Source organism: Solanum tuberosum, unplaced genomic scaffold (assembly GCF_000226075.1).
Source record: "Solanum tuberosum cultivar DM 1-3 516 R44 unplaced genomic scaffold, SolTub_3.0 scf00334, whole genome shotgun sequence".
Lineage (NCBI taxonomy): Eukaryota > Viridiplantae > Streptophyta > Magnoliopsida > Solanales > Solanaceae > Solanum > Solanum tuberosum.
In genome coordinates, this window is record NW_006239254.1 from 560,878 (window position 1) to 632,681 (window position 71,804).

The 71,804-nt window shown below is 33.9% G+C and overlaps 6 protein-coding genes and 1 long non-coding RNA gene across 11 annotated transcripts in view; 2 read left to right on the forward strand and 5 right to left on the reverse strand.

Annotated features, from left to right (window-relative positions):
• Positions 1–4,792, reverse strand: part of LOC102579696 (uncharacterized) — an 8,541-nt gene extending 3,749 nt beyond the window's left edge. The window contains exon 1 of the mRNA XM_006360733.2: positions 3,799–4,792. Within this exon, the coding sequence (XP_006360795.1) occupies positions 3,799–4,676 (878 nt within the window). The 5' untranslated portion in view covers positions 4,677–4,792. The remainder of the gene's footprint in view (positions 1–3,798) is intronic.
• Positions 4,793–6,803: 2,011 nt separating this feature from the next.
• On the forward strand, positions 6,804–10,136 carry LOC102580023 (photosystem II D1 precursor processing protein PSB27-H2, chloroplastic). Its single transcript, XM_006360734.2, has 4 exons — positions 6,804–6,954; positions 7,238–7,354; positions 8,481–8,887; positions 9,769–10,136. The coding sequence occupies exons 2-4, from the start codon at positions 7,276–7,278 to the stop codon at positions 9,904–9,906; spliced, it is 624 nt and encodes a 207-aa protein (XP_006360796.1). The 5' UTR covers positions 6,804–6,954; positions 7,238–7,275; the 3' UTR covers positions 9,907–10,136.
• Positions 10,137–10,703: 567 nt separating this feature from the next.
• Positions 10,704–17,068, reverse strand: LOC102580346 (imidazoleglycerol-phosphate dehydratase). 2 transcript variants are annotated; one of them, XM_006360736.2, is made up of 9 exons: positions 16,787–17,068; positions 16,357–16,478; positions 15,093–15,197; positions 14,751–14,843; positions 13,783–13,857; positions 12,053–12,115; positions 11,791–11,900; positions 11,297–11,365; positions 10,704–11,184 (listed from the first exon to the last, which is right to left on the reverse strand). In XM_006360736.2, exons 1-8 carry the CDS (start codon positions 17,055–17,057, stop codon positions 11,338–11,340), a joined length of 867 nt encoding a protein of 288 aa, XP_006360798.2. In that variant the 5' UTR covers positions 17,058–17,068; the 3' UTR covers positions 10,704–11,184; positions 11,297–11,337. The 2 variants fall into 2 exon arrangements, with proteins under 2 accessions (XP_006360798.2, XP_006360797.2); XM_006360735.2 differs by having other exon boundaries at positions 10,704–11,187.
• Positions 17,069–18,516: 1,448 nt separating this feature from the next.
• LOC102580909 (uncharacterized) lies at positions 18,517–31,934 on the reverse strand. Of its 2 annotated transcripts, none has more exons than XM_015314979.1 (9): positions 31,806–31,934; positions 29,396–31,649; positions 27,671–27,800; positions 27,501–27,589; positions 24,291–24,529; positions 22,216–22,302; positions 21,643–21,742; positions 20,629–20,821; positions 18,517–20,510 (listed from the first exon to the last, which is right to left on the reverse strand). In XM_015314979.1, exons 2-9 carry the CDS (start codon positions 31,538–31,540, stop codon positions 19,399–19,401), a joined length of 4,095 nt encoding a protein of 1,364 aa, XP_015170465.1. In that variant the 5' UTR covers positions 31,541–31,649; positions 31,806–31,934; the 3' UTR covers positions 18,517–19,398. The 2 variants fall into 2 exon arrangements, with proteins under 2 accessions (XP_015170465.1, XP_006360799.1); XM_006360737.2 differs by having other exon boundaries at positions 31,765–31,934.
• A 4,991-nt stretch (positions 31,935–36,925) lies between these two features.
• LOC102581254 (probable serine/threonine-protein kinase WNK9) lies at positions 36,926–40,848 on the reverse strand. Its single transcript, XM_006360738.2, has 7 exons — positions 40,487–40,848; positions 40,322–40,359; positions 39,945–40,172; positions 39,304–39,524; positions 38,908–39,065; positions 38,382–38,817; positions 36,926–38,295 (listed from the first exon to the last, which is right to left on the reverse strand). The coding sequence occupies exons 1-7, from the start codon at positions 40,559–40,561 to the stop codon at positions 37,256–37,258; spliced, it is 2,196 nt and encodes a 731-aa protein (XP_006360800.1). The 5' UTR covers positions 40,562–40,848; the 3' UTR covers positions 36,926–37,255.
• A 9,474-nt stretch (positions 40,849–50,322) lies between these two features.
• Positions 50,323–56,769, forward strand: LOC102581587 (5'-nucleotidase SurE). Of its 3 annotated transcripts, none has more exons than XM_006360740.2 (11): positions 50,323–50,521; positions 51,287–51,381; positions 52,015–52,079; positions 52,455–52,498; positions 53,551–53,628; positions 53,731–53,884; positions 54,563–54,742; positions 55,542–55,601; positions 55,684–55,798; positions 55,982–56,030; positions 56,349–56,769. In XM_006360740.2, exons 1-9 carry the CDS (start codon positions 50,379–50,381, stop codon positions 55,792–55,794), a joined length of 930 nt encoding a protein of 309 aa, XP_006360802.1. In that variant the 5' UTR covers positions 50,323–50,378; the 3' UTR covers positions 55,795–55,798; positions 55,982–56,030; positions 56,349–56,769. The 3 variants fall into 3 exon arrangements, with proteins under 3 accessions (XP_006360802.1, XP_006360801.1, XP_006360803.1); XM_006360739.2 differs by having other exon boundaries at positions 56,359–56,769; XM_006360741.2 differs by lacking the exons at positions 55,684–55,798; positions 55,982–56,030; positions 56,349–56,769 and having other exon boundaries at positions 54,563–54,763.
• Positions 56,770–57,112: 343 nt separating this feature from the next.
• Positions 57,113–58,889, reverse strand: LOC102582580 (uncharacterized). The gene is made up of 2 exons (XR_368366.2): positions 58,060–58,889; positions 57,113–57,447 (listed from the first exon to the last, which is right to left on the reverse strand). It is a non-coding gene; the product is annotated as an uncharacterized lncRNA (long non-coding RNA).
• Positions 58,890–71,804: the final 12,915 nt, after the last annotated feature.

The window sequence follows — 71,804 nt, forward strand, 5'->3', positions numbered from 1 at the left end:
AGTATTATTTCAAGGTGTGGAACTCCACAAGGTGCAATGATACTACTTTTGAGTTTTTGACAGTTTGCACATGCAGCACATTACAGCTAAAATTCACCCAAAGATGAGATGTAAATTGCCATCAGCCAACAAATTGTCTTTACACCTACTCTGAAGGGAAAGAAATCTCTTTAGAGGTTGCAAAGGATAGTCAAACAAGTCAGTCTCAATTGAATGTAAACATTGAGATTTTCTCCACAGTGCGGTAGGATAAAAGAACATGTCGTACAAACTACCATCATAAACATACCACCTATTGCAAACTTACTATGAACTACGTTACAATCAAATGAGTAACAAGTAGAAAGTAAAGCATAAAACAGCATACAGACCATGCACATAACTACTTTTTCTGTCCCATAACAAGATGGGGAGAAAGCCACAGCTGAAGAAATTAAACAGGACATATTTAATGTTCCTCCTTCGCTAGTTTCCTACAAGCAGCCTTTGTCATGCTATATTTTTTTAAAAGTAAAAGGGTAAATGTATTGATTACCAGCACACACTGGAGAATGTGCAATTAGAATCAGTACAAGTTGTGTAAAGTGCTCAGAGATTCAATCATGGCTTCAACATCACCAAATAAGGCCAAACTGCACTAAAATGGAAGTGTAGAAATACATTTCTATTTGACTATCTAACGGGATTCTTTCTTTGCTCTCAAATATCTAGTTGTTACTTCCCTTTTAGGTGTTCCACCATATGGAAAAAGCGTGGCCATTGTGTGCTGCAACAACCACAACCAAGATAATGGAAATGTTCAGCAATCACACAACAAGAATTCATAAACAAGAGGTCCATGATTTAGCACACATTGACCTGTTGAAACTCAGAGGCGAGGCCACACTAAAAAGTGGTTAATGTACTAAAAACTGCTCTGATTATCCACAATCACATACCATTTTCATCTCCCATGGAATGAAACAACCTGGTTCAACCAGCTTTATACAAAAAAAAAAAAAAACAATGCGGTTCGACCAGTTCAGCCACATAGTGATAATACAGCATTGTGAAAGTAGAAGCTACTCATCCACCAACAGGAACCCTTTTTAGTTCAAATTGAGATAAAATTTGAATTCTTGACAAAGTTCAGAACAAGGTACAGATAAAAGCTTTTCTATGGCCTAGTGATCTATAAAAGAGAACTATTCAAAGGACAGAAACTCCGAAAGAGTTATGCCTAGATAATATGAACACATTGGTGGGATTCTACCAAGGTTGACTGCCTTCAAATCATTTAGTCGATAATTGCATCACATATGACTAAATCCCCATATGTTAAATAGTCAAATCATGTTCATCAATTTACATACATCTAAAACATGAGAAAGAAAAACTCAAGTCAAATACAGTTGTATTGCTGTGTATAGAGGACCACTAGTCGAGCATTTAAGCAGGTAGCTGCTCGAATCTTTGCATCATGTTCTACCTTCGGGAACTGAAAAGGCAACTCAACTCATCACAAACTAATGTGATCAAGCATCTAATTCATGGATGGAATATAGCTCATCCGAAAAATTCTTTAAAAGTTTCATGGTGATCATCACACAGGACGAGCTGGGAAGAGCTATAGCTCAAGTAACCAATCAATGAAGGAGTAGCTTCCAATGTTTAAAATGCCTCACCACGAAGAATAAAGAATCAACACAATAAGCTCTGTATAGCTAAAAGCTAATCTCGAGAAACTAATGAATTACATTACACAGACAGCAACTAAGCTATAACTGTCTATCAAATTTGCAAGTAAAGAAAAGCATGTAAAAAAGGCTCTCCCTTCCCTTCTCTCTCTCTCCCCAAACGCATATATGGATCATGGCTCCCTTGCTTCGTATATCTGTGACTATAGTCTATAACACTAGTATTATACTTTTTAAAAGCAATCATAGGATTAAGTAAAATACGTAAACAGGGACAATGATAGAAGATGAAAACAATACATAAATGAGGCCTCAACAGATACTCATAACTAATGGGGTGGGTCTCCTTACAATGCTTCATTTTACTTACATTTTCAGAACATAAGTTTGAGTGTTGAGAAAACATTGTTGTTGTTACTGATATTATTGTTCATCTCTGTCAAGTCAGAAATAAAATAAGATATACAACCAACATTTCGTGTACACTCAACATCCTTTCACTTCTTCTGAGCTATGTCACCTGCACCACCAACTACCCCCACCTCTACTTGTTATATTAGTCTTCTTTTGGGTTCTTTTTCACTTAATAACTATTGTTCTTGTCCATTAGAACAGATTCCCACCTCGACCCATGCACCTGGATCCTATGAACTAAACATGAGATATAGAGACATGTGTAGTATAACACCCCTAAACCCTATATTGGGATTGCTCCCTGATACAATGCTATATTGATATCACTTACAATCTTAATTGGGAATTGAAGCAGTCATTAACAGCAAAATAAATGTAGCAGCAGAATATTCTCCACTAAAACCTACAGAATTCTTTACTAAAAAAAAAACCCTACAAAATTCCAAGTCAACTTAGTCCTACATTTGATCTGATTAATTCCAACACTTAATTTACATACCAAGCATAGATCATTTTGAAGAAATACAGCATTAGAAGTGCAAATAGAACAAGGAAATTTTTTACATGAAATATAAAGTATATAGTCTACTCACAGCACACCAATAAAATTAGATCAAGGAAATAAATATGGGAGTTAGTAACATAGGTTGCCATGGGGAAAACTTACCATGGGACTAGATACACTATCGTTAGCTTGAGAATTAGATATGATTGTGGTAATAAAGGTAGCTTATCTAGCAAATGATATGGCTTTAAGAATGCCATCTCAAAAACAAGAGACAATGACTCAAAATGATACCAACACATGTGAATCATGGACCAACAACATCTCAATCAAAATTTAATTGAAAAACAACATTTAGTATATACTAGAGGTAAAACAAATGACCTTTTAAAAATAGCATACGACCACACATCTATTTTTTGTGATATTGCAATTACGCCTTCAAGGAGATGAAGACTGAAGAGAGAAAGTGTGCGCGAGTGAGAAGAGAGAGAGAGTTCAGCACATTTTCCAACATTCAAGGGCAAAGACAACTAAATTTGAACAGCTTATCAAAAAAAATCTAAAATAAGAGCAGACCAGAAAACAAGCCATCCAACCTCTGCCTGAGGGAAATTTCTTGCAGACCTCAAAGTGCGGTGGGTAACGAGTTACATAACAAAGATAAATTTACAATGCAAAGCTCGTTCATTTTCTAAATTGAAGCTACCTAGCTATTTGCTGACAAGTCAAGACACAAGCTCAACCATTATTTGCCACAAGTTTCAAATAAAACATGATCATGGCAGCACCTTAAGTCAGCATCTCTAACAACTAAAGTTAATTATATCAGTTCTCTAAGAATCAAACACATTCTCCAATTAACTTGGAGCTAGCTAGTTCCTTATCTAGCTGCCAAAGGCCCTTAATCCCTACCTACAATATCTTCTGCTACAATAGTCCAAGTTTAACAGAAATGGTCTGAAAACCCAATCCTGAAATACACATGAAGCGCCCCAAAAGCATAGAATTTAACTTTTCTAGTAGATACTTTTAGTATGTGCATGAAAGTAGCATCTACTGAAGAAAAGCTGAACTAAAGGTCATTTTACTACTTATCCAAAGACAGTCTAACTAAAAACTGAACCAAAACAAGCATTCAATCAGCACATCAACAATCTAAAAACATTAGAAACGCAATATAATCCTAGTATATTCCCACACCTGTTACAAGCAAGACACTGCAAACGCCCCTGCTTTCCATCAGCCAAATAACTCCTTTTGACATTAGCAGTGTCAAAAATTAGCTTCACCATAAGCAAAAAAGACTTCTTTAATGCACTTTGATCCACCTCATTGTGCTTAGTCCTACTCGCACTCCCTTCAAAACCTCCACTTCTCATATATTTTGCAGGCCTATTCATTTCTTCTCCTCTACCCATATACAAACTACTTGACCCGGGCGGAACCGGACCAGCATTTCCATGTTCCAACACTTGTTGCCTTAACCTATCAAGCCCATCCTTTCCCTCGTCACCAAACTTCCTCTTCATTGCACCATCACCAACACGTCCCCCCTCTACCCCTATTGGATTCCAATGATCCGGATTCCTATTCCTCATAAACCCATCATCTGGAAACTGCCTCTCAAATCCTAACCCCGGCGGCCCACGAAAATCCGGCCGGGTAAAAGCTGGAAAATCCTGATAATCATGGGGTAATGCGAAGTAAGACCGTACAGAACCATCAGCTAGAACTATGGTTCTACGTTCAAGCATGTGAAATCCATATAAAGGGGGTGGAGGTGGGTCACGGAAAGGGAAAGGGGGTAAGCCAAAGTGAGCATTCGGGTCGGGTTTTGGTGATGGATTCTTAATGGGTTTCGGATTTGGAGTCGTAGGGTGATTGGGGTTTGTGGTTTTTGGAGAGGGCTTTGATTTGGGGTCGCCGGATCCGGATGCGGCGCCGGCGACTGAGGTTTTGGGATCGGAAGAAGGTTTCTTTCCGGTGGTGGATTCCCATCGGGATTTCCGGTGTGAAGCAGAAGCAGAAGAAGGAGCTGGCTTGCTGGAGGAGGGTTTTGGAGGGTTACCTCCTGCCATCCTCTTTTGAGTTTTTTGATGCGGCGACTGGAAGCTAGTTTTAGGAAGAGTTGAGAGAGATCATCAGTTATATGTAGAAGGAGAAAAGAAGATTCCAGAACAGGGGAAGAAGGTAAAATATGAAAATTTATCAAAAGAATAATAATCAATTGCTATTAAATAATTATTTGTCCTTAAAATGATATTGTCAAATTTATATTTGTGAATTAAATTGATTAGATAATGATATTATAATGAGATAACTTGTGAAGATCCGATAAAGAAATACGATGAGTGATTTAAACTAAGATACAAAAAAGATTTATCTTGAGCTTCAATCAGTTTGACCGTCATTGTCGACTTTAGAACTTTCAATTATTTGAACTTAGCAACTTTATGTATATAGAATTAAATGAAATTCATATGTTCTCCTTTATTTATAGCTAAATATAACTTATAGACAAGATTCATAAATATATTTTTATAAAGTCTATTAATTAGTATTTGTTATTACTGTTGAATAACAGTCGATGATTATCTTAGAATCTTGTGTAACGTTGATTGTTCGAACAACTCTAGTTTGATTTGTGCCTTGCACATGGCACTGGCGTCCTGGGAGCTAGATGGGCTCTAGTCACAACACTCAGTTATTGATGATAACACATTGAACTTTTCCTAAATGAAAATCGCTTTTTACTGATCTCTCCATTGTTGATTCCGCTGATTCATATCCGATCTGTGGCTTTTGCCAGGTGTCAACTTTCGACTCATTCACTGTCAAGCTCAGATTTCACTCCATACAACAAACTTAGCAAACAAGCAAATTATAGTTCATAAATAAGGTATTGAAATATTTTAAGACTTCACATTAATAAAATCACTTATTTCATGTTCTTTTATAAATAATATTTGCAGTTACATGTTATTATAAACTTTGAAATACAAATGATTTTACAAAGAACTCATTGATGCAAAAAAATAAAAAAATTAGCAATTAGTCATTTTTTAATAAAGCTTTCGCATTATACAAACAATCTATTCACATGAGTAAATGTCTTTTTTTTTGTAAATTTTTAAATGATGGATCTATTTTTACAATATATAAACTTATGAGTCAAATTTAACATTTTAAAAAAATTAAAATTAAAACTTTTAATTTGAATTCCGAAAATTCTATGATCAAACACCTACATAATTTCTTAGGTCATTAGTACGAATATTTCTATTTTGGGTTGGTGGTTAATTTTTGCTCCTTAAATTCATTGTTTTCAATTTTTGCACATTTAACACTTTTAGGACCTAGCTACAACTCTTTATATGTTGTCTGTTCCTCTCGCTCAAACAAGGTTTCTTGGAGTCGAGTTCAAGAAGCATCTTTATATGTATCGGTAACAAGAAAATGGTGAAAAATACCATCAAACCGAAAAATAATAAAGATTGCAAGGTATACATATATATTTTTTGTATCACAATATAACATAAGTTATGTTTTATCATAACTAATTATGCTTCCCAAGCTTATGTCATTAAATACCACAAGTAACAAGAAAATGGTGAAAAGTACCATCAAAACGAAAAACAATAAAAATTGCAAGGTATACATATATATCTTTGTATCATAATATAACATAAGTTAAGCCTAACCATAACTAGTAATGCTTCCTACCGAGCTTATGTTGTTATAGGCAGAAGTTCAATTCAAAACTCACAAGTTATGTCTTATTTTCTACAAAAATTAATGCCGAAAGAAACCTAAGTTCAATTTCAGAACCCACAAACTTATTTCTACATAACTTGTGTCGGATAAGACAACAATCCATATAACTTAAATTCTTATGAAATTATACATCTACATGGAAAGAACGAAAGAAAATATGCAACACCAATCCATGTAAGATGATTGAGATTCTTTCACCCTTAATTAGTGTTTTTAGATACGAATTCTAGGTGTGAAAAAATATTCTATTGGGAGCATTACCTCAAAAAGGAATCTTGTAGTGTACAAATTAAAACTAATCGAGTTGTAATTCAGATACCGAACACCAAGGAGCAAAAAAGAAAAAAAGGAAATGTGTAACAGAAACTATTGAAGGTACCAAAGTGCAACTGAAAAGTAATAGGAAGGTGCTTATAGTAAGTTGTGAAGTGTGAACCAAACAGAAAGCTATCTCATACATTTAGCTAAGAGCTACTGCCACTGCTACTCTTCTTCTCTGTCAATTTTCATCTCCAGAATTAATTTTCTCCACCAAAGTTGAAGTCTTTCAGCTTCTTGAGTGTTCTGTATATCTATTCTTTGGTGGGTATTCTATATTTTTGCTTTCTTGGAACTAATTTACCCAAAGAAAGCTCCTTTATGACTTTTGGGTCTACCCCAATTCCTCTTTTCTATGTTTAAGAAGAATTATAATTTGAAAGTGTCATTTATACATTCTTGATTTTGGTGGTCTAATTTATATATGTGGATTAAGTTTGAGCTCATGAACTGAAAGGGACAGTGTGGTTAAAATCAGTTTGGATTAATTAGCTATGTTTTTCTTGTTGATGAGATAATTTAGCTAATGATTCTTATTTTGGTGAAGGTTTCTTCTGATGTGTATGGGGTAGCTTTTGAGTTAGGATGGCTTTCTTCATTCCAATGAATGTATGTCCATTTGCCATTTCTTGCTCTAGTCAGAAGATTCAAGGCACTGATGAATGTAAGATTTTTTCATGTTTGATGTTAAGTTCCAGTTCTCTCTTTTAGTCTGTTTCGAAAAGAATGTCTTTTTCCTTTTGACAACTCTTTAATTCCAACTTTCACACATAGACGTGTTTAAAACCACAAGATTAAATGACATTTTGATACATTCTACGTATCTTTAGTTTAAGACTACAAGATTTAGAAGTCGTTCTTTACTTTCTGAAACTCCATGCCAAGTTAAAACCAGACAAACAAATTAAAACGTAATTTAGCACCAAAATGCACAACATTTTCTTCTTCTTGTGCTAAAGAGACTTGAGTTTTTGTAATATGAACGTAGATGGGCTTACGTCAAGCTACACGGATAGTGAAGATTTCTGTAGCCGTAGTCCGTAGACATAGTTATTTTTGTTCTAACACACAATTTCTTGGACTGCAACAGTTCAATTGTTAACCTACAATTGGCTGGAGATAGGTACTTTGCCTAGAGGGACAAAGTACTACGATTGTTTTGCGAATGAGGCACTGGAGAAACAAGTTAACTTTGAGAGATATAGGATAAGAAAAATGAAGGAAGAGAACTTTGATACAATTACTAGGATTTCTGTTATGTGAACATGCTGAGAAGCTTTATATAGATCATCTTGATACAAATGTTGTGAGAAAATGCTTTATGAAGTGACCGGACTGTTCAAAAATATTAACAATGTTATTCCCTACACCTTGAAAGTCAAATGGCAGAGCTAATTTCCTGCCTAGGAGGCAGCGCGCTTTGGGATGCGGAGGGGATATTATCGTCCAGCTCCCTAACCTAAAGCGGCACCGAGTTTGGAGCGCAGGGAACCGTAGCATGGGCCAGGGGATCTGTCCTCTTCCTTATTCTTATGTATCCAACAGAAAAGACCTAATTGCGTCTCAACTTCATTTTTGGGTTTACTTGTCCCTCCCGATTTCAATCATAACAAGGCTGTTTCAGTGTCCAGTCTGATATTTTTTTCCCTTCTTTTTCTTATGTTTTATTATGTCCTTGACATCTATAGACCTCTCATGAGTACTACATTATCCACACAGTATAGTGATTGAATTGTCACTATTTCCGGAGAGTTCTCTTTTCCTGATTGCTATTCTTTTTAATATAACAGATAAACTACAATCACGGAGTTCTGGTATATTATCATCTAAAGAAGAAGCAACTCGTCGCCAGCTTCTTGCAGTAGGTTTTGCCAGTCCTTTGGTTTCACTTTTAACATACAGCTGCAGCTTAACGGTGCCACCAGCTTGGGCAGAGGATCAAGAGATTCAAGACAAGGATGAAAGTGTGGTTGGGGCTATTAAGTCCTTGTTTGATCCAAATGAGACAACAAAGTCAGGAAAAGTTTTACCAAAGGCTTACTTGAACTCTGTAAGAGAGGTGGTGAAGACATTGCGCGAATCATTAAAGGAAGACCCAAACGACATGTCTAAGTTTAGACGAACAGCTGATGCAGCTAAGGAATCCATCAGGGAATATTTGGGTGGATGGAGAGGACAAAAATCAGTAGTCAATGAGGTAATCCAACTTTAACAAACAAAAAGTGGATGTTATTGCATTGTAGCTCATTGAAAAGTTCAGTACTTGCACAATGCAGTGGATTCATTGTTTCCAAATATGTATAGCAAATTAGAAACATAATTGGCTAAGAAGGACGCTAACATGACATACTGACTTTAAATTTCAATTTTATTGAACCTCGACTTCTCAGGTGTTTATTATAATTAGATGACATTTCAAAGATCATTTCTGGTTTCTCAGCGCCTTTTAGGTACCCAGGCCCTATATGCACTTACCTTGCCTAGTTGCCTACTGTCAGTATAAATGAGGCTATTTCTTCTAGAATAGCTGGTCCATTTCCTCACTTTAGAGTCATATGTTTGAGGCGCCATAAAACATTCAAGTTGCACCATAAGTAGACTCTGCCAGTCCAATTATGCATTTGAGTTTTGTGCTGTTAGAGTACAGATTGCAGAAAAGAAGACAGAAGAAGCTTGCTGATGCATTTTTGCAGCAATTACTGTCTTCTTTCATTACTAACTCATTGCTTATAGTGGCTTTTGAGTTTGGGCAAACTACTATCTTGAAGAAGTTTTAGAAATCTTGTGATATAACTTGATCAATTAGTAAAAATCCCTTCCTTTGCTGGACCTAAGCCAGTCATTTTGAAGAACACTTACCCCCTTCTACTAAGGCTGTTAGCACGGAGTTAGACGGGGCTTCTTTCTCGAGTCCTGTCATTATTGCGTGTCTACACCCGTCTTCTATGTAATTATTGACATGCATTTATGCATCAATCTACACTATCATGAAAACAAGAGCTGTATTTAGGGCTTTTTTCCTGTAGTGGAAACAATGTTTCATCTGGTCATTATTTTGACTTAGTGCTATATTTGCAGGAGTCATATGTTATGCTAGAGAAAACTATTAGATCTCTGGCCAGTTTTTATTCTAAGGCAGGCCCATCTGCTGCACTTCCAGAAGAGGTAAAGTCAGAGATCTTAGATGATCTGAATAAAGCAGAAGAAGCATTGTAACATGGGGTGGAAGGTCAGTGGTACATGGTGGAATAGTCCAGGTGCACGCAAGTTGGCTCGGACACAACAATAGTAAAAAAGAGCCAAAAAGAATTGTATAATGGTTCTTGATACACATAACAAAAGAGGCCAGTGCAGTATATTATCTTCTGTTGCAGTATGCTCAATTAGATATAGTCTACTTCAAAAACGTACATTTTATCAAACTATCTTTTGTTGCATTGTTTTGTTCATTAGCCCGTCACAAGATCTATTTGTTTGAAGCCTACCTATGGAAAGAAAGAAAGATGCATGAAAGGAAAATGAAGAAAGAAATTCAAATTTGCTCTGGGAGTGTGAGATAGGCAGACAGAGCTTTTCACAGTCAAAAGTTAAAGGTTTGTTGGTGGCAAGATCAGCATGCCTTCTAGTTGTGCAACTGAACGACCGCTAAAGTTCCAGCCAGTGATAGCTGAAGTAATCAGATCGGTCACCCCAACGTAGAGCTGTCATTTAAGTGCGTTATTATATGCCAGTCTTATCTTGCGCTACTTAGACCTTGACTTCTTGATTGCATGGTTGACAACCCTTACTGTTATGCCTAGCCGTGTAGGTACTCCTCCATGAAGTGACCCCTGGGATTTCACTATGTATGTTATTGTACTCCTCCTTGAAGTCCCTGTTCTACTAAGTCAAAATCACACTGAAGCATCCAAGAGTCAAGACAACACAATCCACACCCCATTAACAGCATCCACTAAGAAAAGCTCACTATGAAAGCCAAAAATGGAAATTATGAAAATACAGAACATATGAAGTTCAAAGTTTCATGTAACCACAAGATACATAAAAAATCGATTGGACTTAGCATAGCTTCAAGTTACATCTCATTTTTTGCTGGAACAGATTGCCAGAGGCATTACAAAGGCTTCATTTAGGGAGAGAGAGAAACTTCATTTTATTCATATATCCTCCTTAAATACCATCCTTGTAATAGGCAACTTAAACGAACATAGGTCACAAAACATGGAAATGACCATTGTTTTTTTAAAAAAAGTTGACAACCAAATCAAAAACCAAATGCCCTTCATCACCAGTAAAACCTCCAATATCTCAAATATAAAAGCTGAAATACTGAAAGTAGCTGCCCGCAATTCCATTCATCTTGTAGCATTCGTGGATATCAAAATAATTTCTTGAAAGAGCCAGAGAAGCGTCTGATGTATTTCAATCCACCTTCTTCTACTGCAGGAGCTTCCAATAATTATGATATACCTTGTAGATTAGCAGTGTGGTAAACTACTGCAAGGGACAAATAGAAATAAGCAGAGATCATTCCCCACTGATATTTTCAGAAGGATTAGCCATAAAAGTAACTCATTTGTTTATCACAAAATACTAAAGTACTGACCTTTTCTCAAAGAATCTGAATCTTTGCGGTAATAGATAATTTCACGATCGAGACAAAACCCCTTTTGAGCTGCACCAGTAAAAAGGAGGAAAATTGAGTTTCAGGAACTCCCTTTCATAAATAAAAATATTTGAGTTTCAGGAAAAAAGAATATTTCATTCTTGCTCATGTTAGTTCCTATCAAGTTGTGCATCTGTTCTGACATCTATGCCTACTGGGTTCATATTTGGATATAAAACCATGTTAGGGTGATGCAGAAATTTCTGGTGTGTTCGTTTAACGAAAGGAATTCCTTATGAATCAAAGCGGTAAAGAATGGTAACATGAAGAAGAGAAGAAGACATTTACACAATTCAAGCCCAGATTTTGTTAAACAAGTAGTTCTACAAACTTACAGGGAAGACCAAACTTAGACACCCTAAACAATTACCTCCATGATTCAAACACATTATAAGTTGTGTTAAAAATATGAAGGGGAGGAAAAATAATCAAACCTGGGGACACTTCCACCACGACGCAAGTCATATTCAGTTGCTTGCCGAAGAGCTCTAGCAAACGCCTTGAAAGTTGCCTCAATGATGTGATGAGAATTTTTTCCGGCGAGCTGTGACCAGACAAACTCAAACATCTTATTATGTAAGCACATAAAACCAGAGTAAAAAAGGGAAGAAAAATAGGTAAGTGACCGAAAAAATGAACCCCCCGTCCCTTTCCACCGTCCCAATAACCCCCTAAAAAAGTCATACAAGCATTTACCTGCCGAATATGGAGTGTCATTCCAGACGTGTTGACCAAGGACTGAAAGAAGTGTTCCACCAGCTAAACATAAGAATGCGATTCAAATCAGCGGGATCCAAAGAGTAGCTATAGAAATGAGCGAAAACTTAGACAAAGCTTAAACAATTAATATTTTGTCGCCAGGAGAACATAAAATTGCTTTCTTTTCTTAACTATAATAACAATTAGGTGTAAAAATTTTCGGCATGTACACCTGATGTTGGCACATGTTCTAAAGAGACCAAAGGCCTTAACCTGGTGCAACCGGACAGACTGCAACAGAGTAGAGAGCAAGGAGGAATGGGGATTAGAAACTTGAAACTACAGATGAACAGTTCACAAATGAGATGGTTATAGAGATACAATATGGAGATCAAGTTCTTTGGAAGAATGTGATCCAACAGAAGTATGGGAAGAATGTACAATGGTGTACTAATGAGGTCACAAACACCTTTGGAGTAGGGGTCTGGATAACTAGCAGGTCCTTTTGGACATCCCTGAGGTGGAATATAAGTTACTATATGGGCAATGGTAGAAAGATACTCTTCTGGAAGGAAAATTGGATCCGAAAGGAACTTTGCAAGAAACCTTCCCTGATCTGTTCTTTATATGCACCAATTCAGATACTAGTATACTACAATAGGAGAAATTTGGTCACCACAGGGATGGAATATAGTTTTCAGGAGATTACTGTATGATTGGGAAGTGGAAAGGGTGGCTGCACTGTTAGAAAGGGTGGGAAGTTTTACTGGGATGACTACTGATCCTGATATCATCAGATGGAGGCACAATTCAGATGGGCAATTTTCAGCTAACAGAGTGTACAAGACTATATGAACTGGCAGGAAGTTTAAAGGGTCCTTGGAAAGCTATTTGGAAAAGCATGGCACCATCATAGGTGAAATGCTTTTCATGGCTGGTGGTGAAGAAAGCATGTCTCACTCTTGAAGCAGTTAAGAGGAGGAAAATTCAGATAGCATCTAGATGCCCTCTTTGTATGGAGGCAGAAGAAACTAATAGCCATTTGTTCCTACATTGTAAGGTAACATCACAAGTCAGGGATCTTTTCATCTGTTTGGCGAGGGAGGAATGGACATGCCAAAACACACTGCAGATATACTGAGCTGCTGGACCAGACGGGGTGGAAACAAGAGTCAAAAAAAGTGGTGGAGAATAGTACCAGCTTGTGTTTGGTGAAACATATGGAAGTAGAGAAATGATAGGCTCTTTGAAGGCAGATCCTGTTCCACACAAAAGAACAATTGTAACTGTATTACTTCTTTGTGTTTTTGGTGTAAAGAACAATGTATAGAAGAGGAAGTACAGATGGTGAACTTCTTAGGAGTTCTGTAATTAGTTTCTCCTTCTAAAATCATTTTTTGGAGGTGGCCAACATACCCTTAATGCTGAGGAATACAAGTTACCAGTTTCAAGAAAAAAATTTAAAAAATTACAGGGATTGATTACCTATCAAATTATACATAGTTAAATTAGACAACACAAAACTTCTTCTATCTTAACAACTTAAATTGGATTAACCAAATTCAAACAGATGATAGTCATGAAGACAACCTTTCTAATACTGGGGATATAGAAAATCACCCATCTACCTTACAAGAGACAACTGCTAATTCCCAAAAGGAGTCAAGTGACGAAGGAACTTGGAGATACTGAGTGTGTTCGTAGTAGAATGAGAATGTTAGACAAACCTGAGTGTCATATGTTCCAACTCTCTGAGTAGGTATTTGTACATCAAAATTCAAATGTGGCCTTCCTGATAAATCCTACAATAATTAGATATCAAATAATTATTTTAAGTGCAGATTATGATCATAGATAGGTCAATATGATTTTATTTGATAAATCGTGACATTTTATTAATATCTCACTAGGTTGGTGTGACTGTAACAAAATGAAACAATATAGTTATGCCTTTGTATCCCCAAAATTGTATCCAACAATTTACACAAACAAGAATTTCCTCTTTACACCATAAGACAGCTAAAACACCATAGAGTATTCAATTTTTGTCTAAATTCAATGTCCTGTAATTTCTTTCCCTCCACAAGAACCATAACACCATGGGACTGTTTCAAACTTCTTTTTTTAGCATCCAGTCTGCATAAAAAAATGAATACCTGAAACCAAAGAAATATTTGTTCCCATACCAGAGAAAATATTCATCTTGTCTAATCATTTCATTTTTGATGACAAGGGAAACCCGCAGCCTCTACCCTTTGGGTGCGCACAGGGTAAAACCCCCGCTCCTATGCAATAACTCGCAAACCACAACCTGCACTAGGCAAGCTAGGTGTGATGAGATCGACCCAGAAGGCAAACCCATTGCTTTCGCTGGCAAGGGGTTTTGAACTTGAGACCTCCAAAATGGAAGTCCCAGGCCTAGGCCTAAACTACCGGGCCACCCCTTGCTTGTCTAATCATTGAATGCAGAAGATTATGTGAGGCTACGTTCCAAGTGAAAGAAAGAAGAATTTATAGATCTTGCTTTATGGAGGTATGTAAAATTTCTACCATAGTGGTTACTTGAGATGTAATCTTATTTATAGTTGTAATTTTGCAGGAGGCTGAAAGGGCAATATCCTTCAGACACAGAATATCTGACAAAATAAGTGACTGAGCTGAAACAATTTCAAGTTCCCAAAAGGTTATCCCTTACCAGTGAAACATGAACCAGAGCTTCATCTAATGGAGCTGAGAAGTCACCAAAGCGATTGATTCCCTTTCTATCGTCAAGTGCTTGCAACAATGCCTGGATAGCCCAAAAAATAAAAGCAGAAGTCACCAAAAGATAGAAGTCAAGGCTCTCAAGAGAAAGAAATAAGGAATGCAGCACACAATGCAGAGTGACTCAAGTAAATAAAAGAGCATCTCCATCAAAATGGATGTTGCACCCACTTGTGTACATATAAAATGAGTAAAGAGACCAACACATGGAAAGGACACAAGAAATTCTGAATATACTTCTAAATTACTGGTTTTAAGCTCCCTGAGAACTCACAGTTCCAATGGCAAGTGCGACATCTTCATTTGTGTGGTGATCATCAATGTGAATGTCCCCAGTAGCTTTTACATGCACGTCGAACAACCCATGTGAAGCGAGTTGCTAAGAAAACACAAACAAGTTTCAGTACTAGAACAATACCAGAAGTAATCAGATGTAGTCAGCAACTGAGTTGAGAAGTAGAAATCAAATAGCTCCTTCTCCACATCCAGCAATGTAAATTAGGTTGTAAACTTCACAAAACTTATATCATAAGAAAGTAGAAAATTAACATGTAATTGAAGGAGAGAACAAGGAATCTTCAACTATTGAATTGTGTCAGCTCTTGTCTTCCAGAAAGAAACAAGATAAGATCACAGCATACAAATGCAATCCTTCTCCTATTGTTCCGCAGTTTTTTTTTTGAATGGTCTTCCTGAATAAGAACTGTTGAAACAAAAGGGATAAATGAACCTTTTTTTTCCTTTTGAGGTAAATCTCTATAATTACTACTCTCTCTGTCCCAATTTATATGACCCATTAAGTTTGATTGAGAATTTGATCATGGAATCTTCAAATTTTTAAAAATAAAATTTATATATTTGTAAACTATGTAAAAAGTAGTATAAGTCACAACCATTGATAATTCAAAATACTTAAAAGATATATGAAGAATTTACGGTCAAAGATAAACTTGTTTGAATCTCGAAATCCGAAATGTGTCCTATAAATTGGGATAGAGAGAGTATTTCTATGGCCTAACAGGGGAACAGGATTTCAACAAAGTACATATTTTTGCCCAAAAGAAAAGGAGCAGTCCAAACAATTCTTTATTGCTCAGGATGTTTAACCTTTTTCTGAGTTATGTTCGAGTACAACACACCAGGATACAGGATCCAAAAAATTTAGCACGTTTTACCCTCTAAAAGCTTAGACTGTTAGGTATGGGACATTATTTACTAAATCTGCAACACACTCTCAAGTGTGGACCTGATTTTTTTCCCCAAGTCAAGTTCGTGTATTTTTTTCTATTGGAGGATGGAGAGACTTGAGCCAGATACCATGTTAAATGATGTGTCCCCCCATGGAACACTTCTGTTATTTATTTATCAACAACGGCAAAAACATACCAGTGTAATCCCACAACTGAGGTCTGGGGGAGGATGGTGTGTACACAGATCTTACCCCCTACCTTGTGGAGGTAGAGAGGCTATTTCCGAGTTATTTATCAATTAACTAACAGGAAAAAAATTCTCTTTTCATCAGAAGAAATATCACTTACATCCAACATGTGATCAAGAAATGGGATCCCAGAATTATTCTCCGCAACACCAGTTCCATCCAAGTTTAACTTCACATGCACATTCGTCTCTTTCGTAGTCCTCTTCACTTCCCCAATTCGACCTATCCAAAACCCAACAAATACATCAACCAACTTTTTATCAATCCCTAACTAGTTAAAGTCAGCTACACAAACTCCGTTCAGCACATTTCCTTACAATTCTATCAAAACCCATTACAGATTTAAAAAATAACATAAACCCAATTCCCAAAATCACAAACCCAATAAAATACATCAATCGCTGCACCTCAATCCCAACTATTCAGTATTGTATGTATGAATTCACTATAAAGAAACCCATTTGATTAAAAAGGTGTAAAAATCCACCCAATTTCAAAAATCCATTATTGAGTTGAGAAAATGGAGTTACCTGTTTCCGAGGAAGTTATGGAAGACCCATTATCGAAAGCATGAGGAATCGTTGTTTGAGGTTCCATTGAAGTAGCTAGTTTGTGGTGTAAACCAGTGAAAAATTGTAACTTTTGGTGATGATTGTTTAAGGAGAAGAGATGGGTTTGTGAAAGCTTAATTCTTGAATTGAATAGCGAAGGTAGTGATGAAGAAGAGTTGAAGAGACGATGAGAAAGTGATAGCTCCATATGTGAGAGACGATTGTGAGCTCCGTTTCGACCAAAGGACATCGTTAGCTCATAATTATATCACTTATTATTAAAATTAATTACTATATTTAAAAAAAAAAAAAGTATTTACAATAATTTTGATAAACTACTATAATAATCTTTTATCTGATTTTTACTTGATTTACTACTTTTTTAAAAAAAATCAGTTACGCCTTCCACTCATTCACCAAAATTTTAGACAAATAAAAAGAATTCATCTAATTTTGTTTTTGATCAAATTCATACATTAGCTCTCAAGATCATTACAAGAGCAAAAAATTGATAATATATATATATATATATATATATAATGACAGTTGACCTTCTTTCGTAAATTTTTCGAAGACTATAGTTATAGCAATCCTCCTATTTAACTATTTTGACCATTTTTAAATATCTCATTTCTTTTTTTTTGATGTTTAAAGATTCGATCATTTTTGTATGATTTCTCTAGCACGCGGCCACATTTCTTTCCACCACTAGGTCACTCTTGTTGGGGGATCACAATTTTGTTCTATTTTAAGTATAAATAATTTTATGTTCCTTTTCTTTTCCTACACAAACTTTGATGCTTTTCACTATAAAATTACACTCTTCCTTGATAATCAAATTGAGTTTTGATTTGAAGTCTTTCGAGATGTTGGTTAAATCAATTTCAAAGATGAAACAAATATTAATACTAATAATTTTGTGTTATTCAAGTGTTTATACGACCCACGAAGAATATACAAGAGAGATTTCCTTGAATTATAAAGAAACTAGCAACAAACAACTTTTGTTACTCAGTTGATCAGTTGTGGAGACACATTTTAAAGATTCAAAGAAAAAGAAATACTATACAAATTCTGATAGAAACATATCATAGGTTGTATTTATTGTTTTCAAGAACTACTACCATTTCCACAATCCACAACCTGGCATAACACTTCGTTGTTTCCTGTTCTTTGAAAGAATCAACTTATTATGTCTCCGTTCTTCCTCGGAAGTAGAGAGGGTTTTCCCTCTCTTGAGCCTTTGAAATCCTTGGAGATACGTCCTTCTCTTAACAACACCATGGAGATAAGGTATTAAACCTGTGTATGCATCCATCCCAGATCTCTTGTATGCCATGATTTGAATTTGCAGTTTTGACTACTCTAATAAGATAGATATGGTCATTTATAGGGGTGGGGGGTGGGGCAACAGAACAAAGTAGACAAGCCTGCACGTCCTGTGTGTTTGTTGCCAATTTCTGAGTAAAGAATATAGCAAACAAGTCAAAAGTACATGTATCCGTGTGCATAAAAGATGTCAAACTTCATCCACATCCATCCTTACCAGACAAGAATTTGGGACAGATTCCATCTTACAATTATTTGGTCAGTTGTTGTGACAACATATATATAAGCATAAATTTCCATTTTCCACATTCAAAGATTCTAGATATCTACCTTAAGTCTAATATATCGATAATAGATATAGATAAACAAACGGAACGATATACAAAAACTGGGAAAATCTGCTGAATTAAACACTACAAATAGTGGAAGTATCAACAGGAACTTAAAAACCATAAAATATGTACCTTACAAGAATCTGTGTCGCTAGCAAGATCAGGCAGAGTCCTAATAAGAAGCAATTACGAGGGATCTCTCATCATGAAGAAGTTAACCAGAAACTTGGATATTTGGTGATATTATCATTTCAATTGATGAATTACAAGGATCTCTGAGGACCTTGGTAACAGAATATTAGATCTACACAAAACTACATATGTACATTCAAAATCTTTGTGGGTGTCTCTCACCAATGGAGTCCACAAGGTTCACAAAATTTGCTGCCGTATCCATGAGGTACAATTCACATACCCTTTTGAAAATGATACTACTAATAGGCTGGTGATTGTACCGTCAAACTACTACCAGACAGACACTCCATTATGCTGATAGATCGATAAAGACAATTTCCATTACACCAGCTCCTGAAGGGCTCTGAGTGTCTCAATTTCCACAGATGGTTTAGGACATTGGTTTCAGAGCATCCAATCAAAAGCTGCTATACATTTCTGAAACCCTCCACCTAGATGACAGCAGAGAAATTGCACAACTTCTAGACCAATTCTTTTATAATTGCCTTCCTGAATAACTATTTATTTCTTTCCCTTTACGACATAACCCACTGAAGAATCAAAATTGGTTTGATTGACAAAACACAAACAGCTTCAGGAACGTGAGATGACCTTGATTACCCAAAAGTAGTTCAGGTGAGGAAACAACTTCATAGGAGACCTTGTACAAAATCCTACATCAAGCTTACGTTGATTACCGTGATGTTTAAGTAAGCATAGTCAGTGTGATTAGCATCAATAGGCCTGGACCAGAGTCTAAATCTTTTCTTCAGCAGCAAGTTCTGCAGAAACATCAGCAGAAGAATCAACAGTTCCACTGCAACTGCCCGCTACAGTTACTTCATGAGTTTCTGCCCGACCAGGATCAGAGTGAACTATCTTCTCATCAAGAGAAACTTTTGCTTCAGAACAGCCATCAGAAGGGTTCAAGCCACATGCTTGAGATCCAGGACAGAGAGAAAGTTGACAGTCCATGTTATTTTCTGGGGCAGCATTCAAAGAAGTTTCAACCAAGGAATCAATTGCAGGTTTAGAAGAAGAAACTTCAGCACCATTATTGTCATTAACTCCATCACCAATTGGAGAGGCATCCAAATTACCCTCCTCTAGGGAAACATCTCCGTCATCAAGACGTTTAATATCAGAAGTTTGCTTTAAAGCCACATTTTGCCCATTCTGCACGCCAGGTGTACTTGGTTGAGTAGAGTCTGAGAGGACATCTATGGAAGGCTTTGTATTCTCACAAGTTGCAGAGACACATACTGAAACTTTTGTCTTGTCAGTTTCTTCTTCTGCACTTGGTGCAGCAGGTTCTTTAAAACAACTAGCTTTGGTATCTGCCGATAAACCTTTCCCATTGGCATCAATGGAAATATTATCTGAAACCTCCTCATTCTGTTTCTCTACCTCAATGTTGCTGGCAGAAGCTTCATCCAATGAAATGCACAATTTTTGATGGACCGGCTCAGATGACTGGTCATCAACTTCTGTGGAAGGACCCAATGAAACATCTCCCGAATCAGCGTTTCCTATACTTGCACCGGAAGGAGAGGAGGGCCTTGATTTTGTGGTCGATTCAGGCAGCTTCTTCTCCATATTGCATTGGACAGATGTAGCCTCCTTAGTGGAGATTTGAATATCTGATCCACAATCAGCACTTTCTGTTCTAACCAAAGCACTATCACTTATATCGACAGGTGTAGATGGAGAATCAGAAGCACCAACACCGTCATCAACTTTTTCTATGCAGGCATGATCATGCAAGTTCCCGTCGCACTTAGTAGGGGAGTCGGAGTCCTTATCAGCTTTTTCAACCAAAGCAGGCAACCGAGGAACACTATGTTTCGAATCACCAGCATTTATACCAGCTACAGAAAAATCCAGAAGTTCAAATCACAAACATGGACAGTAAAGATTAAAAGATAAAAAAAAAATTCCTAAAAAGGCCAGCAAAAAGTAAAAGCAGAAATTTAATAATTATATTACCCTCTAGGGTCTCTCCATTTAGTAACCTCTTTTGTAGCATATCTGTCCCAGGAAACACCAACATATTGATGGACTTCATCTCTAGCCTCTGTGATTCCTCAAGTGGATTAAATCCAAAAACTATGGTCCAAGTATGCATATGCTCAGATATAGCAGGAATAATCAACTTCTGAACTTTCAGTGTGGAGAGGACCTGAAAAGATGAGACCACAAATTAAACTGTTGGTCTGCAGTCCAATATTGACGACCAAAATACAAAGAACATAATCAACATGCAATCATATAATGCCTGACTAACCGAAAGCAGATGCATGTGACAGCTGGAAAAGGTATGACATGCATTTATTAACCATCCCGAAAAATCACTTGTACTGTTAGCAAGCATAAAGAAATTCAAGTCTTAAGATGTCCTACATATATATCCCCGTTAATGGGAGATGAAAGCAGCAACAGGAATGAACAGAATTTCAAAATGGATGAAGCCAGGTTCCTGTCCCTTCTTTCACAATGTCACCATTTTCTTTCGGCAAGAATACAGCTGTCCAATGCTACTTAGCTTCTTTGGAGACTAACTCTTGGGAACTTACGGACGTTCTTATATATTCAATTATTAATTCAAGAAATAGATAGTATTACTTTTCTTCTAGAGCATCAGGTATTACAACATTTCCTTACGCATCATACATTTCCACACAACTATTTGCTTTTTCATGTTTCTTACATACACATCAAGTGATTGTAGTTGTAGCTGTCACTTTGATAAAGTGCTGAATTAAATTATCTGTTTGCTACTTCTGAAGACCAGCACTGCAACGGAAAAGAAATTAGGATGTCCTTTGCTCCAATAAATCCTTTGGCGTAAACAAAATGATGACTCTCAATAGCTCATTTTATAATTGCATAGCAATGAATGCACATAAAAGTACATGACATATCTCAATGATCTCTTATGTACACAACCATCTTCAAAACAATTAGATGAACAATGTTAGGAAGCAATAATTATTCGTATACCGTCTCAATAGCAGACAGCAACCGGCGGCACATCCCTTGGCGCCTATATATATTCCTGGTCCCAATGTACGGCATTTCTGCAAGTTGAGTTCCATGGATCCTAAATTACAGCCAAAACATGTTTATTGATTGGTAAGGCACGACGGAACAAACATGAGCAAAAATAAGAAAAAAGTTAAACAAGAAATTATCTAACAGGACAATTTAATTTGAGAGAGTGATGAGTAGAGAGGTTCCTTTACATGGATTCTCCAAAAAAAAAATCTTTACATGAAAGTCAAAAAAAAAAAAAAATTGCTTTTGAGAGTAATTTGGAGCAGTAGCTGACATTGAGATACATTCAGTTAAGTGCTGGCAAAAAGGATGGTCCACTATTGCAATAAATTCTAAGACTAACTGATAAGCATAATTTACATTTCATTAAAGATCATAAATCCCAATGCAAGGAACACAATCGCAAGTTCTGAGACAGTTCAACTGTACAACATATCCACACCCATGCACCAACTCTATCATTATATGAAAAATAAACTTGAATATTCAAATGCAAACAACTTGAGCAATCCAGTATACCTTATGGATGCAGCAGATATTATTTCATCGCCTCTTTCCAAGATTGCCGTATAGAAGCCATGAAAATTCAGCCGGGTAAAGTTTGAGCTTCATAGGAAAGAAAAACAGCATCAGATAACTGCTGAATAATACAGCCAAATTCAGAGGAAAGGAAAAAGGGAAAGAACTCTGAACACAACAACCAGGTAAAAGACGAATCTAAAAACACGCAAGCACATCCTGCAAAACCATAAAGAAAAAATAGGAAAATATTGTTCTCAGACATCAAAATAGAAATCGCATGGCTAAATTGACAATTCGGCTTTTGATTTCCAAACAAGAGATAAGGGTTGACCCAATAAAATCAATATATTTCCCTCAATGGTGATTCAAAAACCCAATCCACAAAAATAAAAGAAATCATTTGTTCTAACAGCAACAGGCAACAATATTATGAAGAATCACAAAGAAGGAATCGACACATTCCCATGAATATGGCTTTTAACATCACAGTGCCATTTGGGGTTTCTTTGGTGACAGAGAAAAGGCGTGGGCATAATCTATTTGTAATTAGATTTCTAAGAAGATAATCTCTGTATTTCAAGGCAGAGTCTACGAGGAAGATAAAGAGTCGTGCATTTGCTAAAGAGTGCTGCAAGTTAAGGAGATAAGAAAAGGCAACAGAAAAAAGCATATTCAGTAATTTTCTACTATGTTGACAGTTTATGAGCATCAGCCAAGGACAAAAGATGTAAAATAAGAAACATTATACTCCCTCCCCTCTCAAATTGAATTTCCTGCTTCACTTTTGGAAATCAATCAGATCAGTGTAATAGCCTTCCGTCTTCTGGGATATTAAAAGTGTTTTTTTTTTCTTTCTTAAATGCTTAACTGGGAGATTTATGATGTTTGCTTAAGCTTCTGGAAAAAAAGTGCTTTTGAGTAGTAGCAGAAATGTTTTTTGACGTGACGACAAAAGATGTAAAATAATAAACATTGTACTCTCTTCCCTCTCAAACTGAATGTCCAGCTTCACCTTTTGGAAATAAATCAGACCAGTTTAAGTAATAATAGCCTGTCTTCTGGTATATTAGAAGTGTTTTTTTTCAAATGCTTATCTGGAAGATTTATGATGTTTGGTCAAGCTTCTGAAAAAAAAAAGTGCTTTTGAGTAGTAGCAGAAATTTCATTTGTCGTGAGGATGAAGTTTGATGAAGGTAGCTTCTCCTCAGAAGCAGAAGTAGAAGTTGTTTTTAACTTTTACGGGACAGATATGTAGTTACAAAACATTCATATTTACCAAACTATCCTCAATGGGCAACAATGCACTTTCCACAGCACATTTATGACCAAAGTCTCATAGACTTTCTCCCTATGTATATTGTGATTTTAATTGTTGAATTATAATTCAATGAAATTTTAAAAAAATGATAAAACACTCGCATAATAAATAATTCAAATCCTCTATTTCATTCTCAAATTCGATCTTCATTCTAATACTAAGTATTCGGTCTTTTAAAACAAGTAATTTTCTAAAACTTTACATTCTAACATCACAAACTTACTGTTATATGGACATACAAGTCTTTAATAAGAATAAAAGTCCTCCTCACAAACACCGGACGTAACTTGAGTAAGTGTATCAAGAACTAAACCTTACTTTCAATTAGCTGGTATTTCCTATATAGATCCCGTGCTTCCAGTGTGTTCTTTGTTTGCTAAATCTGTACTGATCCTGAATTTTTTTTCTTTGATAGTGAATCCATTCCCTTTTGCCACATTCCATTACCTTAATTTTTCACACCTATGAACCTCTGCATCTAGAGGATATGTCTATTTTATCTCAAGTGACCTCCTCGTGCTTTATCTTCTATGCATTACTTGCATCCTATATGTGAAGTGATCATTTTTTATCGTATATGACCGTACATCCATCTTCAAATTAGTATATCTATGACATTTTACATTATTAGTAAATGCTGATATTAAATCATTCAGCCAGCTTAATGAAGTTAATCAAAATAACGGGTCTTCAGTATTTATCATAACATTTACAAAAGTACAACAGGGCATATAGAAGGTAAAGAGATTATTACCCGCAGTTATAAAGAACATTATGAATAATATTGATGCCACTTTTCCTATCCACAATCGGCAAAAAACACTCATCCATAACAGCCAGTGCAACAGCTAGTTTAGAATTGCACTCCACCCGTTGAGAAAAGGCATGATGAGAATGATCAGAGTCTAAATCCGTTCGTTGAATTAGGGACCATGAGAATCCAGCTTCAATCTCATGTTTGACACCAAGAATCTTCTGCAGATGATCATACAGCTGCAAAAATAGAGAAGAGAAATGAGTCAAACTATTCTAACTTATCCTGTGAGAGATGGCGACACAGACTATCTCAGCTCAATAAATAGTTTCACTACTTTCAAGCTTGAAAACAGTATCGGACTCTCAGAGAAAAAATTATAATTTCAGGACACACAATATTCACCATTTACTGCATGTTTCTCAATAAAATAAAGAAGTCCAACTGAATTTGCTACCAAACTGGTAGTTTTGAAGATCATGCATTTGCATAATGGTAACTTTCTGAGAGAAAAATAAACTCCAGTTAAGGCTCTTGAGCAACCAGTAAGTAATCAAGGATAGGAGACAAGGAGAAGGGGGTCTAAATTCATCCATCTCATTCATGCCTCCCCACAGTATTAAACTGTTTGGTTTTGTCAATTCAAGCCTCAACAATCCAATTGCATTTTCCTCTCTACTCCGTTTCTAAGTTCCATATGGCAATTTCAGGTTCCTGTTCGGCTTTGATTGTACAGATCGCTACCATTACTTTCAGAAATTTATCTTCCAGGTCCAAGTTCAAGACTACAAGCTACAAAGAGAGGATTTAGCCCCATGTTCATGGTGGTTAGTTCAACAGATGCTAACCGTGCAATACTTGGTATGAGGCATTACATTTGTTTTTTGCAGCAGTTCTCATTAGCAGATCTGGAGCTTGTTCTTGAACCTTCTATAGGTGCAGCGGGCTACACGAAATACAATGGAAGGTGTATTGGAAAGCTGGCAAGGGCAAATGTTAAAGAAGTCCTTGAAATACTTTATAGAGCAGTTCCTGCATGCACTCTATGGAACATTTGGATGGAATGCAACCATAGATCTTTTAAATTCTAGACATTCAACTCTTGGCGTAAAATGGTCAATGTAACTGATGTTGATCTTCTCATGAACTTTCATTAACTCCTTACTTTTTTAAAAAAGAGCAATTGTCCTCTGATTTTTGCGCATCTCTGCACTTTCTTGGTGCTACAAATTAATTAACATTTTCACGTCCAAAAAATGGTAACTGTATTAAAAGAGCAGGCACCAAGAAGGTGCTCAAATATATGCAGGTGAACAAAAAGCAAAAGAAGAATCCATCCCCAATCTTTTACTTTCAAAAAAAAGAGAGGGGTGAGTGAACTTTCCAATTGAGTCATTTCTTGAGATTGTTCCTATTGGTACCAAGTCGTTAAAGCACCTTATAGAGGAGATGATTGGTTAGCTACAATTTGTCAGTTTGACAAGGCCAATAATAGATGGGCTAGGTTCTGTTACCTGGCGTATATAGTAGAGAGGGTCCTTTGCAGTCATGTTTAGGAGCTTATCAGGGAGAGAATTGGATAATGATACCATGTTGGTATGACAATGCCAAAAGTGGAACCTAGTTTTGGTTTCTTCAAATAAAATGGAGAAGAGAGAGTAAACCCCAATTCATGTGTAGAATCCACTATCCAGAGTGTATCCCCCTATGGTATACTATAATCAAAAGAGTGTTCCTCTTTATTCACTGTATATAACTGCTACATTCTCACTAAGTAATAAATTTACAAGCCTAGTGAAGTTAGGCTCTTCACATGTAGAATTGGTACCACGAGGTATCCTTGGCTCAAGCAAATTAGAAACTCAAGGTTTACATTCCGCAGCAATTAAAAGGACTTGGATGACTAAACAAAAGAAGGTTACAGATACAGACTCCTTTAAGAGAGATCTCGGATTTACAATCCATGATATCAGACTTCAGAACACAAATATGCACATTACAGTGCTGCGGCCAATTGAAAGGATAGGTGGTTCGTTGAAAACAGTGTTTCAAGAAGAAATAAAGAAACAATTCAGACAAAACAAGCTGACTCTGGGATTCTTATATTATTTCAGGGTTGAAGTCCAAATTTTTGCCTTTTTTAGCTCTGTTTGCATCATATTTGGCTAGCAGATCTTTTAAAGACCACAGCCTTTCAGTTGGATCAGTTTTATAGTCCCTAAAGTTTTTTCAGTCCATTTCTTCCTTTACTCTTGTTTATTGTCTATGCAATTAGTTGCAGAGTTTTGATTCTCAGCTTCTTCGCTCTTCCAACAGCATGTCAAATCATTGTGCCGATTATATTAACATTCATAGATCACAAGAAAGAACTTCCAGTCTGTGCTTCTTAATTTTAAAATCCTCACTTGATTTTTTTTCCCCTCTTGATTTCCTTTATATGCTCTCAATTTTTCACTTGAAAGGTATTCTAATATCCAGAGAACTGAAAGATGTCACAGACATGGCTTATGTCTATACCCATCCAGCAGGCACTTAGGGGTCGTTTGGTAGGGTGTATAAAAGAATTGCTAAATAGAGTGTATTAGTAATGCTTGTATTAGTTATGCTTGCATTAATTATACATAGATTATTTCTTATGCATTGTTTGGTTTGGTGTATTAAAAATAGCATGCATTGCATAAAAATGTATATTTACAAAGATATCCTCCACAATTATGGTGGAAAAGATGTGAAAAGGGTTTTGAGGGGTAATTGGGTCTTTAACCATGCTAATCCATGCATTAAATCCCCTTGCATTACTAATACCTAGAAATTCATGGTATTAGTAGTACACACCTTAATACACAATAGAGTGTATAACTAATCGCATAAAAAAGTGTACCAAATAAAGTATTGCTAATACACAGAGCTAATGCATGCATTATTTTTGCTAACCAAACGACCCCTTAATGCGGAAGAGCACATTTTTGCTTTTCAACTCATCTTCTTTGGCAAGAGACTGAAAGTGAGACATGTAATGACAATGACCAATTTCAATTCTGAAGGTTCTAAAGCTTGGGTGATCATGATTGCATTTTTCAACACATGGATGGACTTTATGCCAAATGTTATTTGTTTGATATGAAGGTAAATGACAGTTAACTCCATTAGAATTTGTGACAGGACAACAATTGAAAAATAGTGAACACTGAAGGTTGATAAAAGAAATACCTCTTGGCATTTCTTCCCGCAAAACGATACAGATGGATTATTAGAACTAGAGGGTATAGCATTCATATCCAGACTGCATGATTTATGATCTGCAAAATGGAAGTTCAATAATTCAGCTCAGTTATAGAAGATGTAAAGCAACTAAACCTCCAAAAGCAAAACATCTTTACATTTTTTCTCACAGAGGCTGCACCAGCGAAGCTCATCTACAGCTCCCTCACCTTCCTCTGTGATAGTACTGCCGGTGTTACAAAATTTGCATGTGCAATTTGGACAGAGCCAATCGCCTGGAGGAAGCATCTGCAGAAAAAAGAAACATGTGAGCCTGACGCTTAGAGAGACTAGATCTCATCTTCTAGGCTGAATTCAAATAAGCACATAAATAATATTATAAAGTAACAGAAAATTTCAAAATCCCAGTCTGCATATGTTGCATCTTTTGGAGATGCCTAGGTAGAGTTTGATGTTCTAAGAAATACATATCCTAATCAATGTTCATTTCCATATTACACAATCAGTTCTGGTGATATTTATGCACTTATCTTTCTTTCCATTCTTTTAACGATACAAACAACAAACTAAAACAGTCTTGCAGATGGAAGGGAAGAGGACGGAGTTATTTTTGGAATGATTTACTGATCGGTTTCACTGAACAGTTATGCTATAACGATGTCTGTTGACAGATGTTGAAGCAAGATCAAGAAACAAAATGGGCTAGATTGCATACTGTTGTTGATTGACTTCTGTCACATAGCTCCTTAATGGTTGCATTTATGCATGAGATTTAGGGGCATGTGCACTAAATAATTTCAGATAATCAAACAGCACATGGAGCTCAAGTCTGTTGACCAAGATGGTGGTAAAGAAATCATAAAAGGGAATAACTATTCCTAGAAACAAGAAGGGAACAGATGCAGATAAAGTACTAAAGTACACTGATCTGTTCACAAAGAGCTACAAGACAGCCAAAAACATTATTGTTAATAAGTAGAGGAATTTTTTCAATTACAGGAGTGTCCTGGCCAACTTGCACGCAGCTTGTCTGATCCACCAAGTACCTGTTGCCTCCCACCAGCATAGGTACCGATAGTAACTCTGACTGTCGAGACTTAGTCAGAAGGTAAGAAATAACCTAGTGCTTTTTGCCTCTATGGGATTTGAACCTGAGACCTCATGGTTCTCCTCCTGCTTCATTGACCACTAGGCTATACACTTGGGTGCTTAAGTATAAGACTTTCATCATAACTTAAGTTCTTACAAGTGTCTTTTTCTTTTTGAACTTGGAGCAGAGCCATCGTCTTGTCTTTTCTTTTTCAACTCAACAGGATTGTACTTTTTCCTTTCCATTTTAACCAGTTCGTTCTGTTCAGTTATTGTATAAATCACATGGATGTGATAAAAGTGAAACCATTTATTGGAAACTACATATCTTGTAGATCAGTTGTATATCGTTGCAAGATGATCTCAAAAGACATTGCTTCCTCCATTTCTGACTTTCTGTAACCTGGTTCTTTCTATAGTTCTATTTTATCATAGGACTATGGTGGTTTCTCAAATGGAAATGTTAGTATCAGTCTCTATCATTTTGACCTTCCCCACAACCAAGCTCTGTTCTTTATTGTTTGTCTTCCATCTCCTCAGTAGTTTTAAAAGTTGAATTTCCTAGGATAAAGGACACTTTAACATTCTTGCACAAAGGAAAACAAGAAATCCATACATTTAAAATGTGAGGAAACTACCCTTATTACCAAGAATAGACAAAAAGAAAAGATGACAATATATTTCATATTTACCACCACAAAAAAATAATTTAAAAAATAATAATGCAGGAAGGCACAGTACTAATTAAGAGGGGAAACATGCTAACAGTGAGCAAAAAAGCATATTCTACATACTTGTACACCCAGACAGCTTTGATGAAAAGTCGAAGGGCAACCATCACAACAGATAAGGTCCCCACCATCACCACATCTACCACAAGTATCATCATCAGGGTCATCACTGTCGGCGTTTACAGTGTGGAAATCTTCGCGATCAGATTCTCCTTGCTGATTCCATGCATCAACCAAGCTCTCCAGCAAAGAAACACCAGACTCCAAGATTATGTTTTGATATGGTTGACGCAATGTACTTCCTGCATGCAGCTCAAATTTTGAAACTGGAAGAATTTTACTACAGCAACCACAGTGGATGCCATCTCGTGTTATCCAACCTTCTAGCTTTACTCTGGTCCTCCTACGATTCATATATTGAACCTTCTGACTTAACTTCGCTGTCCCAGAGTCGATCATCCAGGCCAATAAGGTTCTCTTTCCAGTATAAGGAACATAGCCATCGCTTTCAGAATCTTGCTCCTTATCAGATCTGCGAACCAACAATGTACATCGCCCAATTATCCTACTTTTTCTTCCCTGTATTTCACTGGAAGCAGCTCCAATAGATGATTTTCCGGACATATCTTGCCTAGATCTTCCTCCCTTTGAAGAATCGTCACTTGTATCACCATCAGTCTCCTGATCTGTTGCATGCGACTTGCATTTCAGAAACTTACCTTTCTTCTTTACATAGCTACTTAGTCTTTCCTCATGCTGATCATCATCTGTGTCCTCTGCAGACTCTTGCATAGTAGACTTCATGTAATCTCGGTTCTTGGCATCATCTTTTCTTTTCTTTTTCATTTCTTTCTCAATCTTCTTCCGTGTTTGCCTGGTTAGCTTATTGATTAAATCATCAGCTAATGGAGCAAACGAAGTAGAGCCACCATCAAGTTTACTTTTTCCTGGATCTTCCTCTGACTGTTTTTGCAGTGCATCATAAGCCTTAATTATTGACCAGTATGCCGTTCCACTAGGATTAATATACACTGCATCCAAGTAATCTCTGTTCCTTCTTGGTCTATAGTCAATGGTCCATCCAGCTTCAATAAGCATTCCTCTGATCCTCTCACGCAGTTGCTGCTTCTCAGTACTCCCACCTCGTTTCAATTTTCCTTCTTTGCTTTTGGCAGGGGTAACATTTTCAGCTGCTATGGGCCTGTTTTCTTCCTTAATCACCCTAGCATTTGAGCTAGCAGGCTGAAGCTGCTGCTTATCCATACTCCCACGACGTTTCAATTTTCCTTCTTTGTTCTTAGCAGGGGTAACATCTTCAGCTGCTACAGACCTGCTTTCTTCCTTAATCCTCCTTGTCTTTGAACTAGGTGGTGCCAACTTAAGTGATGTATCAGTTCCATCATTTTCAGAGTCTATAGACTTAATGCCTTTCGCCAAGAAAGATTTTTGTGATTTCAGCTCAGCCTGCTCCGTTTTAATGGACAGTGGTCGTTTTTCAGGGCGTTTAGAATCCGAGTGCAAAGAAGCTCGGCGTAGCACATCCTTCTTGACACCATCGTCAGAACTGGAACCTTTCCTACTTTCAACATCATAATCCTTGTGTGATAAGTCTATCTTCTTCTTCTTATTCACCATTACCTTCAAGACTCCATTTTTCCCTTGAAATCTAATTGGTTCTTGAGACGATTCCCTACTCTTCAACCTAAGCAATGAAATTGGCATATGTGCTTCATCATCATCATCAGAATCACTCCTTTCCTTAGAACTATCAATATTAGAGTGCTTCCTCTTCTCAATCATCATATTCCTACTAGAACTCCCAGTTCTTGCAGAATTCCACTTCATCTCCTCATTGAATTCATCGTATTCGTCGAAATCAAACAAATCTAACTTACTTCTCTTACTCTCACTTTCAATATTCCCATTCCTACCAAATTCTCTACTTTCCACACCACTTTTTACACTGCCAACTGACCCATTGTGAAATTTCTCTCCACCCTTTCTCCTAATTGGCTCCAATGACTCTTCACTCGACTCCGAATCACTCTCAACCATTCTAGGCCTCTTTTTCACCTTCTGTGAACCCCTTGAAGAACCCACACCCCCTCCTCCACCCATGCCTATTCTATCATCTTTCTTCTTAATTATCAAACACCCAGATGAACTTTTCTTCTTCACTACACCCCCTGATCTTACACTACCCTCCATACTCAAACCTTAATTCATAAAGAAAAAAAATTGCAAATTCACCCCAAAAGTTCTCGAACAAACTTTCAGAAATCCAAATTCTTCGTTCAGTTATCTAACATTCACAGATCTGAAACAGAAAAAAAAACACAACTTTTTCAATTACAAACAAAAATTAGGGGAATTTCGTTGGTGTTCAGTGAGTAAATTTGATTTGCATGAAAAGAATCGACGGCGATCTTTACCTTGCCGGAAAGTTTGGGAACTGAATCGACGGCAGAATTACCTTGTTGATCCGATCAGTGACGTAATTCTCCGGCGAAGCAAGCGAATCGCACAAGAAAGATAGAGAGCAATTGTATTGGTTCTGGGCTACTCTGTATATATATGAACAGAGCCCAGCTTCTTCTTCTTTTTTTTTGCTATATAATATTTTATCAAAAACACAAAAGGATAAATATAAAAATAAAAAATTACTGTAGTATACAATATTGTTATTTTTATATTAATTTTTATTTTATAGATATAGATGAAATAATTTTAGTAATCTTAAAATTCTGATATTGATGCATAAGTAGTTCTAAACTGATACATTCTGTTTCTTGAACAGATAAAAGAGTTCAATTAATATGTTAATATTATTATTTGATTCACTAATATTCATTTAGTCTCATACTCCTATTAGGTTTTCATATTACTAAAAATAATTACTCTAAATTATTTATTAATTTACAAAATAAAAATAGAATTAATTCTTTTTTTAAAAATAACCCTATCATGATTTCTTATCATCTTTGAGTTAATACTAGTAATCATAGATAAAGGGTAAATTAGAAAAATTAATCATTTTATTTATAATTTCTTAAGAAGTGTGTAAAAAAATATAAAATTAATATGGAACGGAGTAAGTAGTTTCCTCACCACCCAAGATTGTAGTTGAGTGATAATCAGAGTTTTCGATTTTGAATTATCCTAGATACAAAATTATTTTTATTAGAAAGCGCACAATATTTTTTTTAACTTTATAGAAAACACAACTTATCATGAAGCAGACAGATTATAATTTACCAAACAAGAAATTTAAGTTTTGTGTTGGAATAAGAATCTTAAGTGATTTAGAATTTATTATTTTTTATATTTATTTAATTATGTATAGTTAGAAAAGAATTTGTTTGTTTCAATTCATATAGAAATATAATTTTTTTTATTCAGATTTAATTTGATTTTCAGTTAAGCCATAATTTTGAGGCAGCAATTGCAGGTAGTAAAAAGGGGTAAAAAAGAGGAGCAGTAGAATCCAAGGGTTTCTAGATGTGGGGGCTGGGTGTCAGTTGAGCATACCGTTGTTCACCAGTTAACTCATTTTTTTTCTTCTGAATTTCACTATGAGACAAATTCTTTTCTTGTGATGTTTTTTTTTTTGTTTGGTGTCGAGATATCTGTTTTGGAATCTAATTAATATGAATTTTACGTATCGAAAGTTTTATTTTGATAATTAAGCATTTCTTTTATTAAAAAAGATGGTTTCATATTGAAATTTTAACTTAAAGCTTTTGATTAGAAATAAAGGAATATTTACTATATCACAATATTCGATGACAGTTGATAGTATTCATACGTAAGTAGCTTTAAAAAAAAATTAGTATTCCTTCCATTTTGAATTGAGTGACTTGATTTAAAGAAAGTTAAAGAAAAAATTGATCTTATGGTTTAAAATTAAAGATGTGTTGAAGATTTTTTTTCATATTTAAGACTTGAACTCGAGATCTCTGATTAAGGGAGGAGCAACGCATCCACTATGTCTATCCTTGGGTGGTATTTTACCTTGATTTCACTGTTTGAGAAATTATTAATTTTTGTAGATTTTTCATTTGGTGTCGAAACATCTGTTTTTGAAATTCAATTAATTTGAATTTATTCGATAAGTTTTATTTTTAGGAATTAAGCATTTTCTGCTAAAGGTGACTTCATACTGAAAGTTTAAACTCAAAATTTTTGGTTAGAGATAGAAAAAATACTTATCACAATATTTTATAACCGTTTTTAGATGTGCAGTAGTTTTTCCAAAAAAAATAAATTAGTACTAATAATTTTGCTAGTAATTTTCTATGATCAGTTTTACTCATTAAAACATAAAAAGGTGGAATTTTTTTTTATAATTATTAAAATCTAAATATAAAAGTTTATATTTTTATCTTCACTTCATTAGTTAGTAGATCAAACCCAACAATGCTATCTTCACCTACAAAGAATTATTGACATGCTTAAAACTTAAAAGTTAAAACTATTAAAGATTAACTAAACAAACAAGAACCAAATCTTTAAAAAAAATCACTTGTATCTATATTAAAAAAATGATCTAATAGAAAAGACGTTCTTATTAATCTAACGTAAGAAAAATAGTATTTCTTTAAACATATATGAGAAAGGGACAAGAATAATTTTTTAATCAAACACTTGTAAGTTGTAACAATGTCAAACCAAATAAGGCCTTAATCAGTCCCGTAACTAATACAATTATCAATTTTTCAATTCACTTTTATCATCAACATTTTCAAGAAATTGGTAAAAATGAAAAAAGAAAAGTTGCATAATTTTTATTTATTTATGGGAAAAGAATATGTTGGTCTAGTGGTTGACAAAACCAAATATATAGGGTGAAAATTGGAACAGTGATAGATGGGGGAAAAGAGAAAAGGAAAAAAAAGGGATGTCTTGCAAGAACCAATGTGTTGGTTGCTTTTGCATGGTTTAATTAAGCATTTTTGGAGACAAAATAATGACACAAGCCAGGGTTATTGGTCCTTGGGAGACTTATATATATATATATATATATATATATATATATATATATATATATATATATATATATATATATATACCATTTGACCAATTATGAACTCGTTTTGTTTCGTGGCTGATTAGAGTTATGCATATATTAATAATGGAGAAATTAGTTATGTGTACGAGTCTGTTATTTTATGCAAATACTAGTTATGAAGGGATTAACTATATATGTATTAGTTATTTCATTTTCTATCCTGCATATTATAATACATATGTTCCTTCATAACTTATACATATATTTGTTATACATGTTTCTAAATTGTCAATCAAACGTCGTATAATTTTATACATGAATAATTTATTTCCTATCTACCTACTAAACATTGTATAAGTTAGACGTGAATTAATTTATGAATAACTTATTTCTTATCCAGCTACCAAACGACTTATAATATGATTAAAATATATACAACACACACATATATATATATATATATATACTTTGTATGTATTTTTTGTATACAAGATTTCTGACTATTCTGGTCGTTCAACTTTTTATTTATAAATGTAATAAGTAATAAAAGAAGAAGATGTCTCTTCATTTCTTTAGACTTTTAACAAAGCTCTTTCACATTTTTTTTTCTCACTTTCAAGCATCTCATTCGACAGATACAAGTTCATGTTTACTATTCCAGTATAATCCAATAAGATTAGTTTGAGTTATATACATTAGATATACACTAATATATAGTATTGGAAATAAGTTTTACGTCTTCTTTGAAGTTTTATATGCTACTATAAGATTTCATTTAGGTACCTTGTTTTGTAGGTTACTAATCAAATGTTGCCAGTATTAAAAAAATGGAGTTTGACTTATATACATCCATAACATTATAGGAACATTCTAATTTCTATACTATAAAGTCATATTTATATAGATTGTAACAGATAATCGGCCTTTTTATAAAGAATGAAATTTATGATCTTTTTAACAAGATAGTGTGTCCAGAAATTCATGTTAATGAAGGCTTTCCAAATATTTTATATGAGATTTGGGGTGTGTTGGATTGAAGGAAAATGTTTTCTTGAAAAATATATTTTAGGAAAATAAGTGGATTTTTTACTCTCTTTTTTGTGTTGGATAACTTAGCAATAAAATATGGGGAATACCCCCCCCCCCACAAAAACAAAATAATTACAAACATATACCCCTTTCATTCATACCCCCCACTAAATAATTACACTATATATCTCCAACTAATTTCGCTTAACTAATACAAATACTATATATATATATATATATATACTGATTTAGTATCAATTAAGTGAAATTATCAGCCTTAATGAATGGGGGGCATGTGCTGTATTTTTTTTTTTTTTTGAGAGAATGAGTATTTCTTGAATTACTTAGGATTGGGGTATGAACATGTAATTATTTTGGGTTTTATGACCCATTTATATAGTTTTTCCCAAAATATATCATCCTAAAAGTATTTGTTTATATTCTAGAAAGATATTATGAGAGGAGAGGGTAACGTAGGGCTAGGAACTAGGAAGTGGGGTATAGATGAGTTGTGATGGAGGGTGGATACGACACGTATAATCAATGTTGAGTGTCATTTGTGGAACTTATTCGTATTCCTCATTTTTAAAAAGCTTATTTTTTCAGAGAAAGTGTTTCTAAAAATTTTGGCCAATCGAACATTGAAAAATTGAAAAACATTACCTAGCACACCCTTGGACATTTATCTTTGACATGTTTTATCTTTTCAAGAAAACCAAATTGATATTTTTAATCTGGCAGGTAAGTGTTAGTTGGCACATGTAACAATTTGATTTACCAAAATATAGGAAGGTCGAAATCAAGAACTTGAGTAGGGAAAAAAGGAAACATAAAGCAAAAGAATGTGTACGCGTATGCTTATTTATGTCACTTTTTACATAACCTAGTTCAAGTGGCATATTAGAAAAGATGTACTTTTTTCACATTATGTATATGAGTTGAAACTACAAGAAATGACACAAGATTGCTTTTTAACTTAACCTTTAGGAGTAGTTGTTTTGACTTTTGAGGAACATAGACCTTCAACCACCGTCAAAAAGGTTGTGGTGAGGTGGTAAGCACCCTCATATTCATACAAGATTGCTTTTTAACTTAACCTTTAGGAGTAGTTGTTTTGACTTTTGAGGAACATAGACCTTCAACCACCGTCAAAAAGGTTGTGGTGAGGTGGTAAGCACCCTCATATTCATACAAGATTGCTTTTTAACTTAACCTTTAGGAGTAGTTGTTTTGACTTTTGAGGAACATAGACCTTCAACCACCGTCAAAAAGGTTGTGGTGAGGTGGTAAGCACCCTCATATTCATAATTAGATATCTCAGATTCGAGCCCTGAAAATAGAATTGTCTTTGATAGGAAGCTCTTTACTCACAGAGTAATTAAACTTCACAATGGATATGTAAGAGGTTGAACAAGGTCTTGTAATGTGAGAAGAAAAATGGACATTGGGCTTAACTCAACCCGAGATGAAAGATTGCTCAATACCATATACGGAGACGATTGACCAATATGGAACAATATAACAGATGGAAGAGAAAACTTTTCATGTCAAACAAGTTTTTGATTCTTGGTGAAGCACTCAAATAAATGTTTTATTATAATATCTAATAGTATATTCACTTATCGATACATGATTGTTGCATATAATCTATGTTTGAGATTACTGCAAGAAAGTTGATTTGGTGAGATCAGGATTTCTCTACCATGGTTATTTACATTCAATCGTTCCAAAAGAAGGTAATGTTCTCTAGGAGCTAAGAGTCTACAAGTTGAAAAAACTCTTTATGTGGAAAATACATGAATCATGCAGATGAACTGCCAGTCAGTGTTTGCTTTGAGGTTCTGGATGAATGTCTGATTGTGTGAGTCGTGTAAAAGGGGCGAGTTTTAGAAATCTATGGCGTCAACAGGAAGAGAAGTGGCCCTGTGAAGTGAGTGGGGAAGCAATGACCCTGTATAGAAACTCTGTGCAGTGGCCATGTGCTCTGGGCTGCAAGAACCATATGCAAGTGGATATCTTCTAACCTTAGAAATAGAACTTTCGTTATCAATTTCTATGGGGAAGTCTGAGGAAAAGTGCTTGCCTGATGTAAATGATTGTAGTAGAAGCTGATCCTGTTCTACTGATGGAGTTGAATCTGACGATACCTTATCATTTCTTGGGATTTTGTTGCTGGACCTTTGAGTCGAATATTTTGGAACGACTCCTAATTGCTGATCTTTAAGCCCCCTTAGTTGCATTTGGTACTTGGCCTTAAGCCACCTCAACTCTCGCTGTATCTCATTTTCATGATCTTCTACTGGGGTTCTAGCTCCTGAAGAATTTGAAGAGGGGGAGTCTTGTAGTCTTGGATGAGACTTATCATCCTTGTCGACACTTGTAGCTTCCTCCTCACCACCATAGGTGGATTCATCTACCGTTTTGTCTTTACCATCAGATTGATTGTCACCAGAACCTCGTGGGCGTGATTTTGTTTTGTCAACTTGTGCCCATATATCAGTAAAGTGTACACCATCAGATTCCAATGAGCCGTCAGGAGCACGGTCAGTGAGACATTGTTCAGAGCCATCAAAATGGTATGTTATCTCCTCAAAACGGCCATGCATAGCACCACATCCATGCTTGGTACAATGTAGCACTTGCAAGTTCCTAGCCGGTGCTGGAGTATTGGACGATAGGTAGTTCACAAGAGAACCATTAGAAGCACATTTGTGACAGCAGCCACGGTTCATGTAGTCAGGGCTTTCCTCTATCCCAAACCCCTTATTCCACTCAGGCACTAAGGAAGCAATCTCACCATCTATCATGTCTGCTATCTTGGTAACATCTTGTTCTGTAATATCCAACTCGGCCACCATTTCAGTAGCGACAGTTAGTGCTGTGTCATCCTCAATGTCAAAAGGAAAATAAATGTTTCGGATACGACCTGTAAATGTAAATGTACAGCAATTTAGTTAACAGCAAGACTACTAAACACTACTTGATATATATGAAGCAATAATAAAGAAATACCTTCTTTATCTGCTATCCTGAGTCGTAAAAATATGCCATCGTCTTCTCTCCTCCTTCCCTTGATGCTGATATCAGTATTTTCCATATCATCCTCTTCGTTATCTGTGAATAGATCAATTTCATTTGCCTCATACTCAAGCTGATGGTAGTACAAATCATCCTCTGGTTCATATCCAAGATAACCAAGACAACCATTTACTAGAGAGTTGTTATCACATATGCTCGAGGGTCGATGCCCTAAGGTAAGGTCAAATTCATCAGAGTCTTGCAAATAATTTGGTGTCTCTGAGTCTGACACGTAATCATCAACTTGGAGAAAAGGGTCATCAAGAAGCTCCCTCGCAGATAATCTGTGAGATACTGTTGCCAAGCATTTCTCAACAAATCGACGAACCTCAGGATCTGTGACTTTGTAAAGGGAATCTGGTTTTTTCCCCTACACAACAACAAAATCTATGTTGATACCTTGATGTATATGCATTAAAGAGCAAAATCTAAAGCAAGTTGCAAGATGTTCGGTTCTTACAGATGTCACTTTTTTGTAGATCTGAGCAGGATGAGTACACTCACTGTATGGATATTCAAAGGTCACCATTTCTAAAATACACATTCCAAATGAATAAATGTCAACTAATTCATTGTACTCCTCTGCATACACCTCTGGAGCCATGAACTCTGGCGTTCCTGGTCAGGCAAACAATTTTTCAGAAGAATTTAAGCTGGATAGTGTATGGAATTTGCACTACTAAGATATCTCGAATCACATCATTAATTTCAATCATTCTTCAAGTTTATCGTCTAGCATGATAGTATCAGAATAACCATAGTATGAATAAGCACCAGCAGATTTGTATTTTCTATCACATGATCAGTTCCAATTGTTATTCAAGATTTTCACCAAGAATGATAGCATTAGAATTACCTACACAACGCGCAGCATGGGATTTGCGGAGGATAGCAGCAAGGCCAAGATCACCAATTTTGACTTCGCCCTGGTTCCCGTTGATAAAAATGTTATCACACTTGAGGTCTCTATGTATAACTGGAGGATCATGGCTATGCAGGTAATGAAGCCCTTTCAGGATCTGTCTACACCAACGCTTTACTGCTCGAATGTTAACCCTCTTATGTTTTAGCCTATACCTGTCCAAGATTAACATATAGTTCCACATCACAACAAACTACAACAACAACATACCCCGTGTAGTCCCACAAAGTGTGACCACTGGTCAGGTAAGGGTAGAGTGTACGCAGACCTTACCCCTACCTCAGAGGTAGAGAGACTGTTTCCGATAAGACCCTTGGCTCAAGGAAAAGTAATCCAAAGCAGACCCAAAAAGAAGTAACAGAAGCACAAGAAACAATAGGTAATAACAGAAATCGAAGGACAAGAAACTACAAGAGCAATACTACGACTACTAATATGAACGGACAACAACAAGACATCACAACAAACTATTACTTATAGAAATACCATGATCAATTATGAACTAAACACATTACTTGGCTACACTACAAAAACTAAACAGAAGAACAAGATAAAGGATTTTCATTTGTACTTACTGTCTAAGAGTTCCAGAAGTGAACATCTCTGTAACAAAGTTAATGTTCCTATTAGCAACATCAACCCAAGAAGTATAAAACTTCATGATGTTTTTGTGCTTCAATGTCTTAAGCAGATGAATTTCACAATACAGCCTCTCAAGATCTTCAGGACTTTGCATAAAGTCATAAAGCTTCACCTGATTCCATGCTACTTCAATCCCTTCATACTCATCAAAAGCCTTGTATCTGCAGCAAAAATTAACCCAAAAATGATCAAAAAAATGAAATTTTAAACATTAGGTAAATGCAATGCCTGTTTCTTGAAATACCCATATGCCAAAACTGGAAAAAGATTCAATCTTTACAAAAACAAACTAAGAAAGAGAGGCACATACACTGTCTTTGAAGCCCCTTTACCAAGAATTTCATTGTACTGGACTCAAAAAAACAAAACAAAAAAGCTCAAAATGATGAGAAAAAAATTGAAAAAAAAAGAGTAAAATAAACTACGAAAAGTGGGCTCAATTCCCAAAAAATTACAATATACACAAGAACCATACCCTTCCATATCTTCCAGTAGGATCAACTTCAACAAACTCAGAATCATCTGATTCAAAGTCAATAACACCATCCATTCTTTGTAAAAAAAAAATTTAAAAAATACAATCTTTTTTCTTTTTATGAGAAAACACGGAGAAAGGGTAATGATTTGGCACTCAAACAAGATTAATAGAAGAAAATCTGGGGACTATGTTGTTTGTGAAAAACTTTATCTTATTTTTTGTGTTATTAATAAAAAAGAGGCTTTGGTTAGTCCATTGAATAGAAAAAGGCTTTTTTTTAAAAATATTTTATTTAGTTTAAACAACTCATAGACAGCCAACATGGCAAAGATTTCTCAAGGCTATGAACAAACCTCCCCCACCAAAGAAAATTAAACAGACATATCATGACAAAACACCTTTATTTTTAGCCTGCTTTTTTTTTATTTTATTTCTATCTCATCACGAGTTGTAAATTCCAGAAAAAACACACCCCACGTTGTCCCCAACTATGTTCTCCGTAGGTTATTTAGAAATTTGCATAACTAATACATGTATAAGTTAGGAGAGCTTTGACTCTTTATTGTTAGATGATGTTTTCGTTAGCTAAACAGAATATGAGTTATGCAAGTACTAAATCTTGTATAAGTAGCATCATGTTTGGTATCTGATAATTAGGATGTAAGTTATTGATTTATAAAATTAATGTGATATTTGGTTTGTAATTTTAAAACACGAATAACAAATATATGTATATGAGAAATTTATCATGTATTATTGTATGTAAGATAACATATAGAATAATCAATACATAAATAACTTAACTTTGTATTACTAATTTTTACATAAATTTCTTCATAATAAATTCATATATTATTAATATTTATATAACTTTAATCAGCTATCGAGCATCGCGCTAAAGAGACCCTAAGATTACAATCATATCCTTCTTAAATTTTCAACTTTAATCAGTATCCATTTTCTGTGTAGGTATGTCCAAGAGGCACTGAGTCACTCACAATCTTGCAACTTGTAGCCTTGTACAGGGACCAAACACGTATTTATATATATATAATATATATATATATATATAATATATATATATATATATGTTTTTCATTCGGTGTCTGGTACCTCACATTGAAGCCTGACTAAATACGCATTCACGCTGAGAAGCTCCACATTGGAGGTATAATACTCTTTGACAAAGGTAACTTCGTACCCAGGGAGACTCAAAGTCCCACATTGGAGGTAAAATACTCTTTGCCAAAGATAACTCTGTATTCAGGAAGACTCAAACTCAAAAACTCTAATTAAAAATAAAGGATTACTTACCACGACCCTTATTGGTAATTATTTATTTGGGAATTATTATAAGAGTGTGTGTACCTGGCACTAGTACAAGTTGTAGTCCTATAGAAATATAGAAGGCATAATACATAAACATGACCCTTAATTTGACGTCAGCTGATAACTATGACCTTTAACTTTGGATGTGCACAAGTAGACACTTAAACTTGTATAAAATTGAACAAATAGACACATCCGTCCTACATGACACCCTACATGGAAATTTTGTGTCCTACGTGGCGTCCTACATGTATTATGCCATGTAGGACACGTATGCCTACTTATTCAATTTTATACAAGTTTAAATGTCTACTTGTGCATACTCAAAGTTGGAGGACATAGTTATCTGCTGAAGCCAAGTTAAGGGTCATGTTTATGTATTATGCCTTTTTAATTTTATTTTAACATCATACACTATTATCTTAGACACCGTTAATAAAATTTCTAACTCCGCCACTATACAAAATAAAATAATTCACATATTATAGGAACATTTCATAAGTAAATTTAGAAAACGAGTATTAAAAATTACGTACGACTGCCGTAAGTTGTGATATTACCAAAACCTGTTGCAACGGGAAAAAATGGTACCCACTAATCTATTGTGGTTGCCGTAAGATATCTTTCATTTTAGAATAAAGTTAAGATAATGTGTGTCATGGATATTTCTTGATTGGATGACATGGTTCTGGAGCATTGACTCCTCAGTCACTTGTGAGTCACATACGTATTTTTTTTATTTTTTTTGCTCCAACTGGATAACTACCTAGTTGTAGTATCCAATATCTAAAAGATATGAAGTATATATCAATCAATATTTAATAATATCATATTAAAAGTATGATTTATGACAAAATATTGCAAAGTTACATTATATTTAATGGACTGATACAAGTTTACCAGGGCAATGTATCACCTTCTATTGTACCTATTATTTAATTCTGCATAATTCAAAGGTAAATTTTAACTATTTATTTTGTAAAAAAGTTTTACGCAACGAAAAGCTTCTATCGTTAGTGGATAAAGGTTTTTTTTTAGTAACACTAACTGAGGAGTGAGGACAAATTTAGTCATTTTCCCTTAATTAAATGCACACTATAAACAAAACAAACTATTAATTTGAGAGGAATGGAGTACCAATAAAAAGAATCAATTTTAGCTGCAACTAGAAAAGATTTTTATTGCTTCAATATTGAATTCGGATGTTCTCAAATTTTATTTCTGGCTAAATTCAAATTTGCATATTGTAGGGTTCATTTCTGAAGACGATACTTTTAATAAGATTTTTTCTATTTCCAAGAACCAGAAATTGAATGTCTCTAATAATTATAATTTTGTTTTCTCTTGAAAGTCTTTAGGTCTATGTTTTAGGAATGGATATCCACTAAGTGATATTCAAATTTGTATTGCGAACCGATTGTAATTTAAAAAGCTACTCCATCTTATATAGGTCCTTTTTATTGATCAATTGTATACTTTATATTATATTACCAATCAATTGGAAGCTTCTAATAAGTGATTGTGTTCAAAGGGAAAAGCAAACTAAAATGTAGTCAAAGGGTAAAGTTTTTTATTTTTATTATATAATAAAAAGAATCATTTAAATATATAGGTACACCAACCATGTAATAAATTCTTTCAAATAGTGATAATGCTAGCTGACTTTAATATAAGTTTGTAACCCCAGAGACAATTTTTGATTGCTAAATTTCCTTTTACCTACCACAAGGGGAACCCAAAGGAGAAGTAAAAAAGGACAATTAAGGATGGGTTCGGTATGGAGAAAAATATATTTAAATTTTTTCATATTCAGTTGATGATTATTTGAAAAAATATGATTTTTCATATGAAAGTAGGTAAAATAAGCTTTACTGGTAATATTCTATAATGTTTTAACCTTCATTATAATGCTATATATTACTGTATTATAATATGTATTAAGTTACAAGGTGTAAAATTTTATGTTGTATCGTATATTTTAAATTTTGTTTCCTATTATTATGTATTGTTTTTAGTTTCTTTCTTTTTGGTTATTTGGAAAAATACCAGACTCAGTCATATATACTTTATAAATTGTCCTCCACGGCTTGTTGACGGGAGGTTGACCTTGTTAACAATAATGGACAAAGGCCTAACAACATATATTTTCGGGAGGAATATTCTCAAGGACAGTTTATTCAAACGCTCAAAAATTACTTAAAAGTCATTTTAGCGTAAAAACACTTTAGAGTTATGCAAGTATAGGTAATGTAGAAATTAGTTATGAGAAAAATTATGTACGGAGTATTATTTTATGCAGGTATTAGTTATAAAGAAATTAATTATACATGCATTATTTGTTCCATATTCTATCCTCCTTATTATAATACATAGATTCCCTTATAACTTATACATATATTAATTTTTTACTTGAATAATTTATTTTCTATCTACCTACCAAATTTCGTATAAGTTATACAAAAATTAATATATAAATAACTTGTTTCTTATCTAGCTATCAAACATGCATTGTGCGACTATTCTATCGTGATGCTTTGCGAAAGTATTGTAATGCGTACATATAAATAAAACCATGGGAATATTACCAAATATAACATCTTATTACGTTTCAAGCACCACTAGTTAGCTCAACTTGCAGGCAAGCTCACCCCACCTATTTTTTTTGTGGTGATAGATTTTTCTTCTAGTTGCTTTCAATTTTATAAATATTTCAAAAATAAAATAAAAATAGATTTGTGTTCTATATATTTATAGGCTCATGATTTAGCTAGTGGGTAACGTTTGTTGGATAATTATTTCCGTATTAGTTCAATAAGTATTTATGAACAGATAATTAGGCTAAGGGTTAAAGTGTGTCACTTAAATTAGAAAATTATAGTGAACATTAGGCAGCAACAAGATAATTACAATCTTTGTAGTAGGTTTTTTATTTAATGTATTGTGACGAAATTTGAGAAGTGATTTCTTTCCGTTCATCTAAATTTTGGTGAGCAAGACAGCACTACACTTTCTATTAGTCTTCTATTTTAATACGTGTCCTCCACACCCTCCTATATAGGGTCATGTCCTCGGTTGTGTCCAGATGCGAATCTAGGATTTTTCGAACATGGGTGCACCAAGTAAAATGTATTGAAGTGAGAATTGATCCTTAATCCTCAAGGTCAAAAGCTCAACATTTAACCATGTGGACCATTTAGACTTCTGTACGGGTGCAAGAATATAATATTATACAAAATCTTTAAAAAATTACATATAAAATATCTAATTTTACGAAGAGACCACGGGTGCGGGTGCCCTATTTTTTGGCAGTAAATTCGCCACTGTATGCTTGAACATGTATGTTGCCCATGTATCTCATGCTTTATTAGTACAAGAACTTTGGAAACATTATAATTAGTGTGATAAGTTGCACAAAAATTGAAGATTTGCATGTATTTATAAGAAGTTTTTGTCAAATGAGAGTAGTGTTTTGCAAAAGTTATATAGAAATTTGATCAATCTATGTCTTCCTTAAGATGGCTAGAAGATGAACATTGTGCGATAACTTGCATAGTAATTGAAGAGAAAATCTACAAGCTCAAATCAATTAATGGTGAGCCTATTCAATCAAGATTATTATCAATAGAAGGTACATAATGCTAAAATATTGCTATCAAGTGAATTTCAAAAGTAATATTCGAACAGTGTCATATCCTATCTTATCACCTTTCCCTAATTATACTTCTTCGGCCTACCTCTGTCTCTCCTCGTATCTTCTATTAACCAACCTATCGTTGCACCTTCTCACTAGTGCGTCAATGCACCTCCTCTTCACATGTCCAAACCATCTCAGTCCCGCTTTCCTCATCTTGTCCACCACCGACCACCTTATCCCGGATACCTTCATTTTTAATCTAGTATGACCACACATCCACCTCAACATACTCATCTCCGCAACATGAATCTTCTATACATGAAAGTTCTTAACTGACCAACACTCAATCGCATACAATAATGCCGATCCAATTACCACCACTCAATAAAAATTTTAAATTTGGATGATACCTTTTTATGACAAAAAAACTCCTACTTTTTTAAAAAAAAAACCTTTTAAGTCATATATATAAGTTAACAATCTCAAACTTTTTTTACTAGTGAAATTCGTACGTATTTTTTCTCTCAATTAGAAAAGCACCATCATGAATTTTGCACATATGAATAGTTCACATTTTCGTACTCGTCTTCATGAAAAACAGTTTCAAGTACTTGTCTTTGACTGTAAAATTCAAAAGAAAAGTATGTGGGGTGCAAATGTCTAAAAAAATCAGCAGAATGGTCTACCATCTTTCAGTACTTCTTTAAATAATATTTTTTTTAAAAACTAGTGCATCTCAATACGGACAAGTACTTTTTTGCAATGGACACAACAAATTTATTGTTAATAGTAAAATAACTATTAATCAAACAAACCACCATACATATATGTCAAATAAAAATAAATAATAGAACTAGAAAACAAATTGAAAGTGATACTTTTGGTTAGTGATGATTATTAAATGTTCATTTTAATTCCTATCTCATATTGTGTGGTGGTTTGGGAGGTAGGATACATTGAACCCCATATAACACCAAGTTTGTTTTCTTGTTTGTTTATACAATTATTTGACCAAAAAAGAAGTATGTGATTTTTGCTTTCTTAGGAGAGTTTGAATCCACATCTTGTAAGTGAAGTGACATGATATTTAAGTATATGTGTCCTAATTTAAGGGGTGTGTGAAATCCTATACAATCATGGTGATACAATAAATAGATTTATATATTGTGTTAGATATTACGATTTTTATTAGTAGATAGATAGGTTAATCAAGTAGATATAGATTATTATTGATCGTGTGATTTTAACTACATTAAAATACCTTTAAAAGTCGCAAAAAATGATAGTTCTTGATGCTTAACATAAACCCTAAACACGTAACGACTTGAGGCTATGCATAAGGTTAGAGTTTTTTGTTCCAGAAAAAACTAGTCCTTCTAATTTATTTTTGTGTGAATCCGATAACAATTCCTAAACGTTTTTTAAATGGCTCATTCACACTGATGTCCTTATTTTGGAGTATTAATTTTTAATTTTTGCCCCTCAAAATTGTTGATCTTTAATTTTTATTTCCTCGATAACCATAAAAATTGTATTTCACTTCTCAAATTTAAATAATATCATATCAACTGAGATATTTGTAAAATATTGTCGGTTACATAAAACCAATACCATCATGCCTATAAATTAGTAGACTATGGACAACCCTAATTCATCAAAATTAAAACAAACCTAACAAATCATTCAATAAATATCATACCTAATTTTAGGTACACAATTTATTAATTTTTCACCAAAAGCCACAAGGTACTTATAAGTACTTGAAAATAAAATTGCTACCTTTTGACTAAAAAAATGTACTTTATTTATGGAAGCATTACACATGGGATTTAGCTTGTAGATATGGAGCAAATGTAACGAACATGACCCCATGTTTTTACATGACAATAATCAAGACAATCAACCAAAATATTGAGAAAAAAAAATTCAACGAGAAATGACTTCTATGACGAAAGTATGAAAAAATAAGTGATGTGTCACGCTAATTATCTCCACATCCCTATCATCTCATCCGCCGCTCTATCATTATCCATGTAAATTTTGTCTAAAAGTTTGCCAATATAATATAAAATAGAATTATGAAGCATATCAGTTACATTAGGAAATCTTTTCTTAATAATATTATCCGAATGTGATATCATTTTTATGAGGGTTAAAAGGTAGTTGTAATAGTTTCAACATAATGTCTACCTAAAACTATACCATAAAATAGTATTATATATCCCATCAATTTTGTGACTCATCAATTGAGTCTATTCGAAGCATATGATCTTGACTTGTGAACGTAATTAACTAGGTGAAGAAAATGTAATATGTTCATTAATTAATCATTTTGTGAACTAACATATGACTTATATTTGAACTTGAAGCTACTAATGAAAATGACAAAAATACGCCTGAAGTGCCTCCTTAAACTATTAAGATGGAGGATATTTTTGTAAGCATATAAATTCTTTTTATAAATTGTGTAATGTAGATTAATCTTAATTAACACAACAAATCAAATAGAAAGAATCTCAATTATCGCGCAACATAACTTGTTTCAAATCAAATGATAAGGTCTAAAACTTTTCCTCTCTTTGTTTAATTTATTTATCTTATTTTAACTTGACACAAAAAAATTTTAAAAAATCTTTTAAATATCGTGATCTCAAATCAAACACTCCATATATATTATAGTATTAACAACAAAGTAATTAGTATAGATCTGGTCAATAATATACTTAGCATAGTAATATTATCTATAAAATTAATCTAATTTATTTTATTTCGATGAAGGGTGTAATTTTGACAACTGATAGTAGGGAATATTAATACAAGGAAACATGGATCCGTGACATATGTTATACTTAATCATGACATAGTGTATTTATCTAGAACTTATCAAAGTGTTTTATATGCATGTATATGCTAATTAAGGTCATATCCGTACTTAGTGTTCATCCGTACGACATCATTATATGTTTAATTGTTTATATTGGTGACTTCAAACTTGATTAATCACATGCCAAGCCAATATTTCCCGTCTCTTATTAGTTGTCCACTTTTCTGTTTATCTTCAAGGAATCGTAAATAAAAAGAACAGTTTTACTAATTTATCTTTTAAGAAACTTTTTTGGAACTTTACAAATTAAACTTATTTTACACATTCAAAAAAGAATTAATTGCAAAAATAAAATGGAAAAAATGTTGTCAGTTCTATCTTGAATTTGTAAATTGACAAGTATTCCTTCCATCCCAACTTTCATATTAGTTGTCCACCATACTATAAAAAATTATCCCAAATTATTTGTCAATTTACACAACCAAGATAGAATTTTGTTGTAATCTTTTTGTAATTAACTAATTATCAACCATTAACTTTACTAATATTACCACAATTAGAGTATATAGGTTAAATTAGTATTAAATTAATTAATTAAACATTGCCATCTAAATTGAAAACGGCTAAAGTGAATAAATTAGTACATGTTATTTTCCTGGGAAAATTACGCGGTTAAGCAAACTTATACTACTTAATTACTCATCATAGCTATAATTTGCTATAATTATCACTCACGACTAACATTATACATTAATTATGCAGGCTGACTTTGAGTTTGTATAATTTGCCACGTTTGTATATGTATAATTCGCCAGAATATACAAATACATATGTACAATATACAATTATCTAACCTATATACATATACAACTCACCTCTCTCCCACTCTCTGCCCTCTCTCGCTCGCCTCTCTCCTCCCTCTCCCAATCTTGCTTACCATATATACAAATACATATGTATAATATACAATTATCTAACCTATATACATATACAATTCACCTTTCTCCCACTCTTTGCCCCCTCTCTCTCGCCTCTCTCCTCTCTCTCCCAGTCTCGCTCGCCTCTCTCCTCCATATAACATGTAGCTACGAATTGTAATTATCAAACTATAGCTATGGAGAGTAATTAGGCTATTTTTGAGTGGCTATATGTGAAAGTTCCCCTATTTTCTTTACTTCAGTGACCGTTGTTGTAGTATTTGTTGTTGCTATTATTTTTTTCCTGTTATTTCTTACATAATTTCTTCACTTCTTTACTTTTCTTAATACTATTTTGGCTATGCTCTACTTGAGTCAGTTAAAAAAACAACAATATTTCTATCCTCACAAGTCACAAGGTAGGGGCAAGACACATAATCCTCTCTAAAATCCACTCGTGAGATTATACTGGATACGTTGTTGTGGTATGAAAGTCGAAAAATATTAAAAGATGGAAAAGAAAGAAAAGCCAAATTTCACTTTTGGGCCTTCCCCATCTTTGCTACATTGGGCCTTGGTTTCATTCAGAAACACAAAGGTAGTCTCTTCAGGTAGATTGACATCAGATAGCCACTTTTAATGGTGAGATGTTTAAAACATAGCCTGAATTCGTAAACTATCTCAAAATGTTAAAATTGTTGCTATAACTGATATAAATTTTCTATGATTGATTTGTGGAATATCTTCACATTGTATAATAGAATACTTGATGAGATCAATTTTCATCCTAATTCTTGAAAAAAGTATGAAATAGTTTTAGAGGCATTTTAGAGTGACTGAACCAACTTCATCTCTTTTTTTGGATCCTATTCTTCATTTTTAGCGGGAGTAGTTATAAGCTCAAATATAAATACGTCGAATTAAGTAATTTTTACTCAAACAATATATTTCTATTAAGAAATTCAGTTGAACAAAATATAATCAATGTCCACAAATGGGCTATTCAAGTAAATTGGTGTAACCCATAATTATATTACAAAAATCTTTTCAAAATAGACCAAAAAATAATTATTATCCACAAAGGGGCTATTTAAGTAAATCAGCCTTTTGCAGACTGTTATACAGAAGAGAAAAAAAGATATAAAAATTTGCATTCCAACTGAACCGAAAGCATCGGGAAGAGAAATGGAGGCTAATTTCGTCGCCGGCGATCGGCCGACGGTGTTAGTGACGAACGACGATGGAATCGATGCGCCGGGATTGAGAGCTCTAGTTAGTCTGCTTGTTTCCACCAATCGCTTTCACGTCCTCGTTTGTGCTCCTGACTCGTATGATCTCTCTCTCACACACACTATCCGTCTCCTGCATCTAATTGCACCTGTTGATACTGTTTTTAAATTAATATTTTTTGCTATTTAAATGTGGAAACTTCTATTAGTGTTGAGCTTAAGTTTACTTTCTTAGTTCGGTTGCCTCCTGCAAATTTGTCTCTATGATCAAGTCCTTTTCTGGGAGGTATGGGCAGTTAAACTAGGTATCTCTCAAATTTGCAGAGTGTATTAGAGAATTCGAACTTTTATTGGCGTGTAGGGAGTTCTACCACTCCATCCTAAATTTAGTGTTTTAGCATGATGACATAGCATGATATTTGAGGTGTACATAGAAGTAGGTAAATATTGATCTAACGATGTATGGCTGTGGCGCTTTATTTTTTATGGTTAAAGGGGAAGAGTGCAAACAAAGATTAGTCTGATTGTCTAAAATTGCTCTATGTGAAATTGTGATGTATAATGGTTTAATTGGACGTAGTTTTGGAACATACCTGAATTGGAAGGAGGATATTGAAGTTATTATACTGTTTTTTTTTTTTGGATGAAGAATTATACTGTTAAGTTACAGAGATGAAGCATGGGATGCTTTATTGTCCAGCTACACTGTTGGATAATCTTAAAGTTGGGAGTTAACTGGCTTTTAGTTGATTGCTTATGCTTATAGATTGTAATTTGTCGCCAAATCTGTTGTTTGCACAGATAACAATTTTGAATTAAGTAATTAAGACATGCTATTTCTTATGTGCTTATTACTACTTTCAGTGAAAAGTCAGCTGTTAGTCATAGCATTACTTGGCGTAATGCCCTTTCTGTTAAGCAAGTTGACATCAGCGGAGCTACAGCATTTGCAGTTTCAGGTTGGTTGTTATCTTCAACAAATTACTAATTTAGATTTCTGGACTGACCCTGGGGTTTGGAGTACTTGACTTTAAGTTTATTGGATTATTAACTCTAATGTTCTAGTGCCACTGCCCTCTGTTTTATCTACTGCTATGGCATGTTGGTCCTCAGGATTGAACGAAACAAGTCAATCAAATGTACCTCTATACCAAACAATTATGGGAATTGAAGTGACAAATATACGAAGAGATCTTACTGGCTTTATATATGAATTATGAAAAACTCTTTTCTTTCTGGAATACTTGAGGTTTTATGAGATTATGCCACATAATTTGGCATTCTATTTATTTTCTATTAGAATAGATGTTATACTGATGAACATAATCTTTTGACTTTAGACAGAGAAATCTAATTTAGGAAAGTTGTAATTTAGATTTTAGACAGTAGAGCTTTCTTTGACACGTCCTCTTAGAACCTTTCTTCAGCAGGAATCTGTCATGGGATACTGGACCAGAAATGGTCAATCAAATTCAACTGAGAGCATGATATTGCTTAAGGTGTCATCCTTCAAGATTCCTGATTTGAAGTAATAGAAGAAGATGTGAATGTTGACCTCCCTTTCCTTTTCCTTTTTCTTTTCTTTCTTACAGGAACTCCAGCAGACTGTACTTCCCTGGGAATCTCTAAAGCTCTTTTCCCTTCAGTACCTGATCTGGTAGTTGAACTTTTCTTAACCAAGATATTCCTTCTACTCACAAGTCTTCTGATTATATTTCTCTTTGGAAAAAAGAAGAACATCAGCAATATGCATCCAGACATACACATAGAACTCTCTTTCCCTTAGCTTGTATCTTTAAAATGCCTTTTTAAGTTATTGCTTCCCCTTTCCTCATCATGACATCTTAGAGTTCAGTTATTGGCACCTTACAGGGAGATTTTCCAAATTCCCAATACTTAAGTTTTCTATCTCCTTTATATCTCGATTACTAATTTATCCATGCAGGCTTTAGGTGTCAATTCCATGGGACGTTGCATAGTTAGAAGTTAATGGTTAGAACACTCTAGCAATAATCTCAATTTATGGTTTCAGGTTATCAGTGGTGTTAATATGGGTGACAACTGCGGCTATCACATGTTAGTAGATTTCCTTCACTAGATGCTCTTTTTGACCTATTATTTAGCTCTCACACTCTATAAAGAGAGTGAGACCACTCTTCATGCCACTTGCACTGCAGGGTTTCTTAGATAAGAAATGTTAAAGTTCAGGAGGTAACAACAACACCCACCATTGTTAAGTATTAAAATAACAAAACGTGGATAGTTTAGGTTTTTTTTGAGGTATTAACTCTAAATAAGATGACTTTTATTATCCTATGTTCTCCAAGTTTGGGTTTTTCACCTTTGGTCTAATAACTCTTCATTATTTTAAAAATTGAGCACATCACACACACATATATATATATATATATATGGGTCAAGTGGAATCCACAGTCAGCCTGCATTATTTTGTTGCTTTTTAGATGATTCCTAAATGTAAAATTGAAGAATAATGCTTTATTCAAGTTAATTTAGTTTTATGATTGAAACTCAAGTAAAGTCAAAATGTTAAATGTAAAGGAATTTTACAAATAAAATATATTGCTGGTCCTAGATGGCGAGGCTCCATCAGCTGAGTGAATTCGGTTTGATTACTTAAATGGCTCATAGGAAATAGTGTCATTTTCTTTCTTTTGCTCTTTTGGAGTTTTGGTACAGACCTGACTTCGGGACATGAAGTTTAATACCTGAGGTGGAGCAGTGACTGGTCCAAAAATATAAATGCTGAATAGATTAGGGTATCTTAATCAAATAAAGTTGCAGTGAATTATAGCTTCTTAAACTTCATCTTAATTTTACAATCTGAGTCTTAACATGAAATGTTAAAACTTTGCCTTGGATAAATAGTGACAGAGCCATTTCCAATAGGATAAATAGAGACAGCGCCATTTCCAATACTGAAGGTCAAAAAGCAAACCTCGGATCACATAGAATTGAAAAGGAGCCGTTATCATCAAAAGAAACTCTGAACAAACAAGGACATATATTGGGATTCCCACAGAATAGCAGCAACTATGGCTACTTTCCTAATATTTACAACCATGTAATTTTGTAGTTGCTTATGTATGAATTAGTTTGTGCCCTTTCAGAGTATACTCGGGTACAGTGGCTGGCGCTAGGGAGGCTTTCTTCAATGGTATTCCTGCTGTGTCTGTATCATATAATTGGTATGCATTGATGAACACTCCAGAAATTTTACAATTGTTTGGTGCATCATTGATTTTGTTCTTCATTCCTTGTTCCTTATTCCTTGGGATTGCTAAATTCAGGATTCGTGGAAAAAGCAATGTTAATGACTTCACTCTGGCTGCTAAAGCTTGCTTACCCATCATCAGTGCTATATTGGCTGAAATCAAGACAAAACACTATCCCCAGAATTGCTTTCTGAATATTGATGTGCCAACAGATGTTGTCAATCACAAGGTAAATTTAATGCTAGCTTGATTTTGTTGTTTAGGATAGACAATCACCTAGAAAAGGGAACTTTAATGTAAATGTAGATCTTGGGATTTACTCCTGTCTCCATAATTGTCCAAAGTACCATGTAAAAGTTGGTCTTCACCTTGATGTTCTTTTCATGTATGTAATCTCTTTGTGGCCTTGTCAGCAGTCAGATTTTTTTGCTTCATTCACTCACTGTTAGACTCTTGTTTCATTGAGATTTCTATTGACAGCTGAAGCTTGTCTAGATGAGTCATTTCAAGTCACTGCGGTCTCTGTATAAATGAAGTAGTTAAGGATGGACAAGGTAGTTTTGAACGAACTGCACCAAATGTCTCCTCTGTATAAACAAAAATGGACTAGTAGTCTCTTCATTGTTGTCTTTATATGCTATACATTTCTATTAAATTGTACTTGTAAATAAACAGCTTCCCTAGGATTGTGGTTTTCCTTGTTTGATTTACAAGTTATAAGACACACATTGCCAACTGTCAAGCCATCATAATGTGCCTGGCTCAGCTTTCTTTTGAACGCTTGTCTATTTTTACTTGAGTTTCCCTCTGATGAAAGGTGGATCTTCAAACTTGAATTCTTCATTTTACAAATTGTTATCAGTGACCCTTAACTATTTCATCAAAAGGTTTATCTTGGTTTTCGTAGGGATACCGTCTAACCCGACAAGGAAAAAGTTTTATGAGAATGGGATGGAGGCAAGTTACTTCTGAAAGAGAAGGAGGAAACGTTTTGTCCACAATGACTATGGAGTCGAATTCATCAGAAAGTATAGATGCTAGAGGCTTAAAAAATGCACCATTGGATCATCTACTGTTTAAGAGACGAGTATGATCCCTTTCACTATAGGTGCTTGCTCAATTGTTGTATCCTTTATTGAGAATATCATTAACTAATAAAAGTGTGCTCTCTCTAACAACTTAAATTTTTAGATGAGATGGTCACACACTTTAACATGGTAATAGAGCAAGCAGAGGTCCTGGGATCGAATCTCACCGCCACCCAAATTAAAAAGAATTTCCACGTGCTTGGTCCATGAAAAAGAATCAAGCATGCACGTGAGGGGGCAGGGGGGGTGTTGAGAATATCATTAACTAATAAAAGTGTGCTCTCTCTAACAGCTTAAGCTTTTAGATGAGATGGTCACACACTTTAACATGGTAATAGAGCAAGCAGAGGTCCTGGGATCGAATCTCACCGCCACCCAAATTAAAAAGAATTTCCACGTGCTTGGTCCATGAAAAAGAATCAAGCATGCACGTGAGGGGGCAGGGGGGGTGTTGAGAATATCATTAACTAATAAAAGTGTGCTCTCTCTAACAGCTTAAGCTTTTAGATGAGATGGTCACACACTTTAACATTCTTATCTCACAGCCCCCCCCGCCCCCCTCATGGGGCCCCTTTACAACAAGACAAGCATTTATGAAAGCCAGGCAACCGTTCCTTATTAAAAATAACCAGACAACCTTCACTAAAATATCCCTTTGAAAGATTCTACTCTGTTTTTGTATGACATACTGGATTTTCGTTTGTTCCTAATTCTTTGAGAGTTAAAGAAGAAAAACAGAAAAGTAATTTATACAAGGTTTTAATGGAGTATTTATTGATATTACTCTTCCCTTTCTAGGTTACGAGAATTCTAGTGGAGAATGGTGATACAGACTACTGTTCTCTCCAACAAGGATACGTATGTACTATTGTTTTATATGGTTGTTAGTTCTTCGATGAGAAAGACCTATGATTGTTATTTTCACTGTTATTTATCACAGATTACTGTCACACCCCTTGGCGGCTTGTCTCCAGCAGAGCTAGATGCTGTTTCATTCTTTCAGAATTGGCTGCCCAGTGTTGTTAATCATTACCCTTCCTCTGCTTTGTAGTGCTGTAAGTTGGTCCTCCAAGTGAAATCCAATTCTGATGTGACCCTAAGGCTAGTTGTATATCATCCGTTTTTATCTTAAGAATAATATTCAATTGGCTACTGAAGCTGGTGTTTCTATGAGTTTGATTTTGCCGTAAAGTTTGACTAAGTAGGACAAAGTTATGATCATTGTGATTCATTTGCAGGGAACTCAAGAATATCTGAAAGCAGGAGGAAATAAGTAATTAGCATCAAGTATGGACGCATTTCTCTTTTGTTTTTTATGGTGTAACTTGGCAATTGCAAATGACACAAAAGCCATGATTGATTTTTTGAGCTTGTTTCTTATTTTCTTGTAATGTGGCTATCCCCCCTGTCTACACTCGCAGCACTTTGCTGCACATCAATAAAATACCTTTCACTAATCAAAAAGTTATAATCATTGTACTATCTTACTTTCACACTCCTCCGAAATGAAAAGAAACTGCTTTTCATTGTTTTGATTATTTTTCGTCTTCATTTCTGAAGATTATATTCTTCATTGTGGTTAATCTGTGTCTGAACTTGCTCTAGTATTATGTAGGTTATCATTGATCAATTTGCCAGATGAAAAGTTTTAGAGATGAAACGTTTCCTCAACAACAACAACAAAAAAAGTTTGTATCGATGAGATAAATGGACTCAAGAAGCCTAAATGAGTCTGCACGGAATGGAATTGTGCATTTGCATGTCATTTCAATGTGGGCATCCTCTCCCTGGTTAGAATTCAGATGTATCTTTATTTCATTTTCTGCAAGATATCCTCTATTATGTTTCATAGACATTTACTAAGATCATAAAATTTGTAATACTGCCCTGTTTTTAAGTTTCACACGTAAAGGAGAAGTAAATATAAGTTGCCTGTTTTTAAGGAGATCAAATCTGGAATCGAATAATAAATGGTGTGGTTTACCATGTGTTTATTGTTTAATGATAAAACTGTTTGGTGGTTGCAGACTTGTCCTTAGCCAATAGACTATAATTGTTAAGTCAAAAGTATCAAGAAGTATGTCGAAATGGCAATCACATCTCAATATAACATCCTTACTTTAGCCCTTAAGTCAACTTTATTTAATAATATACTAGTAAGTATGTCGACTCATCAACTGTTGAAACTGACAGGGCAACAAATTGAAAATAAGATAATGAGACTTTACTTTAAAATAACTTTTCTATCCTCTTGGAATAGATACTTTTGATTCTCTTATGAGCATTTAATATTGCAATTCCATTATGTATGATTTCTTTTTCTTCCTTCTTATCAATCCCCTATTCACTAGCTCAACCCCCATAAAAAGTTACTTATAAATATTTACCACATTTTGAAGAATGTACAACTCAATATCAAGAGAAAGACATAAGTTTCAATAATTTAAAGACTTTTCAGATGGACCTCACTCACAAAAGATTGAAAACTTGAACAAAGAAACCCTATGTTGGGACAAAAGTGGTGTGATATATATGTACATGTGACTGTAAATTAAATCTCCCCTCTGTGTGTGCTTATGTAAAGACCCTCATTTTCGTGGTGGCAAAGAATGTGGATGAGACTCCACTAGTATGGACCAAAGCACTTGAACATCTTCACAAGGGCAAGATTTAACATCCTCGTAGAGTATATATATCCCTCTTCCTGAAACATCAAGAATAAGTAAGTTTAGTACAAGAGAAAAAGTTACATTTTTGTTGATCAATAGATGAAGAATATACAATTAGAAGTTTACATTTTTCTTAAGCAAGACTAGAGTTTTGTAAAAGAAAACATATAGGGATGCAAAAGGAATCAACTAATCATTAATTCTCAACCGTAGGGTGAATGGAATACGGTACACAATTAGTTAGTAAAAGAATAGAAAAGGCTTATTCCCCTAAGCAATTAAAGGGTTATGGCTAATTAAACTATTCCAATTCAAGAACAGTTGAATTTCAGCTATCAAAATTAGCTTGAGATTGATTCAAGAAGGAAATGTTGATTCTATAGATGTGAGCTTTTGACATTGAAGGAGCAGTGGCTGATCCAACAATGAGTTCCTAAAGTTGACATAATTTAATGTTTCTGAACCTTATATACATGCAAACACTAAGAATGGAGGTAACACATCCCAAAACTCACAACGTCTAGATTCAGGATCCGTCTGTGCTAATGAGAGCTAGTTATCTTAGTATACATACAAATTCTTTGACAAAAGAAAACTTTACTACATAAAAGTGAAGAGAATATAAATAGAAGTAATGGAAGACATACTCTTCTTCGGAGCAGAGTGAAGACGAAACCAAAGCTTCTTCAATGGAGAGAAGAGGGATTGAAGCCATCCCATGATGAAAAGAGGGAATAGATGAAGTTCATGGTAGGTAAAAATGAATGGGGGGTGAGAAATAAGAGAGACACACACTAAGAGAAAAGGGGTCTTAGTTTGCTTAGACAAAGGGTGAAGTTAGGGTCACTATCCTTGTAAACATTTGCTATATGCCTTGTAGACAAATCATGCATTCATTTCATTACATTTTATTACTTTCACAATTTTTTCACTTGGTGTTACGTCTCTATCATACCTCTCTCCTTGTAGAAGAAGTTGCCACTCTACCAATCACTTGTACTTTTTACACTTTCTATGACCCCCTCTTCTTTATTATCTCATTTCTTTCCCTAAATTGACATCCCTTATTCTTCAAGTTACTTATTTGTTAGAAAATTGCAGAATTTGGGAAATAAAAAAAGACGGGCTTTGATAGAGTAATCTTTGTCCTTGGGGAATTTAAGCTTTCACTATGTTGTTGCATGGATTTTGTGACACAATTCATCCAAGATTTTACAAAGCCAATGAAAATTCATAGGAGCCGCGGGCTTGTCTAGCGCGAGTTACTTCTCCTGCGTGGTTTGCGAGCTATTGTATAAGAGCGGAGGTTTTACCTATGCGCACCCAAAGAGTAGCGGCTACGGCCATATGAAAATTCAAGTTTCAGAACATTGTTGCGATTTTTAGAGCAGTATGAGAGGAGATAGAATTCTGAGTATCAATGTTTTAAAAGGTAGGGGCGTGTGAGGCATGGTGTTTTACTTAGCACAGGGCGTAAGCCTTATGGATCTTTAAAATTTAATCTATTATGTCATAGTATAATAACACAAAAATTATAAAAGGACATTAATAGTTTAAAACAATTAAAAGAAACCATAGAAAATAAAACTTCTAACATGATTTTTACAAATATATAAATAATACAATATTAAGTACTGAAGGTGTAAAATTTGGGTATGTATTTTTTTTTCTTAAAAAAGTTAAGTGATATTTACTCTTGTAGTGTTCTCAAATAGTAAATGGAGTATACAATACTATGACTTGTTATTTGAGTTACTCTCGAATAAAACAACATTTGGAGTATATGTTAATAGAAAAAAGAAGCAAATACTTGCAAGCACATCTTGAATTATTGATATTGGAATATAGTTTTCCTGAAATAGTTTAGCATAATTGTTACACGAGGGGACTTGGTTGTAATGATGAAATAATAATTTTTAAGTTGAGAGAAACTTTATTCTAGAGGGGTCCCTTAATTGCATTATAAGGAAATATATTTTTTCAATAGTCTACTTCAAGTTTTGAGCTTCTATTGGTCCATTTGCTCCATTTAGAGTTTAGTCTTTGTCACAATAACAAGCTAAGTATTAGTTTTGATGACTCAAAAGTTTTGTTCATTAATTAAGACTTGTCAATGGCTTAATCAAAGAGTCATTAAAGGGAACATAAAATAATTAATAAGCAAAATGTACTATTTTGTTGTTTATATTTTTAATGGCAAACTGGGATGGTACGTGTATTTGACATAAGTATAATTAATAATAAACAAACAAAAGTTTACGCTGTGTTTACAAATTAGAAGGAAATGAAATAAAGTAAGGATCGAAGAAAAAAGGGCAAGTGAAATGAACCTTTCTTTCCCTTCTTTGGTTAGACAACAAATTAATGTATAGAAATTTTGTTGTAATTAATATCTCAAAAGTTATATTTTTTTTCCTATGGAAACTTTATAATTTTCTCACTTTTTTTAGCTATAAATATTTTGGTCCAATTTGATTGTTTGTTTCGTCCGGTGCTCACCAAACCAATTGTTAACCTTATGTTCTCTTAATCAAATTTAATAAACAATGAATTTTTTTTTATCTTTAAATCGAATATTAATTTATATATTTATTTTTATAGATTTTAATCTTCATAATCGGAGGTAGTAAAAAATCACATAGGTTTTCCACCTCCACAAACAAAATATAAAAAAATTAAATTTCTTAAGTTTGTTAGTATCATGTGTTCATAATAAAAAAAAATCAAGAAAGAGAAATGTTAGTTTAATAGAAATATAAACAACCAAAAAAATTATCCCGAGCCCATAGTTTTTATATGTCCTTAAAAATTTAACCCCTTGGTCAGAATTTGGTAAACTTAAATGGTAAAACAAATCACACGACTTTTTGATTTTTTTTTAATTATTATTTTGAAAACAAATGCAGAGAACAGTTTAGAGGAGTGAAAGAGTTGAGATTTTGGTGTCTTAGACAAGACCTATGAATTTATTGATATTATACAACCATAGTTAAGTATTTCTCCGTCTCATATTAGTTGATCGATTTTCATTTAGCATGATGCTTAAGAAATTATAAATAAGAAGATAAGTTTACTAATTCACCTCTTAAATTTTTTTACAAAGAAATGTGAACACTTTCAAAAAGAATTAATTGCAAGCGTAATATAAGAAAAATTTAATTAATGCTTTTTTGATTTAGTAAAGTGATCAACTAATATGAGACAACTTTTTTAGTATACTGATCAACTAATATGGGACAGAGGGAGTAACAGTTTACGGAGATCTCGAGATCTTCTATAACACATAAGTTTCCGATCTTGCTTTTGTTTGACTGATATTTCGAGTTTGATGACATTAACAAATCTACTTTAAATATAATTGGTGCTACATATATATTATTTTATTTTTTAAGTTTATATTTAAAAAACGATTGATTGAAAAAAATATATTCTTAAAATCATTGATGACAATAAAGTTTTATAATTGCAGCATTAGATACATTTCTACAAAAAATATAATAGTTATATGGATGAAAACATTTTTGTGAATGTATGTATTCAAATATTTTTTGATTTTCAAAAAGAGAAAAAAATTGATCAAGTTGGATAGCTTTTAGACTATGAGTCTATGAGTATGTTATTAATTTTGTTACACTTATAAGTTATAACCTAATTTTAATGACGTGTTTGGATCATGTCAAGCAAATGTTTGAATTGGTGTTATTTGTAGTTAAAAATGTATAAGAAAATAACTTCTTTTTAAAAAAAAATAGTACTTCTAATAAAGATAATAAAATAATGTAATAAATAGGCAATGAAAATAAGAATGGCAATGGAGTGGGATGGTGAGGGTTTAAGGCTTTGTGGGGAGAAGCAAATTGAAGAATATGTGGGGGTGAGGCAGATTCAAATAATACTTTTTAAACATAATGTGGGATGAAACAAATTGCAAATCTATTTTATGTGGGTTTAAATAAAAAAATAGTATTCTTTATCAAAAAATAAAAAAATAGTATTATAAAAAATTAAAAGAATTAATCAAGTGTATAATACAGAGAATTATATGTATGTGATGCGATTAAAATATAACTAAGAAATTTTAATTAAAAAAACTGATCAAAGAAAGTGTAAAAATATATGCAAGTTATACACAGATTGTAAAAATATGAAAGATACACTATTAACTTTTATATTATTAATAACTTTGTACAAAAACTTTTAATATTTGCAAAACATCAACAACTCAATTTTTTCATTCTTCACTTCATTCTTGAATCTTGATTGATCTAAAGCTGATCTCTTTCTTTCTCAACTAGTAATCACTTGAAAAAATTACTTTAATTTAGAGTTTTTATTTTCATTTTATAAAAAATAGTAAATTATGTGAAGCGAATTTACGGGAGACGAATTAATGTGGAGCAAGAGTGGAACAAATTAAAAATAAGAAATCAATTAATGTGGAGCGGAACTGTAATGACATGATTCATTGTTATTCAAAAGGCATCTTATACGAAATTTCAAAAATTCTTGAAATACGTTGTGAATTTAAAAATTGGGTATACGATGAAAATTTATTAATTTGAGTTGAGCAAGGCTGACGTCAGACTCTAAGAACATGAATTCTTTTATTCTCATTCCACTTTACATCGGTAAAATAGACGATAGTTACTCTAAAAAAACATTTAAGCAACTCTAAGATGGGGAACCATGTAGGGGAGGGATTTTAGTGCAAGGAAAGTTAAAACTCATGAATTTTCGGTCTACGCCTGTCAAGGATTCACCTCTGAGAGCCGAAAATTCACAGTTAGAGTTCTTCAGCAATTGCTTGGCGCTCAGATGTGCTTGGCCTTTTAACTGGGTAGTTAGACATGTCTTTATTTACATATTATCTTGTAGGTTGTCGAGGGACTGCACGTATAGGAATTCGGGCACGAAGACTAGATGATTGAATTTGTGGTTAATTGTAGTTTAGGCCGAGGATGGATGTGTTGGTTATTAATCTGAGAAAAGTGATTGTGGGTAATTGGATTATGATCACGAATCATTTAGTAAAAAATCTTTTCGGGCAGTTGTTGGTTGTTTGATCCCTTATGTTATATTGTTATCAATTGCATGCAACAAATCTATTTACTTAGTGTACAAATGTGATTTGTATTGATTATGATTGTGATTGTGATGTGTGATTGTTGGTTGGCTCAAGGTACCATGCCTGATACATGATATCACACGGTTGTCTCAGACACTACGCCTGATACATACTAACGATTGACTCGGGTACCACACCTGATACATGGATATTCATATGTGGTTGGTTTAGGTACCATACCGATAAATACTAACCGTTGGCACGGATACCACGTCTGGACACTAATTAACAGTTTGTGTGTAGGTTCTATGAGATAACCAAATTAACTTCTTCGTTATGTGATTGTTGCATATTGGTCCCTGGGTGGATGAATTGGTGTATCTAAATGTTGGGGTGGTCCATGTGAAGACCATGATTGCATACTAAATATTGTATCGATATTTTAGGGATTCTTAGGGGGTCTGGATTATCGGATAGGTGTAAAGAATCAAATTTGGGTGGTGGTTACGTTTTTTAACATGTCTTGGATGGTTTTTAAATCAGGATGTCAGCATGAGAACTTGAAGGTAAGTAGTAGACCGATTAACAGAGTTAGTAGCGATCCTGTATTCGAGAAATTTCTATGTGGTAAAAGGGTTAGGCTATGATCAGTTATGAGGGTGGAATGACTAAGATGATGGAGTTTGCAACATAATGAGGTGGAGTGACTTGAGATAGAGAATATGAGTTCAAACGTAATATTGCTTATAGTAAGAATGGTGATTTATGTGTCGTGGTCATATCTCGAAGTTTCATGTTTTTAATAATATGCATGATATTATGTAGTGGATTCAGATCGACTGATGATTTCTTTCAGTAAGTGTTGTTTGTACTGATACTATTTTTGCTATGCCACTTGACATAGTCTGGTTAAAGGATCAATGACGTTTCATAAGTGAAGACGAGGATGATCTCCCACAACTTCTACTCATTTTTTCTTATGGTGAAAGTTGTGTTATAATTCTTTCATACTCTTTACAAACTCTACTACCTGTTTAGACTAATTCCTTAGGGGAGGATTAAGTCTATAATCCTACAAAGGACTTTATTTCAAACTAAGCTAGCGTTTGGCCATATATTTTCAAATATTTTTGGCAAATATTATTTGAGTGAAAATTTGGGTGAAATTTCACCATGTGTTTGGTCATAATATTTGGGAAACATATTTCACTTGTTTAGAAAAATATGATTTATATCCATAAGTTTTAAAAACCATCAAAACTAACCATAAGTTTGTATTACAAGTCAATTGGATCTTCGTTGCAACAAACAACAAGTAGTGTCCATGACACTAGAGCAATGTGGTAGTTTGGAGTGAGTGCAACAAGCATCATTCCATACAACGTGAAGTAGACAAAGCACATGACTTTGTTACCTTGAGCCGATTGTTTATCATTTTCATCAACAACCATTTCATCATTTTCATATTCATTGAATATTTCATCACTACTTTGGTGTTCACGTAAAAAATTATGTAATACAACGCTAACAACTACTATAGAGAGTGTTTTTGTAAAAGATAAAAGGTTGATGTAAAATTTCATTTTTTAAAAGATCCCAAATAATGAGATTTGACCCAAACACTAGAAAAAACTAGTATTTGAAAATTTTGAATATTTGCCAAAAATATTTGTCAAATAATGGCAAATTGTATGGAAAACACTATTTGTCAAATTTTTCCCCAAATATTATTTGGGAAATCTATGGTCAAACGGATCCTAAGTTACAAATATTCTTATATTTAAACAAGGTTCTGCTATGTGTTAGAGAAGATGTCCTCACATGCTAGTGAGTCAGATCGTGATGCAGGACGTTAAAGTTTTTGTGAATTTACTACTATAGGTAATAAATTAATTAATTAACCATTCACTACTACTATAAATACATTCCTAGTTGCACAACTTTGTCACACCACAACTTCATATCAATTTTTACATTCACTATGGACTCAAGCAATGTTTCCAGCACTACTACCCCCTTACCTTGACTCAACAGGTTATTATGTAAAATTCACCTTTATTTTTGTGATCATATTTAATTTATACACCTATTAATATTTTAAATTTTGTTGCAGTAGCAAAATGAGATCTACAATAAAAAAAGTTAAGCAGTACTTCGATGCCCTTGAGAAGAAACATGTATGCGAGATGAATTTTCTCGTTGCTTTGCATGAGCAAGAAATTACTCACCAAGTTCTGTTTGTGAATGTCATAACAAATATAATGTCACGACCCAGATCATTGTGATTGGCACCCACACTAACCCTCCAGTGGGAGAACTATTTATACTAATTAGCTAACCAACTTAATCAAAATACTAAAGTATTTAAGTTACGGAAGCAAGTTAAATGCTAAGGAAAGAATTAGGGAGTTCCCATAAACTCCAAACAAAAATCTAACAACTAAACCAAATGCGAAAAATATGCCTAGAACTTGAAAGTCAATGTACCAAAACTCTAACAATGAACCAAAAGTCTAAAGGAAAATGGGTGCAACCCAACTACACATAAGAATATCTAATGAACTAGTCTAAGTCCGAATAAGATGGACTAAACAGAAAGAGAACTCATGGAATCTCGGAAGAACTGGCTCACCCTTGAATTCGAACGATCACTTCTGTCAATAGCCGCCTGAAGATGCCCTGTACTCAACAAAGAAAGAGCAAGTGCAGTATCAGTACACAACTACAGTGTACTGGTAGGATCACGAGGCTATCCCACTAAGTGCAACATACATAAGTCAATACAACAATACAATAGCATGCATACACCGAACATTTACAATATCATCATCATTTACGAACAACGAATAGTTTCACGATTCTCAAATACCACAGTTATATCAAGTCATTGGTCCTCTCATGGAACTCAAACCCAAACTGTTAATTAGCATACCGGAACGTGGTACCTGATCCAATGATTATGTCGGAACGTGGCAACCGATCCCATAATTATGCCGGAACGTGGCAATCGATCCAAGTTAGTGTGTCGTAACGCAACACCCGATCCATTCAACAAGCTACAATCACAAAGTACATTCTCATAATCATACAATCAAGTCATGATTCATGGCATTCATCATTCATCTATCCTCATTTACAATTAGTGTGATCAATAATAAAACATTCGCATACATATGTATTATAATGAAGCAAGAACAAACATACATCACACAACAATGAAATCAAAACCATCACCTACCTCGAAACAAAACTTGAATCCTCTAAGAAACTTGATTCTTCCCTTTCCGGATTCGTTCCGCTTGTTCTTGGTCTACAAATGATCAATATAACACGGGAATCAATAAACAATAACTAATTACCCGAATTACTAACAATCCTATCAACCCTAGATCAAACCCATGATCCCAATATCCAAATTAGGGTTTTTTCCACCATAATTTCCAGATCAAAACCCTTCCCCATCGATAATTACCCATTAGGTTACATTTTACGGGTCGAAAAACGGATTCGGGGAGTGAAAATCTTACATTTAGCCTCAAGAATGGTGGAAAACTGTCAAGAAAATCCCTGGGTTCGTTCCTTAGCTCTCAAGTTCGAAAATTGCAGAATAAAACGATTTTGGGGTTTATTTCCGACTTTAAGTCGCGATTGTCCCGCCACAGCGATACCCACCCCGCTACAGCGGCCCCGCCCTGGCAGGAATAATCCCGCCTAAACGGCTTGCACGGGACCAGTGAATCGATTTAAGAATTTCAAACTCCCATTTCACAACACACCTTCATCCCATGACACTCAGAAAATACCCGTTCACGCTAAGATCAATTCCAGGAGTTTTACTCAACCGAATTCAATTCTGTAAAGTCGTACGGGTTCCTTAACGTCTTAGCTATCCACTCATGTGATCAAATTAACAATTGGATCACCCAATTGTTACAGATTTCCCTAAACTTTAAAGACTCCGATTTCGTCCAAATCTGGACTAGGTTGGGAAATCTCAAGATACTACGAAAAGTTTTCCAGCCCAAATTTTTTCCCCGTTGGCTTTTCTATAACGATGGGAACATGTCGTTACATATAAAATGATTTTGTTCGTCGGAGGTTTTTCTATCAATTGTTTGTTTTAATTTATAAGTTGTTGTTGTCATTGTTATTGTTGTCGTTGTTATTGCTATTGTTGTTGATGTGGTTGTTGTTGTTGTTATTATCTATTGTTCTTATAAATTTCTTTGTTCATACTTCGATTGCGTTTTGGATATATTTGGGTGAATTTAGTTAAAAATTATTTTTGAAGATGAAATAAGAAATGGACACACATCTTACTTTAAGAAAATCAAAATTTCTGAGTAAAAGATTAAAAACTTTAAAAACTAGTTTACCTCTTTTAAAACTTGAAAAATCATCTTCAAAATTTCCCAACAATTAAGTACTTAATAGCATGACAAACTAACATTATTTTCAAAATATATTTCAATTAAGTGAACATGAGTTGGCTAAATGGGAGCTAATATTATCAGCAATATATTTATTTTAGGTAGATGTTTAATAATTTCAACTTTAAAATATATATGTGTTTATATTTAAGAAAACTTTTTTTTTCATGAGGTTAATATTTCACATAGTTTTAAAGTAAAACGAGATATGCACCAACTATATTAATGTAAACGCATTCCTTGATATATTAGTAAATTTGACAACGCTTCACATCATGTGAAAATAATATAAGATTTACAAAATATGTTTTTGTATAAAATTGAAACAATAGATTTGTGTTTGACTTGGGTTCCTGAAATATTGATCTTATCCAAAGAGAAAAAATTAGCAATATATATATAGAAATGTTAAAGTCTTAGCCAAAAATTTAAAATGTTACGATCATTTTGTTAAAAAAAATTGTCACATGTACAATTATGTACAAAGCCCTACTATTAACCCATGGATCTTGCATAAGACCAAAATTTTAGGCCCAGTTCAAATTTGTTTGGTGTTCTGTTTTTCGTTTGAATGGTCCAAATCCATATTTCTTAAATCCACTTTGCAAAGTGATAAGTAGGAGGAAAATATTTAGGAGAAACTATAGATATATTTTACTGTCATATATATTATTACTATTTATATATTTAAAATATTACGTATCTTATGACTAATTAAGAGTTTTCTACCATATATTAGGAAGATTCACCTAGATACATGTATTTTACTATTGGATACATTAAAATTGGGAGAGAGGCCAATGAGATGGGGAGGGAGGCAAGCGAAATTTGTTATGTATCACAGATATATGTGAATCACACTAGATACACACTTTTTTTTACACCAGATACACACTAGATACATGCATCTAATGTGTATCTAGTGTGATTCACATGTATCTGGTATCTCAGATACATGGGAAAGTGGTGAGCGAGGTTTGTTATGTATCCCAGATACATGTAAATCAACTTGGATATAGTGTTCTAGAACGGATTACACTTAATTTTGACCTCATATATTCTGAGATACATGTATCTAAATATATCTAAACGTATCTGGACGCACCAAAATTTGATAAAATTTGTAATATTATAAACTAGAGTATATCTAAGTAATTAGCTCCTAAATATAGTGAGATTTAATGTCAATTTTCCTTTTCTGAATTCACTTTGCAAAGTGATAAGTAGGAGGAAAATATTTATGGAAAAAAAATAGGGAAAAAGTATAATTCAAGAGAGCAGAACACTACTGTTAATTCATTTTCTTTTATGCTGCGATGTAAAATTTAACAAACAACAAAGAATAAAGAAAAAATAACTTTATGCTAAAAATTCCATCATCGAAGAATTTTCTACTTACGATTGTGTAAAAATATGATTTAATTAAAATATTTGTGGACATATCTCGGTGAAAAGTTTCAATGAAAATAGTGATTTTTTTAGTAGCGGGAAAACCAAACTTCACATGATGTACACAATTATTGTAAAATTGACAAAAAAAAAAAATCACAAGTCATCAACTGTCGAATTCCCTACAAAATATTTCAATTAATTTATAGGACCATCTGCATATATAATGTGGTGTCTAATCGCACCCAAAAAGACACTCCATTACCTTTGTTTGTTAAAAGGGGTTCTTAATTAATTATCTTAACTAATAAGTAGTACGATTTAACATCAACACCTTTGTTTTATTTAGAACTTTTTGTTTTTGGCCCCCACGAAACTCGCAGTAAATCCGTTCTTGTGCAATAACTCTCAAGCCACATATGAGATTTAAACTGCAGCTAGGTAAGTTTGGTACGATGAGCTAGCTCGATTAAGAAAGTGTTGGTAAAATGAATCGATTTCTATAACCTCTCCTATGGGATATATACCATCTATTGCATCAATTTATTCGGTATTACGATATTTGAAACTTAATCTAAGACAATCAACTGTTTATTTATTTTTTAAAATGTCTATAGCTTTATGAACAACACTGATCACTAATTTTTTTGTCTTTTTTGTTTCTTTATTTATTCGAGACAACTAATTAGGATTGTCTCTTTTAACTACCCTCTTTCATGGCAACGGCCAAATGTCTCTTGTAAGATTGTCTACTTTAAACAAATATAATTAAGTTAGGTGGCTTTTAAACTATAATGTTAGTGGTAATTACTTTATAAAAGAAGTTGCTAACATGAGGAAACAAATAATTCACTTGTTTACATTTATATTACTTGATAAAAGAGATATTTAATGATAATAGACATTGACATAAAAATATTTAGTGGCAATTGAGTTAATGTCATTACAACCAGAATTAGGGGTGTGCACTATTCGGATTAAATCGAATAATCAAACCAAATCAAACCGAATTTTTATTTGGATTGGTTTTTTGGTTTTTCGGATTGGTTTTGGATTAATAAATTACTTTGTTTGATTTTTTGGTTTGGTTTTGAATTTTAAAAATAAAAACCGAATTATATATATATATATATATATATATACATTTGTATTTTATGTTTGAATTACATCTATAGTAGGTATACTTATAAGTATTATGTTTTAAGTTTGACTTATGATTTATATTAGAAAGTATATTTAAGGGATTAAATGTTATTACTTTGGTTATATATGTTATTAATTATTGACATAACCGAATAACCAAATCGAAAAAAAGTCGAACCGAATAGAGGAAAACCAAACCAAACCAAACCAAATTATTTTGGATCGGATTGAGTTACACTTTTACAAAACCAAAAACCGAAAATCCAAACCGAATAGTGTAAAACCAAACCGAAAAACCGAATGCACACCCCTAACCCACATAGAGTGACTTTGAGGGAGATAGGTTGGGTATTGTATTTTAACATTGTCTTTGTTCTAATTTATGTGATATATTTAAATAAAAATACAATCAATTTCTTACTTATGTCGAGTCCACTTATTTGACAAAAAAATCCACAAAGATATAATCTTCTATTTAAAATTTTATTTATCTTAAAGATAATTTAGATATATTGCAAAAAAGTTTCATATTTTTTAAATTTTGTATCCAGTTAAATATTACATTATTTAAATTGAGACGGAATACTAGATATCTTTTTATTTGGCACCATGCCTTTTTTATTTGCAATTTTGTCTTCATGGATAATTTATAAAATACAAGTGTTTTTATTGTTTTGTTAAACAAATCAAGAGATTAGGATGTACATTATTAATTTGGAAGAATGATCCAAATGCCTAGTTCGAACTTCCACAAGCTTTTTTTTTAACATCCATTCATATATTGTCCAACCAGAATCGTTTAAGCCATTAGCGACATTTATATAAAATCTTAACTATAAATACTCATATTATATTATTGTCACCTAAATATTTAATTTGTTATAGTATATTTAGAGAATTAAAGTTTAAAAAAATCTTTGATTATAAACTTTTAAGAATTATATAATATCTAACAGTAAAAGTTTAAGTTTGTACTACTCCTTTTTATGTAGTTTCGAAATATTTGAATTCTATCTAACTAGATCGATATATAATATTTGAATGAGATAAGAATGTGGATCAAGAAATTTTAGTTGAGTTTTGAATCAGAATTATTTTTCTACTTATTAAGTTTTGAATAAATTATTTATACATATTATTAAATAAAAAAATAATATAAATTTAAGACTTGAACCAAAATTACTTAATTTTGTCGAACTTGTATCTCAAAGGTTGGCTCCATCCCTTATTGAGATAAGCGTAAATAAAGAAATCGAATCAACAAGAATTTACATAGTCGACGTCGACGTCAATTTGAGAGGTAATTATTATTTTGCGTCATACTTATCATACTTGGACAACTCACACTTTATTTTATAACAGAAGAATCTGGATCAACTTATGTGTAATTCAGTTAATTCATCGAATACTTGTTGGCAATAAGTATTTACTCACAGTAGCAGACCCATGTATACAAGTGCATACCATACATGATACATCTATTAGCTTGATATAAATATAAAGTACGACTAAATTCTTAGTACCTGCTACCTTTCACGAGCACTAGGTCATTACATATCCTAAAAGGGGGAAAACATGAAATTAGATTAGGATTTGAATTCTATCAAGTCTTAAAAGAACACAAACTTTCATTGAGTATTAAGAGTCAGTAGTACAGTAGAAAAGATATGAAAGACATCATAACATAACAAAAATTTGATGGCAGAAAAAAGATTAAAAGATTATTATATTTGTGAAGAATTTAAATGGGCCCATTATTGGTGGAAGCATAGTTGACAGAGATTTTGGGTGCTATACAACATGTGAACTAAGAAAGCCCAAAAAAGAGAGGCTATCTTTCTAGTATGTATAGGGTCAACCCCATCATCCAAAATATATTCAGAATGTAGGGACATATAAGTGGAAAATACTTTATGACATAAAACATAACTACATATTACATCATAACTTTATTTTATTTTTATTTTTCTGCTCGGTGTTCAAAATTCGCATTAAAATCCTCGAATTGAATTCTTATCGTGCACTGCAGAATCCATTCTGGAGGAGGCACTCCCAAAAAAATTTTCTCTATACAAGGACTCAAAATCATAACTTTAATATATTGTGATCTTTCACATGATGATTTCATAAAAATGTGTATCTATACGTAAGGCTTATTTATACCATGGACTATAGAGCACCAATTGAGCTTCCCCTTTAACCAACTTGATAGGGTAACCATGATTGTGGTGGCATAGTTTTGATCTATCCATTCTTAATTGAAGATTTCATCTTTGAGTCTCTAGGAATGAAAAATAATAATATTGGGAGTATGGCCTCCAGAAATGAACTCTACAATGCACATATTCAAATTCAGTCAGCCCTC

Coding starts and splice junctions, on each gene's coding strand:
- LOC102581587 (XM_006360740.2), top strand. CDS start 50,379: ATGGAGGCTAATTTCGTCGCCGGCGATCGGCCGACGGTGTTAGTGACG. Junction 52,499..53,550: donor GACAACTGCGGCTATCACAT/GTTAGTAGATTT, acceptor GTGCCCTTTCAG/AGTATACTCGGGTACAGTGG. Junction 55,602..55,683: donor GTTCTCTCCAACAAGGATAC/GTATGTACTATT, acceptor TATTTATCACAG/ATTACTGTCACACCCCTTGG.
- LOC102580023 (XM_006360734.2), top strand. CDS start 7,276: ATGGCTTTCTTCATTCCAATGAATGTATGTCCATTTGCCATTTCTTGC. Junction 7,355..8,480: donor GATTCAAGGCACTGATGAAT/GTAAGATTTTTT, acceptor TTAATATAACAG/ATAAACTACAATCACGGAGT. Junction 8,888..9,768: donor AAAAATCAGTAGTCAATGAG/GTAATCCAACTT, acceptor CTATATTTGCAG/GAGTCATATGTTATGCTAGA.
- LOC102581254 (XM_006360738.2), bottom strand. CDS start 40,561: ATGGATGGTGTTATTGACTTTGAATCAGATGATTCTGAGTTTGTTGAA. Junction 39,066..39,303: donor CCATGCTGCGCGTTGTGTAG/GTAATTCTAATG, acceptor TTGCCTGACCAG/GAACGCCAGAGTTCATGGCT. Junction 38,818..38,907: donor TCTACAAAAAAGTGACATCT/GTAAGAACCGAA, acceptor GTTGTTGTGTAG/GGGAAAAAACCAGATTCCCT.
- LOC102580909 (XM_015314979.1), bottom strand. CDS start 31,540: ATGGAGGGTAGTGTAAGATCAGGGGGTGTAGTGAAGAAGAAAAGTTCA. Junction 27,801..29,395: donor AAAGCTGTCTGGGTGTACAA/GTATGTAGAATA, acceptor TTTTTTCTGCAG/ATGCTTCCTCCAGGCGATTG. Junction 20,511..20,628: donor AAATGGAGAGACCCTAGAGG/GTAATATAATTA, acceptor ATTTTTCTGTAG/CTGGTATAAATGCTGGTGAT.
- LOC102580346 (XM_006360736.2), bottom strand. CDS start 17,057: ATGTCCTTTGGTCGAAACGGAGCTCACAATCGTCTCTCACATATGGAG. Junction 16,479..16,786: donor CATAACTTCCTCGGAAACAG/GTAACTCCATTT, acceptor GGTTTTGGATAG/GTCGAATTGGGGAAGTGAAG. Junction 11,901..12,052: donor TGACACTCCATATTCGGCAG/GTAAATGCTTGT, acceptor GTCTGGTCACAG/CTCGCCGGAAAAAATTCTCA.